The 59737-nt window shown below is 45.2% G+C and overlaps 2 protein-coding genes across 2 annotated transcripts; both read left to right on the forward strand.

Moving 5' to 3' along the window:
* The first annotated feature begins 6374 nt into the window (after window positions 1-6374).
* LOC119401370 (cleavage and polyadenylation specificity factor subunit 2) lies at window positions 6375-37754 on the forward strand. Its single transcript, XM_037668104.2, has 16 exons — window positions 6375-6664; window positions 8347-8612; window positions 10918-11163; window positions 12861-12949; window positions 13434-13532; window positions 16756-16878; window positions 17789-17956; window positions 18841-18938; window positions 19464-19551; window positions 24301-24407; window positions 26086-26171; window positions 30070-30314; window positions 31837-32005; window positions 33405-33460; window positions 34148-34282; window positions 37637-37754. Exons 1-16 carry the CDS (start codon window positions 6516-6518, stop codon window positions 37727-37729), a joined length of 2217 nt encoding a protein of 738 aa, XP_037524032.1. The 5' UTR covers window positions 6375-6515; the 3' UTR covers window positions 37730-37754.
* Window positions 37755-39648: 1894 nt separating this feature from the next.
* LOC119401373 (RAC-beta serine/threonine-protein kinase) lies at window positions 39649-59448 on the forward strand. Its single transcript, XM_037668110.2, has 8 exons — window positions 39649-39815; window positions 40251-40379; window positions 42074-42243; window positions 42771-42893; window positions 42969-43080; window positions 44352-44862; window positions 52287-52742; window positions 57182-59448. Exons 3-8 carry the CDS (start codon window positions 42099-42101, stop codon window positions 57416-57418), a joined length of 1584 nt encoding a protein of 527 aa, XP_037524038.1. The 5' UTR covers window positions 39649-39815; window positions 40251-40379; window positions 42074-42098; the 3' UTR covers window positions 57419-59448.
* Window positions 59449-59737: the final 289 nt, after the last annotated feature.

Here is a 59737-nt window from a genome sequence, read left to right on the forward strand (position 1 = left end):
TGCCGTTCTTCGCGTGACATTCCAATTTGTTATAGCATTCGTTGCTTCGCCGTTGCGGCGAAACAATGCACAATAAACGCTCAACTACCTCTGTAAAGACACGTTTAACTTTCGTGTCATGTTTTTTTAGTTTCTTTAACGGCGATAAAACTTCGTGTGCCGTGTAACTTTAGTTTTGATTGAAGCTTTTCGGTGAAGTCTTACTCACATTCGCCGCTGCATGCTGCACTCGACATTTTTCTGCTTTATGGTTCACTTCGCTGAAGTACGGCAGCAATGAGCTGAAAAAGAATGTGGATACAGGTGTGTCGTCATTGCAAGTCGAAACACCGCTCGACCACGGCCTACGCTCTTTGCTTCGAGCTGCGAATCCGTCGAGTGACCCTTGTGCCAGTGAACTGGAGAAACTCTATTAGTTATGCATTACTGGTAGGGCGTGCCTGGTAAAAACCATGCGCACACAGGTGGAAATATTAACTGTTATCAATCGCGCCAGATGCACAGGCAACGCTACACTATAACGCACGGCTTCACCCATCAAAACACAGCAAATGTTCACTGACATAGCGCCAACAGCGTGTAGCTGGCTTAGGTTGGAAGATTAATACTTATTACTACTGTCAAATATAGCATGCGTCTGGGGTCTGGCAACGTTAGTTTTGTTCCATCATGGCGGAACCCATAGGGTTATAGGTTTCAATGCATGGGCCTTATGAGGAACCCACGCTAGTGGCCGTACTCCGGTGAGATACGTGCAGTAAGGCCACTAGCGTGGGCTTGGACTTAGCGTGTCATAGGGCCGCGTTTGCCGTCGCCTCGCGTGAATTAGCACGCCGCTGCACACGTGCGTTCGGGCAACAAAGCCGCCGAGCGCAGCGCGGCAAGTACTACACAGTACTGCTACACAGTACTGCGGCAGTAGTACACAGTACTGCTCTCGAGAATCAGCAACACTTTATTGCCTGCTGCAACACCACAAAAACGACGTACCTCCGTTAGCGAACTAGAGTGACTCTATTAGCGAAGAAGTGACTCTATTAGCGAACTCCGTCCGAGCGAACCCTAAAACAGAGGAGACCACTGTCCCGAGAGAGAGTCGAAGAGACTCTTCCCGCCGCGCGCGAAACCGGCGAAACGTCTCGCGAGATCACGCGCGGCGCCACCATCGAGATGTAGCCAGGCTAGGGTGGCTAGCCAATGTAGCTCGCCCAGCACCGTAGGACTGTAGGACCGCGGAGGAGGGGAGAGTCATCGGACATGTGGACGGCAGAAATGGGCGAAAACCCCGCGCAATGGCGACGGGCAAGCCTCAATCCCACAAGTTTCCGCGGAGACTCCGATGTAATATTTTAAGAAAGGACGACTAACTTGTGTTTACATTAACCACCTAGCACGACACTCTTGCACAGATGAATGGCAGGAGCGCCGCATTTCTGGAGGAGGAGCTTGTATTTATTATCAGGTGAATTGGCGCTTAGACATATGCTCCTGCTATGATTCCAGAAGATATCGTGTGACAGTGTGTTGAAGGGTGTGTTTGCTGATATCTAGGAACTACAAGTATCGTCTGCGGAAAGAATTCGCAGAATCGGCCGTAAACAATTGCGTAAGCCTCGCCCCATAATTCTGAAGCTTATTGATCACCACGATAAGGTAGCTGTGCTAAAAAAAGTGCTTTACACTAAAGGACACAGAAATCTCCATTTCTGTGGATTTTTCTGAAGCTACACGACATAAAAGAAGAAAACTTTGGGAAAGCACGGCGGAAAAGAGCAGGTGAAAAGTTTAAATCAATTTACGACAAAATCCGAGTTGTTGGTGTTCTGTTCGTACAGGATGCAGATCCTAACGAACGAGTGCCACTTCAAGGGAATATCATTAGGGAATCTCAGCTGAACCGAAGCACGACAGTCAGGCAAATTACTTCGCTGCATTCAGTTTAAGGCCCGCAGCATCATTAATATAAACTTGCTGACTTGGAAAGTATCATATTAGCGTATGTACCACATTTGATTATAGTAACAAAAACCTGGCTACATTCAGAGATTAACGATGACGAAATAACGCCTCCAGGATATGGCATTTATAGGAATGATAGGCTTGCCCGTGGCGGAGGTGAGGCTGTCCTGTTCAAAAACTACCTGAATGTGACTAGGCTTTTCGATACTGTCGGTATTGAATGTGTCATTATTAACCTTGAGGAAATGAATTGTTGTGGGTGCATTTTACCACCCTCCGAATTCCAAGAAGGCCTTTTTTGATGAAGTTAACGACTTTCTTTGTTCCTGCAATAAAAACACTTGTAATGTACTGTTAGCTGGGGATTTTAATATTCAACACGTTAATTGGGACATAGACTTCCCGGAACCTCTAGTGCTGCTGAGCCTTTGGTCGACATTGTCCTTTTTCATGACCTAACACAATTAGTAAAACAACCCACCCGTGTTTAAAGCAATGCACTATCTATTCTGGATCTTTTTCTTGTAAGTGACAGAATCCTTCGTCAAAGTCCTGTTTTGTGCGTCTTTGACGGTGTATCTGACCACCGAATGTTATCATTCAGCATTCCACTGCGCATAATGAAAGAAGTAAAGGAAAAACGCGCAGGGCCAAATTTCACACGTGCTGATGAAGTCGCCGTTCTTGACTTGTTCGACATATCGTTTTCTGATTTCAGTAGCATGTACGAGTTTGCTTTGTCGACGATTTGTTCAAAAGTCTTGTTATGAAATGTTCCTTCAAAAATTATCAGAACACATTCTACTCGCCCATGGATGACGAAACAAGTAGTGGGCGCGGGACGCAAACTAAAGAAGGTGCGCAGACAACTGCGCCAGAACCCGTCGTCGTATCATGGGTCGAGATTTTCCAATATCCGTTTACAGTTAAATGAAACTATAAAAATGGCAAAATACTATTAGTTAGTTAACATATCTTTGAAAAACTTCTTGCTTTCTTCTCCTGCGAAATTCTGGCGACACTTGCCAGGTACCTAGGAAGCAACAGGCCGGCATATAAAATCCTCATTGACGGTGAGTTAGTCACTGACGAATCACTCCTTGCGTCATCGTTTAACAAATTCTTCTGTTCAGTCTACACGGGTGATGATCGAAAACAACCAGATTTTGCAGTTTCTCAGGACGTACCTCAAATTACTGACGTAATGAGGAATTTTTTTCGGAGGGTGTTTGTGTGCAGAACGGCCAACTTTGGCAACTAGTGGTCGCGGTGAAGGCGTGAAACTATTTTAGTGTCACCCGAAAAGCTAAAGCATGAAAAAATTTCGGGGGGTGTCGAACCCCCTTAGTTACGGCCCTGTGCTTAATACAGACGTAAAGAAATGACCAGGAATTGATTGTATACCGAACGCATTTCTAGTAAGGTATGTGGAATGGTGCTCAAGGTATCTATCTGTAATATTTAAAAAAAAGCCGCACCTCCCCGAAGGGGATCGTGAGGAAATGCGAATGCATTTGGGTGCACCCGAGGAGTGTGCGATTAATTAATGATGAGAGACAAGAGTGTGCACGTAGAGGCGTAATGCTCGAGTTGCATTGTGTCACACTTCGTCCTAGTGGTATCGTTGCCGCGAGAGATTCGACTTCACCGACTTCCATCGCTATCAAGACACCAAAGCGCGCGCTCCCTGCATGATATATATATATATATATATATATATATATATATATATATATAGGTCCGAGCGCGGAGAGGAGGAGCGCCCGAGCTCTCTCTCCGCCGAGCGAGCTCCGCGATGCGAGCGCCCTAACCAGGTACACTCCTCCTCTCCCTTACCCTCCGCTGCTCCCACTGACCTCCATTAAAAAAACTGGACGGCGCATCCCCGCTCTGCGAGGCGGGCGCTTGTGAAGCCACCGGAAGGTGCCCTTTTTGTCCCGGAAGCCGGCGTCTTCTGTGCGTCTCAGTCGCGCAGTTCAAATATTCTCGGGTGGCAGCTGTTGTTATGATCGTTTTTATTTTTTATTTTTTCAAACTCTGCGATTACGCGTCGCTTTAGACGCCGACGAACGCCACGCGAAAGATGACAGACGCCGTGCCGACACCGTCCGAATACGGCGGAGTGCTGCAACGTACAAAATGCGTAAAAAGTAATGCAACTTTGAGGTACTTACGCGTGAAATGTCTTCCCTGACGACTTTTCCGGTCGATTCGTACAGTTTACTGCGCTACAAGCAGGTATTTCTTTAAAAAAAGAAGAGAAAAGCTCTTTTCCGGGACAAAAACGGCGGCTTCCGGTGGCTTCACGCCCGCGTGCTCGATGCGCCATCCAGCTCCTCCTAGTGGAGATCAGTGGCTGCTCCTAAGGTCCTTAGCTGCTCCGCGATGCGAGCGCCATCACACGCCCGCGCACTCCTCCTCTCCCTTACCCTCCGCCGCTCACCACCTGCTCCGGTTGCTAGGCGCGGCGCAGCTGTTGCTAGGGGCGAGGAGGAGCGCGCGCGGAGGGATAAAACCTGTGCGCACGCCGGCCAGGGACGCAGGACAACCCCCGACTAAGAAATGCATTCGCATTTAAAAAAACATTATCCACTGCAGAACTCCCGAGAGATTGGAAGCCCGCGAAAGTTGTTTCGATCCCTAAGGCTTTTGAAAACCCTTCACTGATTACGTCATATAGACCAATATCTTTACTTTGTACCTGTTCAAAGATGCTAGAACAGATTATTTGTAAGCACGTGTCAAACTTTCTGCAGCAAAACAATATGAGTTATCACCGACAACATGGTTTCCGTAAGGGAATGTAGACAGTTACTCAACTCCTTGAGACGATACACGAGTTTGTCTTAGCCTTAGATAAACAGCGTCAAATCGATATCATCTTTTTGGACTTCCAGAAAGGCATTCGATCGCGTCTCGCACCATGAGATTTTGCTAAAATTGAAACCCATATATTACAGAATAATTCACTGTTGTCATGGACAGGCGTACTTATCTTCCAGGAATCAATGCATATCAATTGGTAGCTCGTGTTCACGCCCAGCGCCCGTGAGATCCGGCATTCCCCAAGGGTCGGTTCTCGGGCCATTATTCTTTTTAATATTTATAAATGACATCGTGAGGTAAATACCTGTAAAAATCAAATTGTTCGTGGACGATTGCCTTTACCAGAAGATAAACACTCCTGATGACCAGGTATTGTTAAGTTGTGCCCTGGACAAACTACATAATTGGTGTGAAAGAAGAGATGAGCAACCAACACTCAAAAAACCGTTTCAACGACAATTTCAAGAAAAAAGGCACCACTGACTATCCAGTGTTCAATTAATGGTCTCTGTCTTACTGCTTTAAATCGCTATAAATGCTTAGGCGTTATAATCGCTTCAGATCTCCGGTGGAATGTACACATAACTTTTATAGAAAAGGAAGAAGCAGGAAATCGTTACGACAGTCAACGCAAGAAATAAAACTATTAGCTTATAAAACTTTCATTCGTCCACTTTTGGAATATGCCTGGGCCCCGCCATGGTGGTTTAGTGGTTATGGCTCTCGACTGCTGACCCGAAGGTCGCGGGATCGAATCCCGGCCGCGGCGGCTGCATTTTCGATGAAGGCGAAAATGTTTGAGGCCCGCGTGTACTTAGATTTAGGTGCACGTTAAAGAACCACAGGTGGTCGAAATTTCCGGAGCCCTCCACTACGGCGTCCCTCATAATCATATCATGGTTTCGGGACGTTAAACCCCAAATATTATGATTATGGAGCATGCCTGCGTCGTTTAGGACCCACACATTAAGGAAAGTATTGATAAACTAGAAAACGTACAACGAAAATTGGCTCACTTAATTTATCTTCCGCTCGTACAATCGTCTTACGTCAGTTAGTGCTCTGCTTCGGACAGATCGAACTTGTAACCCCTACTGCCGCTACATCTGCGGCAATATCACGAAAGATTAAAATACATGTACTTGCTCTATCATGATAAGATTGGCATTGAATCAAGTGCGCTCATTAAAAAAGTCGCGCGACGACCCACGCAGGCGTATCATCAAAAAAAAAAAAAACTAAAGGAATTTTCTTGTAGGTCTAACGCATTGTGCGTAGCAGATGCCACGCCAGTCGCCTTCCGCGCGCTTCCAGAAGGCAGAAAATCTACGGTAAAGCCTTCCGCAAAGGCCTGTGGCGGCTCTCAGACTAGCTTTATGTTAGTATGTTAGCTTTATGGCAGTATGTTAACTCTATTAAGCCACCTGTCACTCTCTGTCACAACTCTGTCACTCTAGAACTCTAGCCGCCATTGGTATGGTGGCTAGTGGAATGGCTTGCGTCGTTCTCGACATGACTCGAAGCGTGACTCGAGGTGGCTTGACAGTGCATGTGAAAGACGTCTTACAGACAATCCAATCCACGCCAGCGCGCAAAACATGGCAGACGCGAAGCCGGCAATTGTTCAGCTGCCCCGGACTTTCTGAACTTGCGCGCGCCCAAATGTGCATATTTTGACCGCATAATTTGTTTGCGTGCTCTTTATAGGGCACTTAATCGAGTTTATTGGTATGACATCTATCATAAAACTTCACGCCATTTCGGGCGTTCAGGATGAATCGCCGCAGTGCTACCTCTTGCAAGTGGACGAATTTAAGTTCTTGCTCGACTGCGGTTGGGACGAGTTCTTCAGCTTGCAAGCTGTCAAAGAAATGAAGAAGTGAGTACGTTTGTGAAACCCTGTACAATGTGGCTAGCAGCGCTTGCCCCGTGTGGTTGTTTTCCATCTTAGTTCGTCGCGCTACTAGCCACGGTTAATCCTCACCAACTAGCCCAATTTTCCGTTCTGTTGAAGCCTGTACAAATGCTAGTGAGTGTTCTTACGACGACCATTTGTTTGTTTTCGTAGCCAACTTGCGCTCGAGGACGCCGATTCGATTTCGGACCACACCGGCCGCGTTTCAATGGGTGCAAAATGTTAAAACATCCGTGTACTTAGGTTTAGGTACCAGTGAAAAACCCGAAGGGATGAAAATTAGTGTGGAGTGCAGCACTACGGCGCTCCTCATAATCATACCACGGTTTTAGTGCGCAGAGCCCCATAAGCCAGCTCTCATTTTAGCGTTTAGGCAAAGGCAATCATGCATAGACTAAGCATTTCTAGGCATTGTTTTTTGGCATGTTTAACATATGTATTCCTCCTGGTGAAAAGTAAGAGGACACCGACCAAAAACACTTAACGGCTCCCGTACGGGGGCCGAAACCATGGTTGTTCCCGACCAAATGAGGTTTCGTCGAACTCTTAATTTAATGTACTCCTCCCCTGAAGAGCCAACGTAGAGATCACTGTGTACCGCAACAGGAGTTCCTGATACGTGGCAGGCGCAGCATTATTTGTTGCATCATTTATTGCGTAGACATCACGGGAGTCGCTGTTTCTTCGCCCATTTATATTTTATATTTTACTTGCCATAATACTGGCTTTCGCGCTGAAAAATGCGCATTTTAGGAACAGACTCCAAATTATTTATTACCTCAAAAGAATGTTAATAAATAGAGCTTTAACCACATGAACAGCGGCACGAGTACTTCAGTACGAGTTTCAGTTTCAGTTGGTGGCATTAAATGCAACTAACCACATGGCAACCCAAAAAGGATGTAATGATTTGCATAATCGTATTTAGTTGCAATGGGTCATTGATAGTAATGTCCACCTTGATTTTGCTATCATGTGTACTGTGTGTGCGAATTTCTTCAACGAATTGACACTGATGATGATATTTATGGCCATTCGCGCTTTGTACCGGGTGGACTTGCTATCGGTGTCCTAGCCTAATAAAAAATTAATAAATAATATGCACATAGTCAGGAGGCACATAACTCCGGCATTGTGCATGTCTATCTCATGTCCTTCCACTACGTCTCGTTTCCACAACACGCATTGTATCTAACTCAGTAGCTACCCCTGCATCTAGATCCACCATTTGCACAGCCTCTCCTTGGTTGTTTTGCAAAATAGTGAGCACACCTCTAGCGTACACTTTGCAAGCACCTGTATGTTGGCTTTCCTGCAAGAACCTTTTCCCAATAAACCTCTCGTTCCCAGACTGCTTTTCTCACACTCCTCCACATTCCAGTGAAGGTGTGGCAGCAGCAGCACAAACGCTTTTCAAAACAGGTTGCAGGAATGCCACGCCTCATCTTAAGTTCCCTCATATTCAGATAGATAGGGAGAAGCGAAAGAAAAGAAAGACGAGTATTAGTGGTGAATGTAAAAAAAATAGTTGTCCGCTAGTCTGTGATCGAGGCTGTTTGTGTGGAAAACATTTCTGCTCACACATGCGCATAAAGTATTTCGCAAGCTGTCAATTCATGATACGTTCTCGCCATTTGTCAATGTAGGCATGCAAGCCAGGTGGACGCAGTGCTACTTTCTTTTCCCGACTGCGGACATTTGGGGGCGCTGCCGTACCTGGTGGGACAGTGCGAGCTCAAGTGCCCCATCTATGCGACCGTGCCCGTCTACAAGATGGGCCAGATGTTCATGTACGACCTGTTCCAATCGCGCCACAACATGGAGGACTTCACTCTCTTCACCCTCGACGATGTCGACGCAGCCTTCGACAAGATCATTCAACTCAAATATAGCCAAACAGTCAATCTCAAAGGTGAGCTCGCATTACTTATCTACACTCTATGCTACCTCAGCATTTCCTTCCTTGCTTACGTCCTTTTTTCTTCTTGCTCAAACAAAGTTCTGTTAAAGCAGTACAGTCTGTATCACACTTGTCTTAAGTGATCGAACACATGGCTGTGAAAGCTGGCGCTGTCCGCAGCTGCTACATCGTGTTAGCTACAAGCTTCCATTCATGCCTGTATTATAGCACAAGGATAAAACATGCAGCATGACAATGTTTGGTATCATTACGGCGTCGTGTCTCTGCATATTTTTGCAAACTACAGCAGCTGAAGTGGCTGACTGGCTGCTCCAGGTAAGTGTGATTCAGATTGTACAAGAACAGCCTAATGGTTGACAGATGCAAGTCCTTTTGCAGGCATATGTTTTTCACTGAACAATTCTTTTATCCACGTTTGTGCTGACATTTTCTGTCTATGTGACCATTTCTTGCACATTCAACCATTGACCACTTCACTGAGGGCACATTGAAAGTCATCCTTTTTATTTTTTCCTCACATAAGACCAGGCATCAAACTCAAGCCATAATAACTAAAGCATTCAGCTACTACAGTAGCATTTTGGTGCTGTGAACATTACTCACAATTCACGATCACTTAAAAAACATGTCAGAAACAAAGTGCTTACACCTGACATTTTTCACTATAGTAAACTCCAGCACGAAAGAGCAACCTTGATTTGAATCTTCAATATGATCAACAATTATGTGAAAAAAGCAGCTTCATACACATTTTTCACCAAGATTTCTGTCACTTAATATTTTGTTCCTTTGATGCTTGTCAGCTATGGGTAAGTTACATTAGTTGCTGCAGAGTTCTTTGAGCTCTCCGAAAAGCCCTAGGTGTCCACATGCAACAATATTTTTAATTAATATACTGGATAATTGATCTATTCACTTACCTGTTAATTGATAGTGTGTAATATCTTAAAGAAACACAAGCTTTAAGGAACACATCACAGGGGAGCAAACAGGTTGTTTGTTCTTTCAGTAATTGTCAGCTGCATAAAATTGCCATAGAGCAGTCTTTACAGACTTTTTTGAAATTTCTGGCGGAACCACTAATGTCCACAGACCACAGTTTGATTGAAATGTTAACTAATACCATATTTTCTCGAATCTAGGCCGGCCCCGATTCTAAGCCGACCCCCCGAAATTCACAAGGCCAGAAAAAAAAAAAAAACTTAAGCATTTTACTCGAATCTAAACCGACCCCCCCCCCCCCAACTTTCGCACATCGTTTTTTCGAAAAAAACATCACCTTAGATTCGAGTAAATATATTCGAGTAAATCTTATGTCCCAAAGTGGCAGATAGTATGCGAGAAATTATAGTGGTCTGTATACAGCTTACGGTACATGAGTGCGGGTGAAGAAGGAATGGGTGTGGGCAGCGCATGGTAGCGTGTAGGCAAGATAACCGCTGGTCATTAAGAGTAACAGAATGGGCTCCAAGAGAAGGCAAGCGTGTGAGAAAGAGGCAGAAAGTTAGGTGGGCAGATGAGATGAAGTTTGCGGGAATGACATGGCCACAGCAAGCACAGAGCTGGCGTGGCTGGCAAAACATAGGAGAGGCCTTTGCCTTGCAGTGGGCATAGTCAGGCTGGTGATGATGACATGAGCATTCATGTTTGAATCTCCATCAGAATACACCCATCACAGTGTGAAATTGAACCCATCAACTTACGCACAATTGTACAATACCACAGCCATAAAAGGGGTGATGACACCAATTTTCGAAGCTGAGTTTACTCCATCATACGAATCTCCTGTATACAGAGACGGCTCTAAGCAAGTGTGAAGTTTAGCAAATGCTGATAAGATATTTTATTTGGATATTAAAGTCAGTTTTCACATGGCACACCTGCTGACATCGACACTAGCGTGACGTCAGGTTACAGTGTCAATTCTGGTGACTTCGTACGCCAGTAGGCTAGTTGTGATGACGTCATGGACCGAAACATACAAACGGCTGCTTGCGTGTCCCCAATGGAGCCAAGCAGAGGTGCGGCCAGGGAAACGTCGCGGTATCTTGCACAAGCACATGACAGGAAGCTCATACCGTGTCATGACGTCAAGGTACAGTAGGAACCGAAACTAACCTTTAAAAACATGTTGTAATTAATTTTTCATGGTGCACTCACGCTTACCAGTGTCTTTTCTAGGCTTTTGAGGATTCTTCCTTGTGTTTGACATAAGAAAGAACTACCACTGAAAAGTTTCGTGTCTGTACTATAACTGTGGCACGATTGTACTTTGAGTAACGATGGTCTTTTGCAGGCAAGGGCCAAGGCCTATCCATCACTCCACTTCCAGCCGGCCACATGATCGGGGGTACCGTGTGGCGCATAGTCAAGGATGGCGAGGAGGACATTGTCTACGCCGTGGACTTCAACCACAAGAAGGAGCGGCACCTCAATGGCTGTGCCCTCGAGACTATTAGCCGCCCCTCTCTGCTCATCACAGACTGCTACAATGCAAACTATGCACAGGCACGAAGGAGGACGCGCGACGAGCAGCTCATGAGTACGTCGCCTTTAGTCACGTGTCTATGTTCGTTAATCCTTTCAGACTCCACCTAAAAAGAATTTTCTGTAAATGCATCAAATTGATACAATGTTTGGAAAATTGATGAACCCAGCCTAAATGGATGCGTACACTGGAGGAGAAAATTTTGAAGAACACACAAGCTGGGATTAGCAACAGCTTAAAGGGACACTAAAGAGAATCAATGAATCTGTTTAGATCGATAAATTGTGCTCTGAGAACTCTAATGTCGTTAATTTCGCCATCATAGGTTTATTAATAGAGGAGAAAATCAAGTTCAAAGTTTCATTTTTAAATGTCGCGCCGAAATCTCCCCACGTGAATTCACGAATTTCAAAGTGTATTTATAGTATTTTGGCGCCATTGGCTCACCAAAATAATTCCAAACATTGTATGTTAAGTCTCTGGCCCTCTCAGAGGACAATGTACTTCATTTTTACCGATTAGGAACTACGTAGTCCCTAGTAGGTGCCATCAAAACATGTGACGTCACTGCGAATGGTGCGGAAACTTCAAGGTGGCGTCGCCACCCACATTTTGTTTTTGAGTGTTTTCTTGCTTACTAAGCATCTTCTCGCAGCAAGGGTGGTGTTTTTGGTATCGTGAAAGAGTACTTTACATGAGAAAAATCGTTTTGCTCTTTAGTGTCCCCTTTAGTGAAACAACAGCTACTCGAAAGGAAAACCAAGATGCACATGCGCTGTACATGATACAGTAGAGATACGGTGACACAGTAAGGATACAGTGGAGGCGCATATGCATACTGTTTTTCCTTTCGAGTAGCTGTGGTTGCATTAAACTGTTGCTAGTCCCAGCATGTGTGTTCGTCAAATTTTGCTCCTCTTGTGTACGCATCATTCAAGGGTGGATAATTGTCGACGTAGAGCAAAAATTTGACACAGTACAAGAGAAGGGACAAAGACGAGCGTTCTCTTGTCCCGTGTCAAATTTTTGTGCTATTTCAACAGTTATGCATCACCAACAAGCACAGCTTCGCACTCTTTTCAAGGGTGGGTTTGTCGATTTTTCAAACTATGCACCAACAAGCCCAGCACCAGCCTCTTCTATGATAAAACGTTACTTCAAGGCACTCGATATTCTAGAGCAACAAAACTAATGTCATGATACGTTAATTTGTGTGTGTTATCATAATTTTTTGTAATTAAATTTCTATTTATTCTGAGCATTCATTAGAATTAACAGAAAAGAAACCCAACGAAAGTATAGGGAATGTTATTTTGTAGTAATTATGATGTAAATGTGAAGAAAGTAATGTGGACGAAAAGATAACTTGCCGCCAGCAGGGACCTGCCGGCAGAAGTTGAATATGTAAGACATCACTGTATACATAAGACATAACATAAGATACTGTAATGATATTAATCTGGATAGCATATTACGCCTATATCAGTCCATATGAAGAATCACTGGATGTAAAAAAATATTAGCATAACAAATTCAATCTAACATCAGGAGTTCATTTTGCCTACATCAGCAAAAATGCTTACATTGAATATTGCATCAAATGAAGGTATTTTTGTGTTGTATGTGAATTAATTATGATATGGTTCAGATGCATGGGATACTGTTAGCGGATTCGTTTGTTTGTCAAAACGTTCTGTAGTGCAAAGATGTTACTGTAGTGCTGTGTGACATTTCTGAGATGTTCCTTTCAGCCAACATTCTCCAGACTCTGCGGAACAGCGGCAACGTGCTCGTGGCTGTTGACACTGCCGGCCGTGTCCTCGAACTGGCCCACATGCTGGTATGTTGAAACTGCTCTCTACTGATGGTACCTGTGGCACCATCTTGTGGTAGAGCAGGGAACCATGTGGCTTAGGGGCACTTGCTTCAACAAGTTTAATCAGACGTCAGGAGTGGCTGCATTGACAACAGCAGAACTGATGAAAAAGGTCACTGTGATCTAAAAAGAACCTGTGTTCTTCAGTCTGCCCTGTTCTAAGTTTGCTGCTAGTGTGCTGTATGTAATGGCAAATGATCATTGGTAAAGTGCATATGCGTTTCACAAAAGATAGGTGCTAGGTGCAGGCATTTAAAGTATGCGTCTTCTACGTAGTACTTGGATTAACACAGCAAGCTGGGCGAGTTGGTAAGTTAACATATTAGGACCTCTTCGTTGTCCGACATCCTGAAGTTAGCTAGCTTGTCAAGGTTAATTCCCAAATTCACATTCCAATTCCTAGTTCAGGATCCAAACAGATCGACTCGTTCCATCTGCCCCTTCACAGGAGCAACTGTGGCGCAACCAGGATTCTGGCCTGATGGCCTACTCTCTGGCCCTCCTCAACAATGTCAGCTACAATGTGGTTGAGTTTGCCAAGTCACAGGTGAGTGTACACCTCCATGATAATAAAAGTGCAACTACGTATAATGGAGATTTAAAGGGACACTAAAGGCAAATATTAAGTCGACGTTGATTGTTGAAATAGCGGTCCAGAAACCTCGTAGTGCTACTTTTATGCCAAGGAAGTGCTTATTTTGAAATAAAATCACGTTTTAGTGGTCCGCATCGCGTTAGCGCACTTCAAATCACCCGCCTGAAATCCGACTTTCATACGTCACTGCTGCCATGCCCAACGTTGCCTGCCTTTACTGCGCGGCCGCCGACACAAGTAGCAGCAGAGCGAAAGTAGCGGGACCCACAGCAGCAACTACGGCCAGCGAAGCCATCGAAGCTTGCCGCAATCGCCACAATGGATGTGGACGGAGAACTTGACAACGATCGAGACATTGGCTCGCGACGCTGGGCTCCAATTCAGCGACTTGAGCCCCGATGAACGCGGTATGCTGCTAAGGGCTCGTAGTGCCGGCGTCGTTGCATGTGTCATTTTGTCGAACTTTCTGCCAGAGCGACTTTCACGAGCGCGCAAAACACACGCGGCTGTACGCGATCCCGAAACTGCCACTGAGACGCGACCGCATGAGCAAAGCAGGGCGCCGGGCAAAGCGCAGTTCGGCGAAAACGGAACCTTTGAACCACGCGCGCCGTTCCCCATGGCAACGCCACAGAGGTTCTTTTTTCCATGAATCAAACAGAAACGAACAAGCATTTCATTACGTCCTTTCATGCACGGACGGTTCTTCTTTTATTGCTGCTAGTTTGATTACTAGCGATTTATTTTAGGCAGACTCTCATAAGTCATCGGGATCACTTCAAAAATGTCCCACTCGTGGCGCTCATCATGTGATACATTTAGCTTAATTTCTCGGTAAGTAGGGCACTGCTGTTGATAATATTGCCGTTTTAGAAGTTGTCATACATTGAAATTTCAATCTGACATAAATTGTTATTTGCCTTTAGTGTCCCTTTAAGAAAGAACACAGGACGGAGTGCTTACTACCAACAGAAAATTTTTATTTGGGAAAAAAACGTTCTTATACAGTTGAACCCCTTTATAAGAGGCACGCATGGGGGAGAAATTCTTGCCTGTTATATGAGGTGTCTCTTATAAACAGGGTACTAAGTTATGCATTTTCCTATCAACCCTTACTTTCATGTAGCACACTGGTGTCTCTTATACCCCATGTGTCTCTTATATCAGTGTCTCTTATAAAGGGGTTCAACTGTAGTGTATGCACGAAGGGAATGTACGTCATGACAAAGCAGCGTTATTATCTAGAACAATCTTATTGGGTATTTTTAAAGGCTCTTTTATAGATTGTTATGCCGTGTGTGGGGTTCGGTGTCTACTCCAAGAAAGAAGGCATTCGTAGACGGCGGGGAAACCCAATAACATTTATTAGTTAAAACTTGAACGATGTTAGGGTGGCAAGAAAACTCTAAAACAACTTCGAAGAACCACTTCCGCACCGGTGCCGCTAACCCTGGCCCCTGCGGACCACACGCCACGCACACGCGCACACTTCACGACAGTTCGCCGGCCACTCCCCCCGGGCCGCTCGCTGTGCTGGTTTATAAAGCATTCGCACATGGAGGCACATGCGCAGTGGCGCTCGTCGCTGCTTGTCATCACCGCCGCTGAAGGCGAGGGCGAGGGTTGTTATCCGCGATCCCCACACTTGGTGAAATGAAAGCATCAATTTGCTACGATTGTCCTTCCTAATACATATACTAACATTGACACGAACTTGATGTGGTTTCCTCAGTGCAGTGTAGAGTGTAAGGTTCAGAGCATTTTTTCAAATTTGTTCTACAAACACACTGGCATCGAGGTAAATAAGTGCCATAAACATGTTATAAACTTATGTTTGTTGCATTATTACTAGTTATGCTAATAAATTATACATGCTAGCCTGAAGTGAAACAATAAATTAGTTCAGACTGATAAATTATTCTCTGAAAACTCTAGGGCTGTTAATTTCACCACCAGAGGTTTATTAAAGGGGTACTGACACTAAAAGTTTGGCGCGGTGTTTTCTGTCTGCAATATGTTTCTGGAGGCCTATTAATCATAACATGGCACATCGCTTGCTGCAGCGCGCAACAGATAATTAATTACGGTCTGTTTAATACCGACCAGTCTCGGTTTCGGTTTGGGAGAGCTCCAAGAACGACAAGCCACCGTGTGCAACTAACGCCATCTGGACTGTGAAACAGCACACAGAACTGTGATGCACTTCTGCGCTGCCTGCATGGTCTTTCGCGTGCGACATGTGCAGTGTGATGTCGTTGCCATCATCGTCACCTGGTGGCAAAGACTTTCTTGAGGCTTCCACACATTTGCACGGGCACGGACTCGTGAGCAGCCACCGAATAGTAGTCTGCTGGTGCAAGCGCGGCAAAAGTGCAATGGCGACTATGACGTCGTGATTTAGCTGGGCTTCTCGGAGCTTGGCCGCAGTGGCGATGTGGGGGAAGTTCCTGGGTCCCCTTCAAGTCACTTTGTACGATGTCAGTGTCGCAAGATAGCGCTGGATCGGGCATGTAAACTTCAAAATTCACATAAATTACCTTCCAAGCTGTGTTCACTGTTCAGATTTGGTAGATGATGTACGCATGTTCACAAGAATCAATCCTACAGGCTATCTCAATCGCGAAATTTTATGTCAGTACCCCTTTAGCAGAATAAAAAATGAATGTCAAAAGCTTCACTTTTAAATTTCCCACCGGAATCTCTGATGGTGACGTCATGAATTTCAAGGTGTTTTCTCCTATTTTGGCCATATTGGTTCCACAAAATTTGCTTAAACTTGGTATGTTGCACCTGTGGCTCCTTCAGAAGACAATGTACTTCATTTTTACCGACTAGGAACTACGTAGGCCATACCAGACACTGTCAAAATGTATGACATAACGGTGACTGGTGTTGGAACTTCAAGGTGGCATCGGCATTCACATTTTCTTTTTGCGTGTTTTCTCGCTTACCAAGGGTCGTCTCGCAGCAAACGGGGTGTTTTTGGTATCGTGAAAGAGTAATTCTCAAATATGAGAAAAATTGTTTTGTTTTTTTTTCGTTTAGTGTGCCTTTACGACAATGACTATAGTTGACCTTGCTTCTCACTTACATCCTTCATAGGAGATTCGTAACGTATATTCTGGCAGATGTTTTTCGCAAGTAATGTAACAATGCACCTAACTGCTGCTTCCAGGTGGAGTGGATGAGCGATAAGGTGATGCGCTCCTTTGAGGGTGCACGCAACAACCCGTTCCAGTTCCGACACCTCCAACTTTGCCACGGCATGGCAGAACTCGCCAGGGTGCCCGAGCCAAAGGTTAGTAGTGCACTCCTGGATCTCCATCCACGCAGAAAGGCGCCGTTTTGTCGCATGCTCTCAGTCTCTCATTGCTAGCAAACTCCACTACAGATATATAGTAGTAAACATGCGGTTTACAAATTTTCTCGTGTATAACCCGCGCTAAACTATTTTAAAAGCTTGGAGGTGAAGTCAAGCCGAAAAACGCAAGTTCCTGTGCGCAAAGGTTGCTTTACAGTAGTGCTTCACAGCTATGCGAGGAAGCTAGCTTCGCGGCAATACGTGGGGATCATTTTTTTTAAATGTTTCGGCAAATTGTTGTTGAGGGTGCAGGTTATGCACAAGAAAACGTTCATTACATCTAGGTATCAGCAAGGAATACAGTCAAACCTCGATATAATGAATTATTTGTTATAATGAACTAAATGAATACTAGTCATGCCTCAAACACTGTGTTACCAATATACGTTTGTAACGACTTTTGAATTTAATGAAATTATTGTCATGTCAAGTGCGACATTGTTATATCATACCATAGTGTAACACACAGGCATCCAGAATTTGATGGTGACACAGCACCTTCAGTGTATGAGATTGAAAGATCCCTGTTGTTGCCATTGTAATTCTGTGCAGTGTGCAGTACTCACAGATTGAAGCACAAAAATTTTAGGGGTAAGTAATACACATACTTTTGTTTCCAGCATCTACGATTCGTGTCATATCAGTATAACTTTGTCTCAAGCATTTACATCAGAGCCAACATTACTTTTAGTGGCCAGAATTGGCAGTTACATAGTGCAGTTAGCACTAGCAGTTGCTCACGGCAGCCGTTACACACACAAAAAAAAAATGATGTCGCATTTCAGTCTGTGAGTACCGTATGCAAAAGGTCACTCTTATCTTACCTAGCCAAAACAAAATCGTGCAGGTTGTGCTCGCCAGCATGGCTGACATGGAGTGCGGCTTCTCGCGGGAGCTCTTCATCCAGTGGTGCAGCAGCCCACGCAACAGTGTGGTGCTCACAAGTCGCTCGGCGCCCGGCACGCTGGCACGGCAACTCATCGAGAACCCACACCAGCAGTCACTCACTATCACGGTAAGGACGCTGTCATTGCACATTAATTCACTAAGGTTTCTCCTGAAAAAGCTTTGATCACCGTACTCATAGGACACATTGCAATACTACTCGCCACACGTGGTTAAATAGGCGACTAAGCAGACTGTAGCCATCTTATGCCTCGTTCCTGTTCTGAGAAATCTGCCATAAAAGGATAGAATGACAGACAGCATTGATTCAGGAACAATAGGGACATTGCTGTTTAAGCGAGGCAGTGGCTGAAAAAAACGCTTTGAAACTGGGCAGTTTCAAAGCATTACGTTAGGTTGTCGAGTTCTCTTATCCACTGAAAATTAGCTGTGCTTCAGTGTTCCAAGATTTGCATGTGCAAAATGTTCAAGTATTGCTATAAGTTCAGAAGAATGCTTTGAAACTGAATAGGAAGTTCTACTGTGCACAACGTGAAGGTAGCCAAGCTCTGTTATGCACTCAATGTAAGCTATGCTGTGTTGCAGTTTTTCCAAGCTTGCATGTGCAAAATGTTCGAGCGCTGCTATAATAACATGCGGTTTCCAGCTTTTTCTTGTCCATTCAAGTTAGCTCCAAACTTCAGGGATGTCTTTCTAAATCCATTTAGCAGTCCTAGTAGGTTATCTTCTGTGATGGTCACAATTGAAAGCCGCTCATGAGCAGGCTTTGACTAAATTGTCTTTTTCGAGTCAATGATGATGATGAGTATTTATTTTAGTTCTTACGTAGTTTTATATCTTGGAGTTCAAAAGAAGGCCTCAAGCTAGTTCAGGTCAGCATGCAGATTTTGTACATTTTCTTTCACATGATCGGGGTGGATAAATTGTTTAAAAGTGCCATGTCCTGAAGGACGTACTGAGTCTAACTTGTTTGGTTCTCTCCCTTTTCCACAGGTCAAGAAGCGCGTTCGCTTAGAAGGCTCAGAACTCGAAGAATACATGCGCAAGGAGAAAGAGCTTGCCGCTGCACGACACAAAGCCGAACGCGACACGTGAGTGGTTTTTTTTTTGTCGTTTTTTTTTATTAATGTAGAAACTGTGGTCCGCACCCGCTGCTGGAGCTGAGGGGACGCATTATTATTATTATTATTATTATTATTATTATTATTATTATTATTATTATTATTATTATTATTATTATTATTATTTGATTTGCATGCGCAAGTACACAACGACACAGATAAAAGAGGGAGAGAGCTAGCTGGCAACTGCCACCTAGAGGGGCACAATGCCTGCCTACTCTCTTGGGAGGAGGCAGCATTCTCCCGCTAAGCACAAAGTCGTGTTCGATTCCTGCTGCTGCACCTGCAATATAATGGTGAAAAAATTCAAATATACCCGTGCACTAAAATATAAGTGCACAGATTAGGTGATTAGGTGCACAGTCTAGTTGCAAGAGAGTGCAGACATTAGCTCCAGAAACCCCTCTAGCAAACTTTTCTTTTCCCCGAAACCAAGTGGCTGCCTGTACACAGGCCAGTTTGGCATGTGCCTTATACTCCATTGTATTGCTGTAGGGAACTGGATGCTTCTGACTCGAGTGAGGAAAGTGAGGACGACATGGACATTGACGAAAAGAAGCCACAGCCAGAGCCAAAAGGAGAGGTGGGCCACACATTGACATTGAGTGTTAACGCTTACAGCTGAGAATAACACCTCTGAGAGCTCGGAGTACGGCCTTGAATAGGTTCAGCTGTAGTTTAGAATGTGCTTAGTGCAGCCTAATTTATAGACTGCAGTATTTCAAGAAAACAGAGTACCTTGCTAAATGTTTGTGGTTGTGACTGGCATGTATGTAAATTCAAGTGATGCTAATTAACCCTTTGAGGGTCGAATTTTTTCGCAAAATGCACTCCAGAAGATGTGTATTTTTTTATTGCTGAATTAATTCTTTAGACGATTCTATTTAAGAAACAAATTGTCTAAAATGTTTTTGCGTGACCGTAAAGTGACAAAGTCATTTTTGTTGTTACATGCACGTGGTCTATTCATGAGTAACATCAAGCAAAATAATAAAGAAACACTTATACAATTTTTTTATAAATAAGAATTATGCGTTGTATTAAATATAGCTCATAGACATACAAAAATAAGCACACTAGAGTACTTTTCCAGTAAAAAATGTTCTTGCTCCAACACTAAAAACTTTTCGGCCTGTGATAGTCGAGATGTCGCTCCTTCATCATCATCCAAGTCTGAACTCGTAAGTAAATCCTCGTCTGATGAACTGACATCCAATGAATCAGATTCTCATTTGGCACTTGGGGAATAGTCCACATCGGAAAAATTGCTGTTCGATTCACTAGCAGCAAAGCAATCGGCGCGTACTTCTATAGCATAAGCGAACTGCGTAAGCGAGCACACGGGAGAAAACTGTATGGTTGTGCACCCGTCCAGAAAGCAATACGAGTGAAAAAGCTATAAAAATTGTTCGTCTTATCGCCAACGAGACGGAGTTAGTCCTTCCGAGTCCCCAAAACAGAAAACGCAACTACGGCAGCATCGTTTGTGTAATTTAACGCTGCACAGAAACAGATGTAATCGTACCCCGGGGAGCAAGCAATAAACGAGAGAGTAACAAGTGGTCGCCCTTTGAGATTAAAAACCAGACAGCCATCAGCTTTGCAGGAGCAAGAAGCGATAACCACCCTAAGGACGAAACCGAAACCAGCTGCACCGCGCGTGCGCGCTCGGATTGGCAAGCAAAAGCTGGCACGCCGCTTTGGAAAGAAAAAAAAAAAACAGAGAGACATTGGTGCATGAAAAAACTTCCATGTATTCCCAAAATGTGGCAGCACATGCCAAGTAAGTGAAATGATCGAAAAAGGCACGCATTTTAAACATACAGGCAATGACGTACATGTATGGCGTAAACCCTCAAAGGGTTAACCATTTTAGGTGGTACCAGCTAAAATGTGTTGTGGTGCCACAAGTGAACAGAACGCAAGAGTTGTGTGTCAGGAAAAGAAATGATTTTAGAAAGGTAAACGTATTCAAACAGCTAAGATATAACCGCATTGTATAACTTATCCAAAAGCAGTATTAAATGATGACCCAAATTGCACAGCCCTTGTCCTTCCTTTTTCTTGTTCTCGCACTTTTTTTTTTTTGTATATCCGTGACTATACAGTGTTCACTACGGACTTTCAGGAACTGTGTAGCTTGGCTAGTATTGCACATTGTTTGTGGCATGCGTATTTTCAGTGTAAGAAATTTGAAGGCAAATACGCAGGCTGCCTGTACTCTTGGTAAACAGCTTGTAATGCAGCCACTAAAGTATTAAAAAGTTTGAAGGTTACAGAAATGCCCCTGGCTGCAGGTATGTAAGTGGCTCAGGAGAAATGGGAGTGTTTCGGCTAATTTTCCAGACTTCCACAGCTTCGAAGTAGAACAGTGAAAGGACGCCAAACTAGCGCCGCTCTTCGCCGCTGCATCCGCCTCTACTACAGCACGCCATTTCTGTGTGCGTGATGGACTGCTATACAAGAAGAACCTTTCCAGCAGTGGCGCACATTTTCTGCTGGTGGTGCCGGAGAGCCTTCAAACATCGATTATGACTGCTATGCACGACGACCCTACGTCTGGACATTTAGGTTCTGCGCGGACGCTTCATCGGACTAAGGAACGCTTTTATTGGCCTGGTATGCAAAAGTCTATTGAGATGTATGTGGCCAGCTGCATGCAGTGCCAGCGCCACAAGCGTCCATCTGCTGCTCCAGCTGGTCTTCAAGCGCACCTTTCCAAGCAAGTGGGCATTGACTTCCTGGGCCCCTTTCCTAAATCAGCACATGGCAACCGATGGATAATTGTTTGCGTCGACTACCTCACACGCTACTGCGAGACGGCGGCCGTTCCCTCCGCAACCGTCAGTGACGTATCATTGTTCTTGCTACAACACGTCATCCTCCGGCATGGCCCTCCTCGCGTGATCATCAGCGACCGTGGACGACAATTCACAGCGGATGTCGTGGAGGAGCTCCTTCGTCTGTGCGAATCCCGCTTGCGTCACTCGACCCCCTACCATCCACAAACGAATGGGCTTACAGAGCGTACCAACCGGACAATTGTCAACATGGTGTCTATGTATGTTTCATCCGACCACAAGAACTGGGATGACGTACTGCCTTTCATTACGTACGAATTCAACACCGCGAAGCACGAGACTACAGGCTATAGCCCTTTCTTCTTGCTGTACGCACGTTCGCCCCGGCACACAATCGACAGTCTTCCCTTTCAGTGATCACGAAAACGTCACTGTCGCCGAGACCCTCTGCCTTGCCGAAGAGGCGCGTCGCATAGCTCGGTTACGCACCTTGGCATCGCAAGACAGAGCGAAAGCACGCTACGACATTCACCACCGACTTGTAACCTATGGCCGTGGTGATTTAGTGTGGTTGTGGACTCCTACACGAAAACGCGGTTTGTGCCAAAAGTTTTTGGCCACTTACGATGGACCATTTGTTATAGTCAACAGACTCACAGAGGTCACCTACACAATAGCTCGCCTCACTGCGAGTGGTCGAAGATCTGCCAAGACACAAGTTGTCCATGTCGCCCGCCTGAAATTATTCACACCGAGACAAATCGACTGACTCGTCCGGTGGCCTTCGTCTAAGAGGAGAGGAATGTTGCGCATATGGACGAGGACAACGAAGACCACCGTGAACGTGCTTGCCGCTCCAGGTCAGAAAGGGAGAAGAGGACGACGTGAAAATCACCAACTAGTCGGCCGCTCCTGAGCTCACCCTCACGACATAATAAACAGCCCCTTTCAACCTTGACGGTCTCCTTTAAGCGTGACAGGAGCATTCACTCGCGTTGCCTATAGTTGGATACAACTTTTGAAGCAGCTGCATTTCCTCCTCAAAGGCGGATGAACACAAGCTTGCACCAATGGGTGCGCACTCGTGACTGACGTCATGAACAGGACGGCCGGTGGCTCCGCCGTCGGAGAACATCGGCACGTGCACGAGCGGGACTATATTTCTTTAGTCACTGAGGCGACCGGCTGCCGCACTTTGGTTGTCTGAGCGGGGCCTCTCCTGTCTTCTTAAGTTGTATCCGACTATAGTTTCTTAAAGGGGTCCTGCAACACTTTTTCAAGTAATCATCGAATGGCTTCATTAAAAGAGCACATTGCCTCACAAATCAAGTGCCGCAAAAATTTTTAGGTCCGTCAAGTACAAGCAGAGTTACAGCGGTTCGTCGCACACTTCAAGCGCTTTCTCTCTCCTCTCGTACCAGCGAGCGCACTGAAACCTACGCTGGGAGGGCCAAGAAGATGCGTCCGCTCGTCAGCGCGCATCATGGCTTCAAGCACTTTTTTTTTTCTTAGAACTCACGGCTTTCACTGTGATTGCGAGCGCGGGCACTTCCCACGGCGGCCACGGTAACTATGCAGTTCCCAATGCTCAATTCAGCCAATGGCCATGGACTTTGAGGTTTATGGCATCATTTGTCGAGAGAAGAGGGGACGATTTCTAGCTTCCTTTGAGAATTGATTGTAAATTCCAGGCCGCATGCTGCGCTGTAATGTTTGGCTCGCGTGTTCTCAGGAGCCTCGACTACCGATCGGCAGCGTTTTCTGACCATGCTGAAAAAGTTGTGCAGGAGCCCTCATCAGGATTACCTCATCAGCTCCCTCGAGGCAATGCAAAATCATGCAGCCCGGTTCATATCATCTCAGTACAGTAAACATGCAAGCGTCACTCATATCAAATCGTCTCTAGCTGTTAGCAGAAAAACCGCACAGATCAGCCTGTTTCACAAACTATATCGCAACTTTTCTCACCTACATGGCACTCTGCTCATTCCTCCAACTCGCACCTCCCGTTGACTGTTCAACTCTAAAAGTGTACAACGTCTTCATGGCTCAACTCACGCATTTAACAAATCCTTCTTGCCATCAGCCATCGAACATTGGAAGTCTTCCTGAATATGTTGTTCAAGAGCGCGACCCAGTCAAATTCAGAGTGTTGCTGTCTTTTCTTTTTTACTGACCCTCACACATGCCTGTTCTTCAACAAAGCTTCTTCTTTTCAATAACGTTTTTTTTAGCCTTCTAGTATTCATTTGTGTTCACATCCTGCAACCAACCGCGTGTAATAGTTCTTACACTTTCATAATTTGCTTTATCTTTATGTTCAACGCGGTGCAATGTATATTTGCTTCACTGTTGCTCCTTAAGCAGTGCATTTACATGACATGTCCTTATGATATTTATTTGTTCCCCCCCTTATGTAATGCCTTGTTCAAGGCCTTTAAGGGTGATGAATAGCATGTTGTCCTGAAGACAGCTTCATTTGTTGTGTGGTGTTTCATGCCTTGAACTGTCATTGCACCTCTCGGTTGCAGGCAAAATCCAAAAGCATGGGCTTCTTCAAACAAGCCAAAAAGTCGTACCTCATGTTTCCTGTGAAAGAAGAGAAGGTCAAGTGGGACGACTACGGAGAAATAATACGGTCAGTTGGGATGAGGGGCTGTCTTGCTTCTTACGGAGAAATGGTACGGTCAGTAGTGAGGCTGTCCGGCTTTTTACGGAAAAATAATATGGTCAGTTAGGAGGCTGTCTGGCTTTTGAGGGAGGAATAATACGGTCAGTTGGGGGAGGGGGGGATTGTCTAGCTTCTTATGGAGAACTACGGTCACTTGGTGGGGGCAGTGTTGCAGCATCCATGGAGTTTACAGCTAAAATTAGTAATAGAGGAAAGCCGTGACCACTTAGCCGCCGCAGTAACAGCGATGCATATTTAGGAATAATGGGAGCAAAATATTTTTCTTATCTCCATTCTTGTAGCTTCAGCCTCTATTGCAGCTTTATTTTACTTTTATCGGCCTGCATCAGCCTAAATATGCAGACAATTGTGTTTTTAGAAAATCAGTTCTGCGGAATCCCGCAAGGTGGCAGAAGGGTTAAGAAAGGGAAAATAGACAACCACCCATTTGTAGCACAAAGCCACAAGGAAACCCATACGGATTTCTCAGAAATAAAGCCTCTTAGTCGCCTAAAAATATTGGTAGAGCAACTGCCCTGGAAAGGCGTTGGTCCCGGGTTCGAACCCCGGACCAGGACGAATTTTTCGGTGACTAAGAGGCTTTATTTCTGAGAAATCCATATGGATTTCCTTGTGGCTTTGTCCTACAAATGGGTGGTTGTCTATTTTCCCTTTCTTAATTGTGTTTTTATTAACGCATCATTTGAATGAGGCCCTACACATGGAAATAATTATCGCAGATAGTTTTCATTGTGACGCACCATTTCATTGATCGGGATCAATTTTCAAGGCGCGAATACATTTGATGCTGGGACAAAGGTTAAGCAAATACATGTAGTTCTTATCGTTCCTATTATGGCTGAACTACAAGGCTTGCAACTCCTACCGGTACTGGCACAGAATTTCTCTCTAGTAATTTTTATAAGAAACTCTTTGCCATGGACCAAGACCTTTTCGCAGGCACTACAGGCTTAGCAGTGATTAGGCATATCTAAGTAGAGCAAGATATATGTTGGCTGATACCAAGAAACGTGTAAGACACGGCACTATATTAGTTGGTCTTCTTCGGTGTCTTTTATGCACTTATCAGATATCTGTCAAGTCTGTGATTTCCTGCCATGGTTGCTTAGCACTTAAGGTGTCGTGCTGCTAAGCCCGAGGGCGCAGTTCAAATTCCTGGCCACGGTGGCCGTATTTCGATAGGGTCGAAATGCAAGAACACTCATGTGCTTAGATCTAGATGCATGTTAAAAAACCCCATGTAATCGAGATTAATCTGGAGTCTGTCAATACGGCTTGCCTCGTAATCATATTGCGGTTTCGGCCCGTTATACCTCAGCAATTATTGTTACTATGTTAAGCCTGTGATTCACACTAACTAGCTCAACTTTCCTCTTTAACAGTAATGAAACACCCATAGTGATTTAAAAAAATATGTATCTGGAGCCTGCTGAGCACAACGCAGTCTTGTATTGCTACGAAGCAGTGGGAGGAACAAACGGTCAGGCAGTGAGGCATGCTACATGGAGCCTGCATATCTTATATCAAACTATTTGCTCATTTTCTTCAGATTCAATATATCCGGCTTCTACTTTGTGCATGTTCTGCGACGTAGGAAGTGCCCCACATTGTGTTGTTTTTGCAGGCCCGAAGACTTTGTGGTCGTCGACAAAACGGCACAGGAGGAAGAAACCGATGAAACCAAGGCCGAGGACGACGACCTCATGCAAGGCAAGTACTTGTCGATGCTTCTACCATGACTAAAGCTGCAAGGTTCATTCACACCTGCGACTAGTACCAGTCACACGACCAAGTTAGTCGCAAAGCAACTGGTCGCAAATGGCCGCTTTGGTTGAAAAGTGACTGCTTTGGCTAATTTCCTCGCTGCAGTCGCGCTTTCGGTCGCGCGACTGCAGTTGCAAAACTTTGAACTAGGGGTGTGCGAATATCAAAATTTTCGAATACGAATCGAATACGAATATCCACCTTCGAATATCGAATCGAATATCGAATATCAAAAGAAAAATGCCTCCACAGTAACGATATTTTATTTAACATGTAGCTATTTGAAGAAAAAAAAAACATTAACAGCCTGACTGGCAACCAACACAACATACACTGCTATCTCCAGAACACAATGTCCAGCCTAGCACAATGCACATCACAACACAAGCAAATATCACGGCGCAATGAAAGTAATGACTACATGCTATCATGAAGAAATATGAGTTGCTCCACATGATCAGGCAGCAAGCGCTCCCTTGTAACAGAGACACCCCCCCCCCCCCCCGCCACTGAAAAGGCACGCTCGCTTGGAACAGAAGTGGCTGGTATAGGGAGTTACATGGGGGCAAAGCTTTGCCAGAGTGGGGTATCTGAAGGTGCCTACAGTCCGCCACCAGTCACGTGGGTCTCTGTCTTTCTTCAGAAGTGGTCCCGCATAGTGAACGAGTGGTAGTGCGGCACGTTACGGCCGCATAATATTGAAAATGTACGGTAACATGATCGCCAACAGCGCTGCATGTCGGAGATGCACCAGCAATAAATCATAAGTATTGGGGCACTCGTTGCAGGCAGATATCGTGCCTCCGTGTACTTAAGTTGTTTATCGCTCCTCTCGGCAAAGTTTTTAGCGATACGAACGCAGCAGAAATGTGGTAGACGAGTTATTTAATGCATGATAATCGAATCGCATATTCGAATTTTTCGAATATTCGAAGTTATCGAATATTCGAAACTTTTCGAATACACGATCTTCGAATCGAATACGAATATTGCGAATGTAATATTCGACGAATATTCGAAACTTTCGAATATTCGCACACCCCTACTTTGAACCAATCATATATGCAGGAATAGGATGTCGGCTTGTTTTTCTATGGCAATGCCATAGAAAAGTCACAAATTCGGTGTGAACATCAGTTGCCTTGAGTCGTTTTTTGGTCATCAGTTGCAAATGGTCACTTGAGCAGTGTTAGTCACAGGTGTCAGTGAGCCTTAAATTAGGCAGACCTTGTTTGCCCATGTTTGAAGAGTTTGAATCTGTGGTTGTATGTGCCACTTGTGCATTTATCTCACCACTGTGTTTACGTAGAAATTCAGTAAATGAAAACCACTCAAATGGAATCGCTGGTTAAATGGAACAACAGCATCTGATTTGGTTGTACATAATTGCATTGTGGTAATGCAGAAGAACTTTCGTTAATCAAAATCGAAATCTTTGTAGTGCAGTCGAACCTCTCAATAACAAAGGCCCTCAGGAATGAAATTCTCGTGACAACGAAGAAATCTGGTGCCCCCAGCAAACGTCCATAGAGTTCAATATATTTGCCACCTCTTGACAGCAAAGAGATTTTAAAAAGCACTCCCGCAATAACGAAATTTTTAGGTAGTAATCCACAACATGTTTTTCAATCAATGAGCTAGTTAGGAATCAAGTTCGAAAATTGCAGCACCGCTCATTCGACAAGTCGGGCACATACATTTCCGCCAACAAGCATCAGTGTGACGATTGCTGTTTGGTTGACATTGGGTCAGATGATGATGATAACAGTAAGACTGATGAGGATGATGGTGATAACCACATGTTCAACAAGACGCTGTTGAACTGCACGACCTTTAGTGCGCTGACGCCGACCAGATCGTGCACGAGAAGTTCAGCGACAACGCTGTCATCGGAAGTGTGCACGAAAAATATGAGAGTGACGACGAGAGTGAGTAAAGCAACATAACGCAAGAAAGGCAAGTAAGTTCGCGCAAAGATCGTGATGCTTTTGAAATCATTTGCTTTTTCCTCGGCGCCCACAACGCTGCCGAAGCTATGCAAAGCTTATTAAACTGTGAGGCTCAAGCCGTCAAGCTCCTTTAAGGGGGGACATGGGGATCAAATTGCGAAAATAGCTAAGAAAAATCAATTTTTGGAAAACACTCGTTTTGGCATCTGCAGTCTCTTATTTACGCAGTATCTAAACGATTACGCCGAAAACACACTCTAAGTGCCCGAGAAAAATAATCTTGTAAACGCGGTCGGAGAAAAAGAAGCCCGAAATCGCGCTAAAATGCCGCAATTTATGGCACCGCATCTCGTCTTTCCCACCACCGAGCGCCACCATCTTGGCGTTGTTTCAAAGCTCGAGCTTCCGCCTTTTCGTTGCCGCCATTCTCGTTTACGATCGCCTCATGGTAAAAGCTCAAACAATAAAAAAAATCAGAGGGTGTTCTCACGTCCTTGTGATGTACACAGCGCTCCTATTGGCGCAGCGTGTGACGCCGTTGAGAGGCGCTTTTCTATTAGCTGTTGCCACGGCGACGGCCGCTGTGTTTACCAGCGGAGTGCTCGCCGGCTAGGCCTTCTTTTGCGACATAGTCTCCAAGAGGGGAGTGCAAGGTCTGCAAGGTTGTACATTGACAGGGAGGGGGGGGGTGCCGCGATGAACCTTCGCGCCCCCCTGAGGGGGAGCCCTGTGCACACCTATGGTGTTGATCACACCATGGCAGTAAGCACGCTGCTGTTTGAAAGGTGACGCGTGTGCGGGAGCCAAAGTGCAAGCCTCTTTAGCTTCGTACGGAAGACGGGGGACAGTATCGCATAGAGTCATTTTTTTTTTAAGTGCTTCAGCTTCCCTTTAACGCATGGTATGTACAATCACCGACTGAGAAATTGCGTGTCCATGATTAGGTATCCTCGTTTTACTTTTTCACGCTTGAACTTCCTGAAAACGATGTTAAGGGGGGACATGCCACTGCAAAATGCTTTTTCTTTTTCGTGACCAAGTTTTATAAAACTTGTTGATTACATGTGTATCCGCGCTGTGATTTCAAATATGCAGTTATTTTTCTAGTATAATGCGTAGTTTTTAAAATGTAAAATATTTCATGTGCCTTTCAGGGAGCACGATTTTCCCCAAACTGGGGGATTTGGAAAGTAAATCAGCATATCACAGTAATCTGGAATCAGAAATTGTATGCAGTAGACCAAGAATGGATGTTCTAGACCCATTTGAATGAAAGTTATGGTGTGTTCAGCATGCATGAGGGAAATCCCAGCTTGACATCGACTCACATGTGAATGTTCAACATACGATCACTTTTGTTCAAATGGGTTTAGAACGTCCATTCCCATTCTATTACGTACAGTTCTGAATCCAGATTATTGTGGTATGCTGATTTGCTTTTTAAATCTCTCAGTTTAGGAAAAATCTTACTCCCCAAAAGGCACATGAAATATTTTATATTTTAAAAGCTACATATTATACCAGAAAAATAATTGTATATTTGAAATCGGCACGCAAATAAACAAAAACTCAGCAAGATTCATCGAAACCAGTCGTGAATTTTAAAAATTTTTCAAGAGCAGTGTCCTCGCTTAAAAGCTTGTAGGCCCTTCTTTCAGTAAATGAAAATTCTGTTAAATGGAACATAATTTCCTGCTCCCTTGAGGTTCAGTGAAGACTCTGCCTATTGTATTTCTCACTGAACATCTAGGGTAGTATGTCATCCCTCATTACGTACAGTGGCCATGAAAAACAAGGATACTCCTGTTTTGAGATGCGGCAACTTTGTTTGGAACCCTTCTTCTTATTGGGAACTTGTGCATGTAGTCAATGGCTTCCTCTTGCGTGCTGCGCAGACGTCACCGAGGTTCCAACCAAGTGCCTGGAGAGCTCTCTGCAGTTGGACGTGAATGCATCACTGCAGTTTATCGACTTTGAAGGCCGCTCGGACGGAGAGTCTGTGCGGAAGATTGTGCAGATGATGAAACCACAGCGGGTAATCCTCGTGCGCGGTAGTCCCGAGGCTACCCAGGCCATGGCTGCGTTCTGCCGGTCGTCGGGCTCTGTCCAAGGTCGCGTCTTCACCCCGCGGATAGGCGAGGTGCGCTGTCGTTTCCATGCTTATTTATTTATTTATTTATTTATTTATTTATTTATTTATTTATTGTAGCCTCAGCACTTTACAAAATTGTAGAGGGGAGGGGCAAAAAAATACAGAGAATATGACTTAATTCCAACTAAACCCCACGCAGTACAGATATAGATACAGAAAATCCGGAATATAAAAAAAAAATACAAGGTATTTTTTAACAGAAATGCATAATGCATACACAAAAAAATCAAAAGCATACAAAAGACAAGTCATTGAGTAAAGTACGCATCAAATGAAATCAAATAGAAGGTTTAATACATTGCAGAATGTGTCAGGGTTAGTAATAGTAACGACTGATGCAGACAGGTGATTCGAGTCATGGCATGGTTTTGGAAGGAAAGACTGAGAGTTACATTGACGTGTCACGTCGAGGAATGTGCACTTTGTTATTGTGATTTAAGCAATATGATATGAAAGATTCAGGTTGTATTAAGTGCGATTTTAGCATGTGGTTGTGATAGTATAATTTGCAGAAAATATAGAGGCGTACCATGAATGAATGCATGAATGGCATGTTGGATCGCGTCAAGAGTTGTGTGGGTGGTCTTGTGTACAGTGCTCACAGATTTCAACTTGACAATTTAGGGCTAAGTAATCCACGTACGTTCATTTGCACCTTCAGTTTGCCTCGTGTCGGCATAATTTCGACTTGAACACTTATGTCAGAACCAGCATTACCTTTTGGCGGGCAGATTTATAGCGATATGGCTCAGTTATTTCGAGCTATTGTATAAACCAGTCGTTATACAGAAAGATTTGATGGCGCATTTCAGTTCGTGAGCACTGTACATGACCTGTGTTTTCAGCCGTGCAATAGTGACAATGTCTAGTGCATGGATTTGCCAGAACATTGCGTTATAAGTGTTGTAATTCCCCCCTTTCTGGTATCACCTTGGCCTGCTATGCATGCATGTGTGATTTTTCTTCTGTTCTGATTAAGTTTGCCATGTTGCCACACGTTTCTTTTATTTTAATGTGATCGGGCTTCACCCACAAAAAAACTGTTACCACTGCTTGTCGCAGTTGAGGACACGAATATCAGAGTTTATTCTAGAGCTAACGCAAGCACCAGCGATAATGCTGGAAGGTTCAAGAAGGCATGTATAAAAGACAACGTATTTCACAGACGAGCAGATTACCAACAACCAATGTCTGTGCTTGCCACTTTTTGCTGCACTTTGAGTGGTACTTCTTTTACTGGGCACAAGTTTGCCCAATAAAGCATTTCATCTTTACCGGCTGCATTTTGCTTTCTTCACCATTACAACCATGTAACAATATATATTAAGCTTTTGAGTAAAAATTTCTGTTGCGAGTCCTCTCCTGTCCATTTACTCATCTCTTTCACATACATTTTGTAGCGCTGCCCAAACGTTATTAGTATCAACCCGTTACAACTTGCCCGCTTTTCAGATATCCTGCAGCTGTAGCGAGGGTTAACCTTTGCCAACGTCTTGTCCCATCTGTGCAGGTGGTCGACGCAACAACGGAGTCGCACATCTACCAGGTGAAGTTGCGTGACTCACTCGTGAGTTCCCTGCAGTTCTCACGGGCCAAGAATGCCGAGCTGGCATGGCTCGACGGAGAGATCGCAACGGAGGAGCATCTGGCCCCCGACGGGACTCGTGACGAAAGCATCGGTGAGTGTTGCATCTATTCCGTGTTAGAGAACTTCAGATATGTATGTACCTGGAACATTTGCAAAGGTTTCAGGTACGTTTAAACCTGTTAATAAGAGACATGCACTGGGGAGTGGTTCTCGTCTCTCATACAGTTGAACCCCTTTATAAGAGGCACGCATGGGGGAGAAATTCTTGCCTGTTATATGAGGTGTCTCTTATAAGCAGGGTACTAAGTGATGCATTTTCCTATCAACCCTTACTTTCATGTAGCACACTGGTGTCTTTATACCCCACGTGTCTCTTATAAAGGGGTTCAACTGTATAAAGTGCCTCAAAATCAGGGTACCACATTCTCATTTTCTGATCAACCCCTATTTCGATGTAGGCACACTGGTGTCTCTTACACCCAACTGTCTGTTATATCAGTGCATCTTATGAAGGGGTTTAACTGTACATACTAGTCGCAATCGTTGTGTTCAACACTACAGCCCTTTTATAAACACTACAATCCTTTTATCACTACTACAGTTCTTGTGTTCATGAAACCTTCTGCGAAGATTTCAGGAACTCAAGGACTGTAGTGTTAATAGAAGGGAAAGATTGTTGTCCTCATGCACGATGGTACAGGGGAATCTATACGGGCTTCTCAGAAATAAAGCGTCTTAGCTGACAAAGGATTCGTCCAGATCCGGGACCCAGCTATGGATTCATAAACTAAGAAACATTCTAAGAGGTCCACATGGACTTTCGTTATAGTTTCCTGGCAGAGATGGGAAAATGACAATCTTTCCCTTTCATGAACGTAACTCTACCTTGTGGGCCTCCGTTAGAACTTATGTATGCCATACTTTAGTTGCTGCTATATATCTTTAGAAGTTTGAAATTCGGCCTTGCTGGTAGGACATACTGCAAGTAAAGTGCAAAGAACACATGAACAGAGGAAGAACTTTAGTGCATGTGTCACATTCTTTCTCTGACCGTGTGCTCTTAAACTTTACTTGCATTAAGTTGCAATACCTTGATTTCACTTTTGAATTAGTATACTTGTCTGAAAACTTCACTGCTGTCTTTTTATACTATATGTACATAGTAGTACCAATAGCATGTTACGTTTTGAGAGGAACCCATTTGATTCACTGCACGTATACAGTACTGTCGTGCGTGCAGCTTGGTCTATGCTTTTCTGCTTATGCCTGTGCATACAAGTTTTACTATTTTGCCACTGAATTTTTGTTGTGAGATTACCTGTGTTCACCTCCTATCTCGTTGTATTGTCTCCCTTTCACTTGTACACAATGAAGGCTCTCCTCACAGCACTTTAGCAGCCAGGCATTTTATTTTCGTGCCCTTGTCTCGACAATAACTCTCCTGCCAATGTGTATGGATCATTCATTCAGTTCCTTCTCTTCCATTGCAGATGAAGATGAGAGTAGAGAGAGCATGTACATACTTCAACCATTGCCACCCAGTCAGGTAAGTTTCGTGGACTGGAACTGACCGAGGCAGTGTTGGCACCGTCACCCTATTTCTCACTAAATCCTAGTTTAGGTGATGATAAATGTGACGGCATTAACTGCTACTCATTCAGTGCCTCAGCTATACAAACTTTCTGTGCTCTAAGCAGACATAGTTTATCTTGCTGTACGTAATATTTTATGAGCCTCATAAACAAAACTGTGGACCTAGATGTAATCCGTACATGTCAGCAGCGTTCGAATTTCAGATGCCAAACATGTGTGCATAATGGCAGGCCCTTTTCCTAAATGCATTGTCTACATCACTGTAAGACAAGATGCTACTCCTGCCAAGTATTTTTTTCTTCACTTACATGTGTGTGTATTTAGGTCACCAACGGCCAAACTGCGCAGTGTGGTTACAATGTATCGAATGTATAAACTCTAGTGCAAAAAGTAGTTATTTAATCTTATGCAAGCATGCGGACACTCAGCAATAAATTCGTGGCTACGCTTGGAGACAGTTATAAAACATTTCTATGGTGATGAAATTATCCTTTTAATATGTGGAATAACTATTCATTGTTCAAATGTGCAGGAGCCGCGCAACATTCTACAGAATCATGAATCCATTTACAGAAAGATAGAACGTTGCTTACTGACGCTCATATTGTTTTGTTGCTTTTCTTCGTCATTCTTTTTCCAGGTACCGGGACACGCGACCATTTTTGTTAATGAACTCAAACTCTCAGATTTCAAGCAAGTGCTTCTTCGCAACGGAGTCCAAGCCGAGTTCTCCGGTGGGGTTCTGTACTGCAACGGCATTGTGGCAGTGCGAAGGGTTGGTATTGCATTCAGCAATCTTATAAGGGCTCTATTAGAGAGAAATAATTTTAGCTGCATTGCTAGATTATCCTTCCACAATACCATTAGTAGTCACTCTTAGGCCTAATCCATGCATCCAACCCACACTGTCACATCACGGCACCAGCGTCCGTCATGAAACAGCGTTTTTAACCCAGTTTCTCTTAGATAATGGCATGCTGATGGCGTCAGCCAACGTTTTTAACATTTCCAGCACATGCATTTTCGATGGAGCCGAAAATGTTTGAGGCCCGTGTACTTATACAGTAGAACCCCGCTGTTACGTTCCTCACTGCTGCGTTTTCCCGGCTGTTACGTCGTTTTCCGCCGGTCCCGGCATAGCTCCCATAGGATAAAATGCATTGGGAACCCCGCTGTTACGTCGCAACTGTCGGACCGTTCCCGTATGATACGTCGCGATGTGCGCTCGGAGGCGACCGAGTGACTACCAAAGAGAGCGGCCATGGTGCATTTTCACGCAGCTTGACCTCATTTGACCGTAATATTTGCCGCATGAGAGGCGCAAGCAACAGAATCTTTCAATTGGTGCAAACAAAAGCATGGCCTTAGAGATTCAAATTGCAAAGATGGCGTCTATGACGTAACTGCTCGCGAAAGCAAGGCCTTCGAGATCGGCATTTACTATTGACAAAAGCATAGCCTTTGAGATTTATATTGCACAAATATGGCGTGTATGACGTAACTGCTTGCGAAAGCAAGGCCTTCGAGATTGGCATTCACTTCTGCCATCGCGTTGGCGTAGACTCATCATCGTTATTTGTCGGAGAACGGGAGGAGTTCGAGCAGGTTGGAGCTCGCATGGTCGTGCGTGCAGTTCACGGTCGGACTTGCCGCGCCGGTCGTGATTGCGTGTGCTTAGTTCTTTCACGCCTACAGCTGTTGGTGTTAAAAAAATCACATACGTTGATTACATTTCTGTGGATGAGGCCGTCCTAAGCTCCGCGATTCTATCCATCGACTAGATCGCGGCTGAGCACGCCAATTTTCGTGCTGCTCGTAAGAATTGAAATAAAATTCTGTACCACTAAATATTTTGCCGTTTTTCCTGTTTTTCGGCCCTTACGTTTCCCGTCTCTTACGTTTATTTCCTACGGTCCCTTCAAAAACGTATCAGCGGGGTTCTACTGTATTTAGGTGCACGTTAAAGAACCCCAGGTGGTCAAAATTTCCGGAGCCCTCCACTACAGTGTCCCTCATAATCATATCGTGGTCTTGGTACGTTAAAGTTAAAGCTGAAATTTGGGCTAGTTGGTCTGTTGGTGTGCTTCTTTCTCTGTCCTTGTTTTTGTTCCGCTATATTATGTATTTAAATGGTACGTTAAACCCCATGTAAAAAAAAACCATTTCCAGCATTCTTTTAAAGAAAAAGCGGCAATAAAACACTGTATCATGACGGATGCCAATGCTGCGACAGCGACATGACAGGGTGCTTGATGCTACGTGAATCGAGCCTTGCTGTGAGAAGATTCTCTCTCTTTTCTTTTTTTTTTTTTTCTTGCTGGCTTGCTGTGACCAGCCAGGAAAAAATGCGAAAACGAAGGACAGATTGCAATTTTAAGTTCCCCCAGCAGCTTGCTGTACGCCATGTCTGTTCAAGCCTAGTTAACTTTTTAACACGATAGCGTTAAGGAGCTCGTTTCACAGCAGTTCCGGTGTCGGCTTTGTTGGTTGTGAGCAAAAAATTAGCGTTGTCCGTGAGCGAAAATTCAAAATAGATGCAAATAAATAAACAATAAAAAAACTTTGGTTCGAAATCAAACCCAGGCCTTCTGCGTAGCAAGCATGCGCTCTACCACAGAGCCACGCCTTTGCTTGGTACTGCTTCCAAAAGAAACTTGTATGAATGTCATGTAATGTGAAGAGTCTCCTTAATGCATGTAATGTTGCGTGGCAGAAGCGTAGAATGGCGCCAGGCATTAAGACACTTGAACTGCACAACAAGTGAGGGGTTTAAAGGCTTACCCTTTACAAAGTGCCGAGACAGGTTTAATCATCAGCAGCAGCAAAAGCATCAACAAAGTGAGCAGCTGCGTAGGTGCACATGTTGCCTTTGACACGTAGTGGGCACTTCACAAATGTACTTGCAGTAGGTACTCTAGGATAGTTTTAAACAGCCAATGTTACTCGCACAGATGCTCCTTTCCTTGCGGCATAGTTGAGGTGTCCACCGAGAAACAAAGCGAGGCCACCGATTGAGAAGGCAATGCGAACGGCGCCCGATCACGCTATCGTGTTCTACACTTGAGGCGCAGCTCAAGCGTCCTCCAAATTTTTATCACTAAAAACGAATTTGCATTTATTCTAGAGAAGCCGCATGTTAGTTAGCAAGTGTATCGATGAATAGTCACAGCAGTTACCATGTTAAAAAAGCTGGCAGAAAACTATTGGATTGAGATCAATGCCCGTGCCACACGGGCGCAAGAAATAACATTCAGTATTTAAGGTCTTAAATTCCATTAAGGCATTTGCTTTGGTTGAGCTGCAACACATTAAAAAATAACTGCATTTGACCTTATCATGCCAATAAAAGTGACTTCTGAAGTGAGTGATTTTATGGTAATAAATAATCAACATGTTTTTTTTTTACAATTTATTCTGCATTCAGTGCTAGTGAAACAAAGAAATAAGCATACTATGTTGCTGCCATTGGGTTGAGTTCGTTGCTGTCTTTTGTAACATTGCAGCCAACCAAACTGTCATGTTCAAGCCATTGCAATGCTTAATTGAATTTTGCCAAGCGCATCTAGGGAATAACGTGAGATTTCTTACAGGTCACGTATGAAATGTCTTTTACCTGACTGAGGCTATTTAAAATGTTTCAGAGTATACCGCACTGCTCCAGGAGTACACATTTCACAGTTGAATGAGGTCTCGCAAACACATTAAATAGCAAATGCCATTAAGTTTACAGCAAGCCTTACCGATGTGGCACCACACAAATGGCCTTAAAGGTTAAGGCTCTTGGAAGTTAATGCCATTTTCTGTGCCTGTGTCCACGGGTAATAATGAAGACAATGTTGCTGTCATAGCACCAGACAGCTGACAGTGGCCAACATTAAGCGATGTTGGTTTTATGTGAATACAGTATGTGAATATGTGTTGGTAACCTCAACTACAGATCAGCAGTTTTCTGACTGTTCGAAAAGCGTTGTAGGACCCTTCTTTTACAGAAGAGAAATTAACATCTGTCGTGGAACACGTGCCCTGTAAAGTGTCATGCCCGGGTGTATTTTGGTGCTGCCAGCGTTTGTGTGTTTCAGCTCCACAGTTGTTATTATTCTAGTTGTAATGTGTCTCCGATCTTTTGCAGAACGAAGCCGGCCGAATCAACATCGAAGGTTGCCTGTGTGAAGACTACTTCAAAGTGCGCGAAATCCTATACCAGCAGTATGCCATCATCTAGAAATAAACATGTTTTTAGAAATGTACTCTTGTGTGTGACATTTAATCATAAAATATTTCATCCTGTTCTTGCATCTGCCACAATAACAGGTATCTCCGAACATTTAGTGGAACAGATTCAATTTTTATGTGTGCATTCAACAAGAAATAAATTTCATGCAGTTTCTCAGGCATCAAATGCTCCTTGGCCACTCCTTTAAGCAGTTTTGTATGGGTAGGGCCACTTATAATCGACACCTTTTCTTTTGAGGACTAAAAAATTATAGAAGATAGATGTGAAGGTCGTGGTGCTTGGTTTCATGAATATAACTGTGCGTCATAAGATTTTATCTACTCCAGTGTACTAGCGTGCTCATTTGGGCTGTTTGGTACATTGTCATAGAAAACGAGAAACAGCACAAACTGAATTTCCCAACAATAACAAACTTCGGTTCCTTGACTTTGAACTGTTTTTATCTGACCATGTGGGCTGGCAGTATGCCCCCCGCTCCAAGAAAAGCCTGTTGCCTTACAGTTCAGCGCATGCGAAACTGGTCAAGCAAGTGATTGCAAAATCTTGTCTAGGGGCTGCGTTGTCGCGATCAAGCCATCACACAATATGCGACAGCTTTGACTCGCAGGTGCTCAGACTGTGCATGGCAGGCTACCCAGACAATTCACTGTCTTCAGTAGCCGAAGGTCCTTTAGCAGACCTAAACAGCCAGAAAAACGGAATGATCACCAAGAGAAGAGTTTACCTTCAAGAACAGCAGCCATTCCATGTTTGCACAGGGCATCGCATTGTATACAAAAGGTCACACAAAAACCAGGCACTGGAGCTGTTATTTCAATGAAAAATAAGTTCGCTAGTATGTGAAAAAGGTGAACAGAGAAGACACCGGGCCTCTCGCGTGTGATAAGAAACACTCAAAAAAAGTTTGTTGAATGCTGCCATAACGTAGTCCATGAAATCCTTTCATGCAGTCGTTGCTACGTCGGCCAAACTGGCTCTTTTGTAAATGACCGCCTTAGAGAACACTGCAATCTAATGAAGGGTTCTGTTGGCAGCCACCCAGCTGCGCACAGCTCCGTATGTGGTTGTCATGCCATATTTGATCAATACTAAGGCGTTATAGTGACCAACAAGCACGTGAAATATATGAGGCCTATTGCATGGAAAAAAGGTTATATGTGCGCGAGTGTGCTTTCAATAGCGCTCCTCACCAAGGAACTTGCATATCTTTCATGTGTATGAAGGCTTTTCATTTTACTACATAGAATTGTTAACAGATACCTTGTTACTGTTGCCCTCTCCCCACATACTTTCATAAGCCATGTGAGTATAGATGCTCCTTTGTACGGAATAAGACTTTGATTGTAAGTCAACGCTTGGTTCGTGTCTGTCCAGTTGCCCTGCGATTCACACTGTTTCTCGTTTCCTCCAGGATGTTTTCAGTAATTTCAGTCACTTGATTATTCTTTTCTTTTTGTTTAACCATTACGAGGACAGCAGGAAATTCACTTGTAACTTGTGATTATTATACCTTCGACTTAACTGTCGTAATTATACTCGAGGTTATCGTGCAGCGAATCGAAGGTTTAAATTTGGCGCCATACTGGCGCGGACACGCCGAACGAGAAGTTCCCGGGAATCGTACATCGTGACGCAGCGGTACAAATGCGTAATTTTAAGTATATAACCGCGAAGATGAGCGAAATGACCTTGAATCGATGTAGCCATCGTTGTAGATGTAAACAAGAGCCACGTAACACGAGTTGGCGCCTCTTCTGGGCACGTTTTTTGCTCGATTTCGCCGGGCGAAAAAAAGTAACAAGAAATCAGTCCTGTCGGCTTCGACGCAGTGCATCCTTCAATGAAACTGGAGCAACTCTTTCGAATTGATGACGGCCTCACCCATCATAACCTACTTGTTTGATATCGCTCGTGAACTTGGCGGAGAGGAGGGGTTTGGGGCGCTGGCGCGGATGGTCACACACGGGAAACGTGCAAACAAACAAACATTGGGAACGACCGTGGGGGCTTTCGCTGTGTTCTCGGAAGTTGCGAGCGACTCGAGCAAATGTTAACTTTTCCTGAGCATGTGCGGGTAAGAATCGGCTCCCCGTAGATCGTACCTTCACTTGACACGCGTTCTGTACGCGCGTCTTGCCCGAGCACGGTTGTAGGCGCCGTACGTAATACGCGGCCGATGTATGCCTACACACAGAAGGCGGTGGTGGGAGGCGGCAGCACACGACAGCCGCCGCAGTCGTCGCTAAGCCTACTTTGATGATCGGAGCGTGGTCTCCGCGTTAATCGCTCCTGAGCGGCCGAAATTCCCGCTCGTACCGAGCCGCCTTGGTGTACAGTTTGCCGTTGAGGCCCACCAGTACAGTGACAAGGCGTAGTAGAAGTAGGAAAGTGGCGTGCTGTTCTGATAACAGGCTCCCTTCCCACCTAGGTGTTGGCAGCAGAGCTGTCCGCCTTGGCAGATTTTGTGGTAGCGGTCGAGCTAACGCTGCGCGCCTGTTTTCTTCACTAGGTTCGCTCAGCGACGGAGCTTCACTGACTGGATATAAGCCGAAGATACCGGTGATCTGCCGCTGCTTCGAACTGCTGGTTTTGCGGCATCAGTAATCTCTTCGGGCCGGGGATAAACTGCGACTGCGAGGTGAGCTTACTTTCTACAGTAGTGCGTATTGCGTTCGCTTCCACTGGCGAAAAAACACCCCTGTTGAATTGTTTGGTGACTAAGGTGCTCTGCGTGAACTGTCGCACCGTGTCCTTGCTGGTCGTCTTCCTCACGATGGGGCCCTGTGAGGTTACCCCGCCGTGACCTCGAGACAGCGGCATTAGGTATTCACGCTGCTTGATGCTGCACTTACGGTCGACAAGTTTCGTGGCAGCTTCGTGTATCGTTATTTGTGTAGCGCGCAAAAGTACTCGCTAAGATTTTCCGCTAAATCGGATTTTTAACGGTGCTCGCATCGATCTCTCTACTGTCGAGATCGTGCGCTTGCCAAATGTGCGCAGCACAGTGGTTGTCCTTCGCGCAAATCTTGTTGACAGTGCCTGCCTTCTCTTTTTTGTTTGCGGCCAGCAACGAGTTATTTGCCTGCGTGAAGAAACGACTGGAGTGTCTAACGGAACCCTTCGTGTCTTTCCCGTTTTTACCTCGTGGTCTTATTGCGCAAAGTCTAGCCGCAGCGTCTCTTATCTTCTGCGCCGTTAGCGCAAGTTAGTTGCCGTGAAGAGTGAGGCCCCTTCGAAAAGCACCCACAGCCACCGTCAGCGGTAACGAGATGTTTGCGCATCTTTGGTTCGGGCGGGCGGCCTAACAGGCGAGGTCATTTCAGAAGTCGTCATTGCATTATAAAGTGCAGCTGACGTTGCTCGCTAAAAGCGGAAATGTTGCTCACTGGACGCAGGTTGTTGTTTATCCGCACCTGCGGCCGAAAATACGCGCTAGCGCGCCGACATCCGCTTGCGATGTTGTTTGTCTGTGCTGATCGTATCGTAGGCAGCTTGCAGGATTAGTTGAAAGCGGCGGCGTCTGTGCAATTTCCCTGGAGCGCTGCGAAGCGATACGGGCGACCAGCGAACGGAAACACAACCGCTCTGGAAGCTCTGTCAGCCTGGTTATTTGTCAATGATCTACGCGCCAAAGAGGTGTGAGCAACTTGGCACCGTCCTGTGATAGTACTTCGATGCGATTTGATATGGGGACAGCCTGTGTTAGCATGTCTGAATTTGTATGCTTGTGTTGCTTGAACGTACAGAAGGCATTATTTGAGGCAGCAGTTGCTCCAGATACACCTGTGTTTAGTTCCTCCGAGTTCATTTGTAGTTCAGCGTGTTTATTCTGAGCATTGCAGCTAATATGCATTGCCTGTACTGTTGAATGACCTACCGAATGAATTTACTAATTTTGGGAAGCTTTCTTGCATACAGTGTAGTAGTTACTTCCTTTTGAAGCTGTCTTGGAAGTGTTTCAATTAGAACTGAGTGCTGTTTTTAATTAGACAACACTCTTAACCAGTGGGCAACGTTGCACTGCTCTGCTAACAGTTAGCAGGTCCATGAAATTCTTCACATTAGATAACGTAGAAGTGTTATGGGAGCCATCATTTGCACTTGCAGCAGGCGAAACAAGATCACTGCTAACTCAGAGCATTTCCAAGTTTGTTAAAATGAGGGCCATGTTATGTATGATGCAAGGTTTCTTTTGGAAACTCTGTTTCTATGGAAAACATACGGGTTTTGTTTGTAGAGTGTTACTACGGTAAGGAGAGTGACACTTTTGTCTTTTGTGAGCTCTGCTCTACATTGCGGGATTTTACAAAAACATGTTGCCATCACGTGCAGGCTGGCTTGGGCCGGCGGGGTCACGATGATGGAAGCGCCACTGGCGCCGCAGCAGCGTGCCCCGCTCGGAATGCATCCCGGAGGCTTAGGCATGGCCCCCTTCGGCATCGAGCCCATCGCCGCCGACCCGGAGCCAGCCATCGTCAAGGAGGGCTGGCTCAACAAGCGAGGTTTGTCCCAAGGCACCACTGAGCAAGTGCCTGTCTTTTCACTGCATTGATTAGCATTAATTTAAACAGGTTACATAACTTCCTTGCACTAAGTGTCCGAGTAGAGCCATTGTAGCAGTGCAACCTGTATTTCTCCTCCTAGTTTGGCTTACGAGTCCTTTGAAACTCAAAATGACTTTTAGGAAGAGTTTGCTCAAGGGCTTATTCAACTGAAGTGTAAGTACATGAGATTTGCACTGCAAAAAGAAATAAAATAAGATAATAATTCAATAAAATGTAGATCCTTTATTCGTGCACAATATCAGCATGACATAGCATTCTTGACGTGAAACTAGCGAGTGCAGAATTTCCAGGAAAGGAAGCGAAAGCAAGCCAGTTCGCAATTGTTGTGTGAAGCAGGGACAGCGCATAGGGTGCAACTACTTTTTAAATGTTTCTCATCACTATTGTCGTTTAGCAACAGGTCTTTAGCTTTAACTGGCATTTGTGCGTCTTCTTTACTGATCTTTTCAATGTGTCCAATCTAGGGGAACACATCAAGAACTGGCGGAAGCGCTACTTTGTGCTACGTGAGGATGGCACGCTGATTGGGTTCAAGCTTAAGCCTGAGCATAGCCACGCCGACCCTCTGAACAACTTCACTGTAAAAGGTTTGTGTTCCTCGTCGTTGTGCCAAACGGTCGGCCACGACAGGCGGTAAGCCGCTGCTCTCTCATCTTCTGTAGGCTGCCAGCTGATGAAGTCTGAGCGGCCGAAGCCATTTACCTTCATCATTCGTGGCCTGCAGTGGACGACGGTCATTGAGCGCATGTTCTGCGTAGACTCTGAAGATGACCGGTGAGACCTTGTTGCTGTCGACCAGCTTGTCCACAAAGCTTTGTATATTTTATGCTTCAGAAGGTGTGTGCCATCTGCTGTACTGTGCAGGTGGCAAGTTATTAGACAACAGTACTGACATCTTTAAACGCTTCATCTGACCACAATGCCCTTAGACATGCTTTCACATTGCATGAGAGTTTGTATTGAATAAAACATTTTAGAAGCAACGCATTCTCAATTATGCAGCTGCCGTAAGCTTACAAAAGCAATGAAATAGCATGCACATCGTTACTGGAATAATATTTCTGTGCTTGCCTAATACGTCTCTGTGTAACCACACAATCTGCTGAGAAGAAAAAGACCTTCGAGTCACCTTAGGCGAATGCATAGGCGACCATGTGACCTTATTCCAGTAACCTAACCTGACAGCAAGAGACCGGACCAGAAGAACTTGAGTTTTATTGTGGGTGTGCGTTGCATAGGTTATACATCAGTTGGGCGTAGTGTAGATCACTTCAAGGGTGGGGAAGTGGGCATGTTAGTAATTATCTATACCAAAAGTGGCTGTGTTCAATTGAAATGCACAGTGTTTCATCCTGCCATAGTGTGCTGCCACCTTCGCTGTGGATCACTTCATTCTTCATCATACCTATAATGAGTAGCATGCTAGGTTAGTAGCTATCATGAGTAGCTCTTCCTAATGGCATACACCAGGAAAAAGTTCTTCAGTGCTCGGTTAAAGAACCTATCCATCTATCTCTTGGTCCTGCTTACTTCGTGGTGCTTTTCTGTGCTTCATGTCATACCTATCGCGAGTAGCATGCTAGGTGAGTAGCTGTTGTGACTATCTTTTCCTAATAACACACTCCAGGAATAAGCCCTTCAGTACTCGTTAAAGAACCTCTCCATCTATCTATTGATACCACTTACCTCGTGGTGTTTTTTTGTGCTTGACATCATACCTATCGTGAGTAGTGTGCTAGGTAATTAGCTTGGTAGCTGAGTAGCTATTGTGAGTAGCTTTTCCCGGTGGCACACACCTGGAAAAAGCTCTTCAGTACTCATTAAAAAACCTATCCATCTATCTATTGGTCCCTCTTACCTCGTGGTGCTTTTTCTTTTGCTTGATGTCATACATATCATGAGTACCATGCTAGGTGAGTAGCCATTGTAAGTAGCTTTTTCCTGGTGGTACATAATGACAAAAGTTCTTCAGTACTCGTTAAAGAACCCATCCATCTATCTATTGGCCTCGCTTACCTCGTGGTGCTTCTCTTTACTTAATGTAGGGAGGGTTGGTGCCGGGCCATCCAGCAGGTGTCCGAAAAGTTGGCGAGCGAGGAGGACGTCGAGATGGCAGAGCCCAAGGACGAGCAGTCGCTGCGCGACAAGTTCAGCATCTCAACGCGCACGTACGCGACAGGCAACCGACTCAGCCTGGACAACTTTGAGTTCCTGAAGGTGCTCGGCAAGGGCACCTTCGGCAAGGTGGTGCTGTGTCGCGAGAAGTCCACGGAGTCCCTGTACGCGATCAAGATCCTCAAGAAGAAGGTGGTCATAGACAAGGACGAGGTGGCCCACACGCTGACCGAGAACCGGGTGCTGCGCAGCACCAAGCACCCGTTCCTCATCTCGCTGCGCTACTCCTTTCAGACGGCCGACCGGCTCTGCTTCGTCATGGAGTACGTCAATGGCGGCGAGCTCTTCTTCCACCTGTCACGTGACCGCGTCTTCACAGAGGAGCGCACCCGCTTCTACTCGGCTGAGATACTGCTCGCCCTCGAGTACCTGCACAGCCAGGTGTGTGTGTCGCACGCTCACTCGCCACATCCTCCTTTCTAGATGCACTGGTTAGGTGGCCTTTGAATATACAGTGTGGTCCTCTATGAAAGGGAATGCGCAAGCACGTGCCCTTCGCTCTGCAGCAGTTGCTTACAGTGTTGTCAAGTGGCAGCAGGGCAAAACATGTCTGCTTTTGGCGAGCAAATTAGCAAAGCACAGCAACAAAAGTTTCTTGGATATTCGGTGACAGACTTTCGAAGCAACAAACAACCAGTGCAGCATCATGTGACTGCATGCTGTCGCTTAACTCATTCTAAATCAAGTGAAGAGTAATGCTTCTAAGCCAAGCGACACAGCTTCCATATATTTAGTGCACTTCTATGCCAAGCACAATTTGCAAGCAGCAGACGACGTGCCACAGGTCTGGCATCTTGTGCTATCGTCTAGTGATAGGAGGCGGCGGTAATCTCACAGGTTCTTTCCTCGCAACAGTGCGCTGTTATTTTGCTCACCAATAGACGACACCAAAAGCCACCATGCTTGCTCTCGCACAGTCTTGGGCAGTAACTCGTTACTGGTAACTAGTTTTTTTCAGTAACTGTAACTACAGTAAAACCTCGTTAATTCGAACTCGGTTATTTCGAAATCCCGCATAATTTGAAGGGTTTCTGTGGTCCCGTATTTTGCAATGTAAATCTGAGTGGATAATTTGAAGCGGCGGTCAGCGCCAGCCCGGTTAATTCGAAAACTTTGGCGCCATGTGCCAATTCCCGATCCCGATTTCGTCGCAAATCCGCGGAAGCGACGGCCCTTAGGAGCCACAGGGCAATGCAGTGTAGCGATATTAATGAATGACAGTTGAAGCAACCCAGCCTCGCTGCTGCTAGCGCAAAAAAAAAAGAAAAAAAAAGAAAACACTGTCTCGTGGTCAGCTAAAAACGTGCGCCTGCGGAAAAGAAGACGTGCTTCACTTCAACACAGCGGTGACACGCGGGCAGCATGTCGCATGCTTCTCGCAGCGTCACCGCGTCATGATTTACCCATTCGTTTTGGGAAAAGAAAAGATAATAAAGGACGGTCTGACGGAATTCATGATGTATGCGAACCTCCGATAGGCGGTTGCTTCGGCAATTTACGCGTCTGCACTGCTGGCGAAGTTCTTGCCTGTAACGCCTACTTCGAAAACTCGGTGAAAACTTTAATGATCATGTTTTCCAGCCAGAACACATTAAGGATTCCGTCACACTGGCCATTATCATATTCTTTATTTTACCAGAAAAAATGGGCGAATGGTCGCATCATGACGCGCTGAGGCTGCGAGGAGCAGGTGACATGCTGCCCGCGTGTCACCACTGTGCTGCAGTGAAGCACGCCTTGTTTTCCGCAGGCACGCATTTCAGCTGACCACGAGACTTCTTTTCTTTTTCTTTTTTCTTTTTTTTTTGCGCTGATAGCAGCGAGGCCTGCCGTTTTCCCAAGTTCGCGGCAAAAATGGAACCAGGTATTGCTGGAAAACAACCCTTAGAGCCACAAACTAGAAGGCCAAATGACCACCTCTTGATTACTTTCATTAATTCAAAGTTCCTTGCCTCCCGCTTTTTGTAAATTTCGTTAATTCGAAAACCCGCTTAATTCGAAAGTTTTTCACAGTCCCAGTGACTTTGAATTAACGAGGTTTTACTGTAGTTACTTTTAAGTTACAGGAACTTGAAACTGTAACAATGTTATTTTTTACATAGTAACTGTAACGGTATTTCCCGTTACAGTTACTTTCCCATATCCTCTACCTTTCACCTGTCCAGAACACGGCTCCCCTTGCAGTTTAGGAGAGGAGGTCGCTAAGAGGGTTATCTTCCCTGCAGAAGAGCGAGGTCGGTCTTTAATACAACTTCAAGTTTACCTGTAAACTACATGTCGTAAATCAGTCACGTTGCAATTGAACTCTTGCTAAGTTCGCGTCCATTTTTTTTTTTTTTTTTTTGCATATATATTCTTTTTGTCACTTGAGCTTCTAGCTCTGTTCTTGGTGCACCGGTGGAGCATTAGGACGCCATGTTTATGGTCTCCTTTGTCCGAGGCTCCGAGTTAATCGTGTTTGACAGGGGCGGCTAGAAAGCAGCAGAGCGCGAAACGGCTGAGAGCCAGAAATACCATGAACTGGCGACGCGATTTTTTTTACACCACTTTGGAACTGATTGTCTCCGACTTAACACAACAATTATTAACAAAATGCATTGAGCTGGCGAAGTCCCCCATGATCAAGAAGATTTTTATCCAACGAAATTCGGGAATTCCGTCCAGTGCGCCGGCTGAACGTCTATTCAGTAAAGGACGCAACGTATTCTTCATCAAGAGAGCAAAGCTCTCCCATCCCAACTTTGAGAAACAAAAAATTGCAAAGTGTAACGAGTTTTGCAAATAAATTACCTTTTCACCAACGGTGCATGAACAAAAAAATGTGAAGCTTGCACTAAGTCGCGCAAGGCTTCAAACAGCGAAGCTGGATGATTCTAAAGTCTAATCTGGTTTGCTTTTAGGTTGTTGCCAGGTTTTAGCTAGATGATGCTAGGTTGTTTCTAGGTTGTTTCTTAGTGCAGGGAGGTTCGAGTTAAGGGGGGACACTGCTCTTAAAAATTTTTCTTTATTTCTTGATCGATTTTGATGAAACTTGGCGAATTTATGTATATTTGAGTGCTGATTTCAAATATGCAATTATTTTTCTATTATGATGTGTAGTTTTTAAATTACAAAATATTTTATGTGCCTTTTGGGGAGCAAGGTTATTTCTAAGCTGACTGCATTAAGAAGTAAATGAGCTTATCACGATAATCTGCAATCAAAACTGTGTGCAGTGCAACAAAAATGGATGTTCTAAACCCATTTGAACAAAAGTTATGGTATGTTGAACATTCGCGAGTGAGTCAATTTCACGCTAGAATTTCACTTGTGAATGTTCAACATACCATAACTTTTGTTCTAATGTGTTTAGAACATCCATTTTTGTTGCACTGCACACAATTCTGATTGCAGATTATCGTGATATGCAGATTTACTGTGTAGCTAACTTAGTTTAGAAAAAATCTTGCTCCCCAAAAGGCACACGAAATATTTTGTATTTTAAAATCTACACGTCATACTAGAAAAATAATTGCATATTTGAAGTTAGCACACAAATATACATAAACTCAGGAAGTTTCATCAAAATCTATCAAGAAATAAAAAACTTTTTTTCAAGTGCCATGTCCCCCCTTAAACCACAGAGAGTCATAGACACGGATGTCCAAACTCCAGAGACAGAAACTCGCACTGAAACCGAGCGTTCACACCGCCCGTAGATCTGCGGGTACATCGTCGTTCAATAGAGCTTCCATCGCTTCATGGTCTGCTTCTAGCCGCCGTTGCCTTTCCCGTTTCCTTGTATTCTCTCATTGGCACGTACTGCTGAAGCAATCCGTACAGATGTTTCAGCGAAGCTGAAATGTGTGGCCACGGTGTTTATCACTGGGTTAATCCCGACGGTTTATTGAAGCTTTTCTCAATTGCTGGTCACATCTGTCTAGAAATCTTAATTGGTGCTGGCCACCCGTCTGTTGCCTTCATCATTTTTGGACCAGCGGTGAGTAGTGGGATTTGCCCAATTTTGGTGGCACATACCTGTTCATGATAATGATAGTTTTTTGTAGACATTTGTACACAGCAAAGTTTTTACAGCAAGCTTAAACAGCTTCGCCGTTCAAAATTGGTGCTACAAGATGAGGCTTACACAAGGATTGATTGTGTTGAGCTCCCACTTTAGGTTTTCTTCGTCTAGAGTTTTACCACATGCGATTCTGACTACCCGCATGCCTTCATACCTTTTTATTAAATAAATTCTATAATTTGGTTTGTGATCTATTACTTATTTTATACAGTTACGGAAAAGTAACGACGTTACTTTTTCACGGTAACTGTAACAGGTTACTTTTGGAAACTCTGTAACTGTAACGAGGTTACTTTTTTGGTTTAGGCAAGCATTGTTACTTTTTAGTGGTAACGTGCCCATGACTGATCTCGCTCCCACTTGAAGTAACTGTAAGCAGCCGCCACAGAGCGCAGGCCACTCGCTCGCATGTTCCCTTTCATAAGAGACCACACAGTACACTGAAAAGCTCCAGGGAGTCGGCATAATCTGGAGTAACTTCACAATCAAATCTGTCCTGAAATCTTGTCATCTCTATTCATCATCGTTAAATGCACTAGCATTCAGTGGCCTCCTGCTTCATTTGGTGGCCATGTTCCAATGGGCGGAAAAAGTAAGGACTCCAGTATGCATATCTCAGGTGTCCATAAAGGGACAGACAACAGCTCAGAACACGAATTGAGATAACCCCACTAGTGGAAAGATTCTCTATTGTATTGTTTAAAACATACCCTGTTTTTCTCGTTAAATGCAGACTTATATTTTTATTTCTTCACTCAGAATTACTTATGGCGCCTCTCGCTGCAAAAAAGTGAAGATTCTCTTGATGGCGGTCATGTGACTTTTGACTGGTGTACGCTATTAATTGTCTCTATATTAGTGTTGAAATGCAGCGCACTTTTTATTGTAATCTTTTCTAACTTAAAACGTGCAGATATGCCTTTGTTTGTACTGAGCAGAATGGTAGCGCCGCCTTCGCTTGACGTATGATCCGATGCTCATGAGCGGCAGCATGAACGTTGTTAGCTGAGGGCCTAGCGGCACTTGCAGACGAGTTGAAGTGCGAAGAGCGCCTTGCAGCCTCCGCGATTAGCTCTGGCAGTGCGTTGCCGGAGCTAATCGTGGAGGCCGCAAGGCAGTAAAGGGACCTCACGTGACAACCAGCACTTGGAAAACTTATTCCACCTGCTTTTTATATTAAAAACAGTTGAAAATGTCAATATGAATGTGGTTAACCACAGTTTCACTCACTCCTGTGAAAGCAGAACCTTGAGCGTAATAAACAGTTTACGAGGAGGGCTGTCAGCATCGCTACCGCTTCACAGCATTGCTGGAGGACACCTATATACAGTTTGAGGATTTGCAGATCGAAAAATACTGCTCATAAAAAAACCATGTGCTTTTGGGATCAATTGCTGCAGCTAGAAACACTACGAAGGGTGAGCTTTCGGTTGCGCCGTAAAAAACTGGGTCGAGAAAAATCGGTTGTGAGTCCTTTTAAGATCGGGATAAAACTTTATTCAGAAGCCTCCACCATGACATCTGTCATCCCTGAATTATAGCTTGAAACATAGAACATCAATGCATTACCATTCTCACACCCCTACACGAGCATGCGCCCCCTACAACCTACTGCTAATTTCAAGTTTCCACGCTGTTCCTGGAAAGCCTTCTCCCCTCATGTTAATGTTCCCCAATGTTAATGTGGCCAGTACAGATCATGCTGGGTTCTTCAACTTGAAATGTGGATCTCGCTTCTTGCATGACATTTAAAACACACACAACTTTGCTTATTATGGACAACCCTGCTCTCCTGTAACGTGCAGCAAGTGGTGGAAGTCGTTTCAAAAGCTGCAGTCCACTGCTGTCTGAGATTGCTCAGTTTTTTCAGCTGCAGCAGGTTACCTGCAAAATAAGGCAAGGCTATGCTTATTCAGTATTCTTGCCTTTTCTGGCACACACCCTTATATGTAGTACAGAATACTGGGCAAGTTGGTGTAGATTCGTCGTGGCTACCGGCGCGGATGAAAAGAAGTGGCCACGCAACACAGCGCGCACTTTCAGCTGATGTTTAATGGAAGAAAAAAAAACGCAATACACAAACAGGTCACGAGGTGCTCAGTTCGTGTTCAACCTTTGTCAGAAAAGTTCCAAGAACATTTTTTTTTTCTGAGTTTGTAATAGTACTAAAAAATTCACCGACAATTACGGAACTGCCTAATGCGAATTCTGAGTGCAGCTGTTTAGGTGTATTCATTTGGCGATAACTTGAGCAAATGCACATGCGTCAAGGGGACGTGGCACGGCACGAGTGGGAGTATAGAATGCTCGGCTTTCGCGTCCATGTAACATAGTGAACCCGGCATTGCCAACTTCCATCGCCGCTGGCTGACGCAAACATTCCGTCGGACTATAAAGGGCCCTTAAGAATCCGCTAGAGCGTTTCACACACAAAGTGTCCCTTCGACCAGCTCACGTTTTTTCTTCTCCCAAGCCTCGCAGGTCAACCCGCTTTCTCATGCCTGTGCGCAAGAGGCATGCGTTGCGCTGTCACAAGAAGCGCAAGCAGGCACGAGGCATTGCAGGCGCTAACACAACGGCTCGCTGCACTCTGCGTTCGCTCTATTGGTTACGTCAACAACGGCAACAGCAATGCCGCTCAACGCAGAAATGGGCACCAAAGAGCTGTGCTCTAAAAGGAACGAATGTTGCTTTTGTATTACCATGCTCACGTTTCTGTGCAAACTCACTAGGTGGAAGGGCTGTGCTTAGCAACACATTGTTCAGCTTGTCATCACATTAGTTAAGGTGACACAATGAATGCTGATTGTGAACAAACATTAAGTTCTGCGTTAAGCTCAGAAAAATCCCTAGTGAAACATGGAACATGATTAAGCAAGCATATGCAGGCGAGGTACTCTCAAGAAGTCATGTTTTCGAGTGGCACAAAATGTTTCATGAAAGCAGAGATTCAGTACAAGACAGTCCCAGAGCATCCAGGCATCACAGTTAAAGGTTTCCCTGCTTGCTTCCAAGACCTCCAGAAACGTTGGCAGTTGTGTACAGGTAGCCAAGGGGACTACATTGATAGGGGCAAGGATCACTGCTTGGCAAGGGCAAATTTCTTTTTACGATCTTTGTTCTGGAACTTTTCTGACAAAGGTTGTATTTATGTTATTATTTCTTTTTCTTCCATTAAACGTCAGTTAAGAAAGTCGGCGCTGTGTCGTGACAATTATATGCCGTGGGAGCAGGGTGTTGATAAAGGACATTGTGCGACAACAATAAGTCCCAATATGACATGTCGGGGACACTGAGACAACACAGAATTTTCTGGACAAGTCCTGACCATGACCGCATATGACAGGGGAAAATGTAGACAGTAGACTAGAGTTTTTTGTTAAAAGACAGTCTTGTAGTGTTGCTGACGTGCAGAATTCTGTAAGCGGCCATTCACTTTGGCACTCGGGTTGGTGGCCTTGTTTCTTCATTTTCTGAAAGCCTTGTCTGTTCCAACATTGGATTGAAAGAATGACGAACCCAGCCTTGAGGGACACGTACACAAGAGGAAGAAATTTTCCGAACACCCAGCATGTGTGTTCGTGAAACTTCCTCCTCTTGTGTACACGTCCTTCAAGGCTGGGTTTGTCGTTCTTTCAAGCTATGTACCAAGTGCCAACAGGCCCAGCACCAGACTCTTCTACCAACAGTGGAGCCTGCTCCATTTTAGGGAGGACTTCTGCATATTCGTGATCTATCGCAGGGCATTATCTACCGGGACCTGAAGCTGGAGAACCTCCTGCTGGACAGGGAGGGCCACGTCAAGATTGCCGACTTTGGCCTGTGCAAGGAGGACATCTCTTTTGGGTCCACGACAAAGACCTTCTGTGGCACGCCCGAGTATCTGGCACCCGAGGTGCTGGAAGACACCGACTACGGCCGGGCCGTCGACTGGTGGGGGCTGGGCGTCGTCATGTACGAGATGATGTGCGGTCGCCTGCCCTTCTACAGCCGAGACCACGATGTGCTCTTTGAACTGATCCTCGTCGAGGAAGTCAAATATCCCAAGAGCATGAGCCCCGAGGCGAGGCACCTGCTTTCGGGCCTGCTCGTCAAGAACCCGAGGCACCGGCTGGGCGGCTCGGTCAACGATGCCGCCGACATCAAGGTGCACCCCTTCTTCCGCTCCGTCAATTGGGACGATGTGGCCCAGAAGAAGGTGAGTGCTGTTCCTTCTGCTTGGGCTGAAGTTGCCACTTCGCTGAGCTTGCTTTGTCTTTTATTGCAGCAGTAATTACATTAGACCCTCCATAATTCAAACTCATAAGACCTAACGATCTTCTCTAAGTTATCAGAAGTTTTGAATTAGTACCATCAGTTCTCATAATATGACTCGGGACAGCATACCAACTAGCATTGGGACCTTTACTGTTTCTCACTGCCACAGCAACATCACAGAGAGCTCTGCATGATTGCCAGTATAGCTTACAGACATCAGCGATCATACTGGTATTCATTATTATACAACGCATGCAAACGTGTGTAATTAAGGGACAAAAGTTGTTGTGTCCCTTGACAGTTCGTTGCCACTTCCCAACCTTGGGACACTGTCCTGCAAGGCAACAGTGCACTGCTGCGAAAGTGACCTTAAAGGGGCCCTGCAACACTTTTTCGAGTAACCATCAAATGGCTTCATTAAAGGAGTTTATTGCCTCACAAGTTTCCCGCCACAAAAATCTTTAGAATCCATCAAGTACGAGTGGAGTTAGAGATTTGTCGCACGCTGTAATTGCTTTCTCTATTCTCTCATCCCAACGAGCGCGCTGGAGGCTAAGCAGGGAGGGATGGCACGACAGAAAGAAGTTACGTCACACACGCGTCATGACCTTGAGCGCTTTTTTTTTTTTCGAACGCGCGTCTTACCTTCGGTGTGATCGCGAGTACGGGCATGTGGCGGCCACCGTAACTATGCAGCTCATGATGCTTAAATCAGCCAAGAGTTGGGAATTTGGGTACGTGGCGCGGTCATTTAGGTATATGGCATCATTTGTAAAATAAGAGGTAACGATTTCTAGCCGACTTTAAGAAATAATTGTAAATTCCAGTTTGCATGCTGCACTTTAATGCTTGTCTCGCTTGTTCCCAAGAGCCTCAACTACAGATCGGCAGCATTTTCTGACCATCCTGAAAAAGTGTTGCAGAGCCCCTTTAAAAAGCATTCGACACACTCTACGCCGAGACCAGACCGCCTCAGGGTTGTTTTTTGTTTTTAGATTATGTGATTTTTCATGTGGGTGGTTTAACTAGTTTGTCCATTTTGAAGGTAGGCAATCATCTGTATTTGTGACTGTTACATAAAAACAAATATTCAACTAGAAGCAACAAAGGCAGCCGGTATTTCCAGGCACGGACGAGCAAAAGGTTTGAATTAAGCTGCTCTAAAATAGTGTGCATTGAAACATAACGGGCCAAACAAAAATTTAAGGTTTGTTGGAATTAAAGGGGCCCTGCAACACTTTTCGAGCATGCTCAAAAAGCGCTGGCGATCGGTAGTCGAGGCTCCCGAGAACACGCGAGCCAAATATTATAGCGATGCGCACGGCCTGGAATTTACAATAAATTCTCAGTCAGCTGAAAATCGCTCCCTCTTCTCTCGACAAATGATGTATTAGTCCGCAAAATATGACGCGATTGTCGGCAGTTCCACCATTGGCTGATGTTATAATCACGATAACACCCTCATTATTACTTTCGTTGTTAATTTTGAGTTCAATAAGTAGATAATATGTATGTTTATATTATGTTATCGCGTTAAAAACACCGAACAAACATTAATATTAGCACTTCCGGTCTCACCGACAGCTCGTCTGCTCGTAGTTGCGTGGTTCCGTTTTCTTCGCCATGCGCAGTGCCGAAAACGTTAATATTTCTGTGCTTTTGACCATCGCCGGTTGCCGTTGAGAGTGGCAGCCGTTCGAGTGTTGCCTCGTCAGCTGAGAACTGCATCGTCGGCACGTTCTCACGACCGACCGAGGCACGGGCGCAGCGTGTCTCCGATAACAATGCTGGCGTCCGGTAATGGCGGCGCTTCGGGGTCGTCTGCCAGTGCCGTCTTACGAGGCGGTGTATCGGAGTATGGGCCGAAACCGATCTCAGCTGTCATTCGTTCCAAACGAGCGCGCAGGTTTGCTTCCATGGTTGGCAGAGCGATGAAAACACTACGGCGTTCGAGGTGCACACCCAACATTACCAAACCAACGCGCAGTTTTCAAGCACGCGCGATCGACTCCGCTCGACGAGAACGACGCAAGCCGACCGGAAGTGGCGGCACAGACCACGTGGTTGCGCCCAGACGTCAGAGAGAAAAAATGAAGAAAAAAACTCCGCCGGCGCTCTTGGGCGGAGCCTCGCTCCTCTGCGCTCCCCCCGTCGACTCGCTGCCTAGCTTTCCGCGCGCACTCGCGGCGTTGAGTTGAGGGAGAAAGCTGCGGAACGTGATCTCTATAATTTGGTAACACCACTTAGACTTGACGGATTCGAAAAATTTTTGCGGCATATGACTCGTGAAGAGTCATACGTCAATAATGAGACTATTCCAATATAACTAAGAAAGGTGTTGCAGGGCCCCTTTAATGGGTGGTTTAAATTATCGAGTCGTCTAGTATAACACAAGTATTCCAGCTACACTAGTGGCATTAGTGGTATATGAATAGACCTTTTTCAAGCACACGAGCGCTACCAAAGGACATGCAAGCGCTCATGGGAAAAGTGTGTGCGCCACAGCAGCCGCTGCGACAAGCACAGTGGCCTTGCGCTTTAGTTTTCCGCCTGTGCTGCGCCAGCACTTCTCAGATCAAGTGAATTCAGCAAGGTACAGTGTATTACTGCGTAATTTGATCTTGAACTTCTGCGTTTAGCTACGATGGCCTCTCTAATATTTCCGTTTGTCTAGCGTTTACGCATGCCACTGCATGTTAGACCAGCTGAGCGGTTCTGAAGCGTCAATGTTCTTTTTTGTTGTTTTTTCGTCAGTATGCTACGGCATAATTAAATAAAAAGGTACAACTCGGTTTCCTAGATGAAGTCCAGGAGCAGTCGATGCAGTTCACAGATCAATTTGGAATTAATGTCTATCAATACTGTTGATGAGCACAAGGTAACAAGGTGAAGTTCTAAGATTTAAAGGCTACGCGAGAGAGTACATATGGAATAAGATGGACATTGTGAAGAAATTAGTCTTAGAAGATGGGTGACACCACAGCCTAGCCCAATTGTTTATTATTACCTAGGATACATTGGTTAACCAGATTGCGCACCGCTCGCACCATAGGTAACAATCGATAAGCTCGTACCCCCTTCGCCGGCACTAACTGCAGGTGTTGAGGTCAGTGACCATATATATTGTAGATATCCGTTGTCGTGAGCAATATGAGATGGGGCACTAAAATTAGCTTTTACAGGCTGGCTAAATGCAGTTGGCAAGCGCAGAAGTGTTTGTGACTTTAAACGTTCAAGTGGAAGGGTATCTCTAGCAGTTCAACGCGTCACATTCATATCGGTGCATTACAAGTAACCCTTGAATACCCATGAATTCTCTGTTCCAGCTCATATACAGTAATCCCTCGTTAACTCGAAGCCGTAAAATCCAGGGAAAATTTCGAGATAAGCGGTATTTCGAGTTAAGCAAAACGCCGAAAATGTTTGCCCAGGTCACTGTAAAAGAAAAGCCAGTGCTGCCAGGAAAAGCTCCACTGCACGAGACGGCAACCGTAGTAAAGCACAAGAATTCAGAGCGAAAAAAAAAATTTATTACCGAGGACCAAAAAACTGCGTGATGCTCGCCTGTTTCGCGTTCGCGTTCGGTCCCAGAAAGGCGTTCTCCAGTTGCTCAACACATCGCATGAGCCGTTGGTCGCCACCGCTGCATTCGACCTTGTTGCGGAGCAAGCGCAGCACGTTACGTGTTTCTGTCGTCGTAGGCACTTCTCGGGGCTCTTCCTCGTCTGCATGGTCTTCTGCGTCGTTCACGGCCATCTCAACGATATCGGCGTCCGACAGCATTCCGGTAACGGGGACGTCCGCCTCGTAGAGCGCATACTCCTCAAAGGCCATCTCGCCGTCTTCAGTATCGTTCACGCAGCCAGTTGCCTTGCGCACTTCATTGCACAGCTCATCACAGCCGCTGAATTCTGCGCCAATGTCTTCTTCGATCGATTCGGGGGCGCGAGAAAACCCTCAGTGATACATATACATCAGCACATCCGCTCAGTGATGCATATACATTAACTGTGTTGTTCCTTTCACATTTCATGCGTAGATATACATGCACATGCATTCGTATATGAGTATTTACAATGTAAGAATAATTAACAAGGGGCTACGTGTTTTCGTTTCGTGCTCTCGCGGCACCAACGAGTAGCGGGCGACCGAACGTACACACTTTTCCCATAGTGCTCCGCGCGCCCACAGGGAGGTCTGGGATTGCTTGAAAAAGGTCTATTGGGTGCTTATGAGCTTGAGCGAGCCCTTAGCAGTGTCAGCGAGCCTATGTGAATTCCATTGATTTTTCAGATCTTTGCAGATATCTGTTGTGTGCCAAAGTCCTTATAAGGTGGTTTTTGCACGTAGAAAGCTGGCTTTTTGTTGTCTTTGTGAAAGGTGACCCCGCCCTTCAAGCCGCTGGTGACCTCCGACACGGACACACGCTACTTTGACCAAGAATTTACTGGCGAGACCGTCGAGCTGACGCCGCCTGAGGAAGGCCCCCTGAACTCCATATCGGAGGAGTTTGAGCAGCCCTACTTCCAGCAGTTCTCCTACCACGGCAGCACAGGTGCCCTGTGCGGTGGGGGACGCGGCTACTCGGCCGGTGACCGCAAGGCCATCCTCTCCTGAGCGGAGGCCCTCATTGGAACTTGGGAACAGTGCGGGGCACAGCTGAGGCACAACGCGCCATTTAAGACTGCTCGGTGCACGCACGTCGTCGGCCACAGTGAAAAACACAGAACACACGAGCCACTTAAGGATGAAACGTGTCGTCCATCGAAGGTTACCCCTCCCCCCCCAAGCCCTCTTTTATTGCTTATTATTGTTCATACGAATGATTTTATGATTGCAGATGCAGTTGTTTGGCCTGGCATGTTGTCTTCGTGTGTACTACTACGTCCTTCTTCACTATGTTTCGGGAGAGCTTGTGCAAGCATTGTGCGTCCCAGAAGGAAGGACACAAATATTTACCGCATCCACCGTCTATGTTCAACTCTCAAAGGGTGCAACGAACCGCGACACGCCGACACAATCTTTCTGGGGGATTGGCTACAAAAATGTCTTCCGAGCTTGTGTCTTCTTTTTTTTCTTAAAAACTGAGCCGCGCTTGTTGGCATTGGTCTGCTACATGCCATACTACTATAACATCTTGATGATGTGATTTTATGGGATCCTCGTGAAGGTTTAGCATTTTCGCTAACGACATTCACAGCACCTAAGTGCGAGTAAGATGTCCTCGTTTACTACGTCAGTAACTCTTGTATGAAGGTGGTCTTGACAGCTTTCTGGTCCTTTATTTCCTCAATGTTGTCGGGTAGACACTTTCAGAATACGCAAGACGTTTCGCGTACCTATCCAGATATCAGTGTATGTCTCTGCAAATGCTTTGTCCAAGATCACAAAGTCTATTTCCTCTAACGACTTGGCAACTATGCACCACAGCCATAAATAGTCTTGCTCTGAAAGTTTTCCTGGCGGCCTAAAATTCGTATTGACACGGCTCAGTGTACCACGTGAGCCATCTCAAAATGTAGTATGTTTTAGACAACTCTTCAGAGATCCATAGAATCATAAAATCCAGGTAATTGTGGTTATATTATTGAGGTTCCATTCTAAAGAAAGAAATAATGTAAGTTAACTCCTGTAGTGAAAACCTAACTTGTGTGGTGTTGAACTATTCGCTGTACACGCTGCAAGGTAACGACGTGCCTTTGACGCTTGCAGTGCTGTCCTGCGATATGTGTAGATGTTCTTCGGTGAATTCACATGCACATACGGTTTCTAGACTCCGCAGCTGCATAACTTTGTTGATAATGGCAGTTTGATGCTTCAATGGCAGTTAAAGCATCAGTTACATGCACAATATGCAAACCTTGCAAGTGCTTTTGTCCACACAGCTCACTCTTAAGTTCATGGTCCTAGGACTAGAATCGTAATTAAGGTGTCAACATGACAGGCTGGTGACATTATTCCAGCCACCTTCCTATCCCAGCACTGCCCAAGCTTTCAAAACTCGCTTCTCAGCTTTGACAGTTGTAATAACAAAATGTGGCCATCTTGTTTAAGGCAAGTAGGGTATGTTGGTGGAGGAGGGGCCTGCTTATCGAATTTTGCCTGTCAGGTTTCAGGCGTCTTGCAGGTCGTGGGTTGTAGGAGGAGGAGGAAAAGGGCTGAAACCGAGGTTTAGAAATAGCAGTGCAAGTGATTGGCTTGCACAAAGCAACGTTGGTGTAAGAAGAAGAAATGAACAGCGACATCACTTACACACAGAACCGAAAATCTTTCGTGCAAATGGACTATGGAGTGCACTATTGTTGGGTCTACAACATTTCCGAGATTGTGTGCAAACCATGTGTGCAAACCTGTGCCTTTGTGGTGCACAGGTTCACTGGGCCTCTCTGTTTCTGGAGGGTGGGGTTTGGGGGGTGGAAAAGGGGAGGTGTGCGCAGCAGTTAAGTGCCACGTTTTCCCTCAGCTGTATTGTAGTAGTAAATCCTGTGCCGTGGTGGTCGCACTCGCATTTCTGCCCAATCAGTTGGCGTGCCGTACGCAGTGGAACCAACCGAGTTGTCCTTCCGCTCGACTCCCGGGATGAACGGAATGCAACGTGTACATAATGTAAGGCCTGAGGTGGGGCTAATAAAAGGCTTCACAGAGAATCACGGCTCCCCTGTGTTACTGCAATATGTGGTGTCCTGAAAGCGCATGTTGTACACCCTTGCAATTCTTTAATAATATCGCATGAGGTCAGCAATACTGTGATCAGTTTCACACTGGCTTTCTGAGCACGTGATCGCACAGCTAAGGCTGATAGTGCATATGCATGTCTAAGCAAACAGTGTAGCTGACACGCTCTTGCGGACGAGTGTGCTCTCTGCACTTGCGCATGATGTAAGAGATCTCATTACATCACACTTATATTAGGTACTACCATGTCCAGGGCTGAAT

This window comes from Rhipicephalus sanguineus, chromosome 8, assembly GCF_013339695.2.
Source record: "Rhipicephalus sanguineus isolate Rsan-2018 chromosome 8, BIME_Rsan_1.4, whole genome shotgun sequence".
Lineage (NCBI taxonomy): Eukaryota > Metazoa > Arthropoda > Arachnida > Ixodida > Ixodidae > Rhipicephalus > Rhipicephalus sanguineus.

Coding starts and splice junctions, on each gene's coding strand:
- LOC119401373 (XM_037668110.2), top strand. CDS start 42,099: ATGATGGAAGCGCCACTGGCGCCGCAGCAGCGTGCCCCGCTCGGAATG. Junction 42,244..42,770: donor GGGCTGGCTCAACAAGCGAG/GTTTGTCCCAAG, acceptor TGTCCAATCTAG/GGGAACACATCAAGAACTGG. Junction 43,081..44,351: donor GTAGACTCTGAAGATGACCG/GTGAGACCTTGT, acceptor TACTTAATGTAG/GGAGGGTTGGTGCCGGGCCA.
- LOC119401370 (XM_037668104.2), top strand. CDS start 6,516: ATGACATCTATCATAAAACTTCACGCCATTTCGGGCGTTCAGGATGAA. Junction 18,939..19,463: donor CACAAAGCCGAACGCGACAC/GTGAGTGGTTTT, acceptor GTATTGCTGTAG/GGAACTGGATGCTTCTGACT. Junction 34,283..37,636: donor GCATTGTGGCAGTGCGAAGG/GTTGGTATTGCA, acceptor GATCTTTTGCAG/AACGAAGCCGGCCGAATCAA.